Genomic DNA, 69,922 nt, shown 5'->3' on the forward strand with positions numbered 1-69,922 from the left:
CATTCAAGTGGGGTCAATGTCCAGTCTTACTTTTTGAGACAGGGTCTCTATCTGAATCTGCAGCTCACTGACTAGACTAGACTAGCTAGCAAGCCCCAAGGATATTCTTGGAGTATAGGTGACCACCACCACAACTGGCTTTTTTGCAGGTGCTGAGAATAGAACTCAAGTCTGTAGAGAGAATGTCTTGTGTATTGTTTGGATGCATCACCTGTCAGTTAAAAAAACAACCCACACAACCTATGGCCTATAGGAAAAGGCAGAATAGAAGGCGGGCCATCCAGTAGGCAGAAAGGATTCTGGGATAGAGAGGGACCTTGGAAGAGCCACCAGGGAAGCTATGAGGAGGACAGATACCTGGTACCTGAGCAGAGGTAACCAGCCATGTGGCAGAGTGTAGATTAGTATAAATGGGGTATTTTAAATTATTAGGTAGTCAGGGCAAGAGTCTATCTATATGGACTAGATATTTGTAAATATATTTTGAGTCTGAGTTGTTATTCCAGAGAACTTGGGGCCAGAAAAACAGCCCGTTACAAATGGCGCCCAACATGGGGCATGTATCCAAGATTAAGACACTAGATTTAGGCTTTAGCCAGAAGTTCGGACACTAAAGCCTGACCAAAAAGCCAGCCACAGACCCCTTTAAGAGCCACCATGGAGGCAGGCCAAGCATTTGAGCAGAGGCTGATCAGCTGCGGATAGAATGGGGAACTGGAGCCTGGCACAATTTACTAGACCTCTGGTTTCTTTAAAAGAGATGAATGAAGACCAGTGCCTCAGGCATGCCCCAAGGCAAAAAGCAACCTAGAATAACTGTGGCGTGTAATGAGCCCGGGAAAGCATCCGGGAAGGAGGTTTTAATAACCAAAGAGTTGGAAAGAGCAGGAAACCACAGAGAGGCAGCACAGAACTTGGCTGGCTTTTTTCTTTTCTTTTCTTTTCTTTTCTTTTCTTTTCTTTTCATTTCTTTTCTTTTCCTTTGGTTTTGTTTTTTTTAAGGGACCCCTGCTTATAGTGAAGTTGCTACTGGGAAGAATGGGGTCTAGGAAAAGGTACCGCAGGGACTGGGGTTGTGTAGCAGTCTCTCAGCCAAGCACTCACAGCAAGGCGGGGAGGGAGCTGCAGTCTGCTGGGCCAGACATAGCCATGGGCAGCTAGCAGGTATCCCTGAAGAAGGGGTGAATGGCCCGAATGCCCCTTCCTGTCTGCTCATTCATGGTGGGAGGCTTGGCCTTCACAGTGGAGAGCAGCTGGGGCAGGGCTAATGGCAGCTCGAGGTACACACTGGAAAGCCACAAGCTTTTGAGTTTGGAAAACAGTAAAAGAAAAGGAAATCTGGATAGGAAAGTGAAGTCCCGAGGGAGGGAGTTGGAGATGTTGAAAATGGATGGAACAAGATGACACCAATCACCTGGCTTCCATGTGGCCTGGCTTTGCTGATCAGCATGAAAATGGCTGCCTCTCATTAACAATTACAGTTTTGTATTTTCTCTTTAGGAGATCAGAATGAGGCAGAGTTAGAGAAAGGAGAGACTGAAAATTAAATTTTAGATTAGAGGCCATAGAATAGAGGTTGAAAGAGTCTTTGCATCAAAATAGGGGATTCTCAGAGGAATCCAATCTGAAACCTACAATAGCATCAAACAAGGTAGTTCCAGGTAAGAAAATTCCACACAGGCATGAGGAATTTTAGTTAAAAATCCAGATTGTGCTTATGGTTGTTAAGTTAGAACAATACCATTCAATAGATTCTGTGTTCCATTTTGTAGCGTTTTAAAAATTAAGGTTTGTACACATATTGATAGATCACACAGTTCATGCATGTTCAGAATCCCAATGGGCTTTTGCTTTGAGTTTTGAAGAAGATAATTCTGTGATGACACATTTCTTAGAGATTATGGTTATCTTGGAGATGCCATGGCAGACTAAAGCCGATGAGGCTCAAGCGTATATATCCAGAAGAATGCACAATGTTTTGGACATTATGACATAGAGAATGTTACTGATATATGAGCAAGAAATTATAGAGAAATCTAATAGGACTTTAAAGGAAATGCTAATAGAGCAGAGGGGGTATGAAATTTCTCAGGGATATATTGAATAATGAGTTATTAATGTTAATGATTTTTTAAAAAAATGTCAGAGACAGCAAAGCTGCTAAAATACACTGAAATTTAGAAAGAACTGATGAGTTAGATAAGCACATAATAACCTCAGAGTGGAAGAAAGGAAGAACAGTAGGTTAGAGAGATTTTGCATTTCCTTCCACAGGAGAAGAAAAGCTATATATTCCATCTAAATGATTGGAAGTTGGATTTGACAGGAAGACAATGCCTGAAGATCTTGGATTCTGACAAGAAGAAAGAAATCAGCAAAACCAACAAGGTAGGTAAGGCATACGCCGATCCTTCTACACAGGAACAGCTGTAAGACCGTCCGAGGCTTAAATGTCTACGTGTAGATTATAAATCTTGTTGTTTACCGAGCCCTCAGGACTTGCCGCCATCTTCTCATGTGGTGTGAATGGAGATTTATATTGCATGTTTGTAACAGAATCAAAACTAGTTTATAAAGACAGATGTCTTTTATCTGCTTCAACGAAGAGCAAAGAGTCATCCTGTACTGACCTCTTCATCCTGCACATCCAGCAATGCATATGACCTCTGAGAGGTTTTATGAACAAAAGGACCAGACGCCAATGGAATGGAGGCAGCTTTGACAAGATTCATCCTCCAGGGTACTGAGATGCTAAAACATATTTATTCCAATATCCTGCTCAATCCAGCCTTAGCTTCCGGAAAGACTGCAAAGCTGTTTGTTCATTTGGTCCAGCCCTTCAGATTGTCCCAGTCAGGATTTACGCCAGCATGTTCACAGCTGGCCTTCACAAGACTTGACATTTTCCCCCAATTTTCCTGCTAAAGAGAAATATTACATCCAAAATCATCAGGTAGCAGTTTTCAAAGAATGATTTCCCCAATCCCGAAAAGTGGGGTGGAAGGGTCTTAGTTTGGGTTTTATTGCTGCCCAGAGACACAATGACCAAAACAAGTCTTATAAGAACAACATTTATTGGGCTGGCTCAAAGTTTCAGAGGTTCAGTCCATTATCATCATGACAGGAAGCATGGCAGCATCCAGGCAAACACGGTGCTGGAGGAGGAGCCAAGAGTTCTACATCTTGCTCCAAAGGCAAACAAGAGAAGACAGTCCCTGCCGGCGACTAGGAAGAGGCTTTCTTCTGCACTGGGCAGGGCCTGAACATAGGGCTTCAAAGCCCACCCCAAAGTGACATTTCCTCCAACAAGGCAACATCTACTTTGACAAGGCCACACCTCCTAACTGTGTTACTCCCTGGGCCAAGCACTTTCAGACCACCACAGGAGGTTGTTGTTGTTCTGTGGATGATGTATGCTTGTCCTTAAAAGGGGGTTGGTTACAAGTTATTAAGTGGTCTTGATTAGGGAGTAAATCAGGTAGAAGAGGTTAGACACAGGGATCTTTCACTTTCTCTTTCTCATGCAAGGGGAGAAAGGTTAAAAAGAAAAAAATAGTATAGGAATTATATAGGAAAAATAGGGATAAGCAAGTAGTTTATTCAACCTGCTTTTACATTAGAAAGTATTAATAAGCAGACATTTCTACACTGGTATAGGTCTTTGTATATTGACACATATTAAGGTTATATTTTGTTACATTGGTGTAGATCTTTGTGTATTTATACAAAATTTAGGTTATATTTTGCTACAACATACTATGTACATATGTTTTCAACTTTTATTTGAGATATTGCACCTATACAGTTCTTTAAAATGTAGTGAAAAGTTCTAGTCCTTTTGAAAGGTGCTCTGACAACTGTTTAGGATAAATAAGAGATACAAGTTAATAGGCAGCAGACTCGTAGTCATGTTAGATTCTCGTCTAGTTAACCACAGTAAGATGTTTTGAAGATGACTCAGATAGTAGCTAAAAATAAACAATGTTTGACAGCCCAGATATACCATAGAGAGATAGAGGGTCTTTAGAAACCTCAGGTGCACAGAATATGACCCTTTAAAGTTGTTTTATTATTAAGAGATGATTTTTGACAATGAGACATGTCTGTTCCTGGCAATGCCGTCAGTCCACTTCAAAGAAGAGGACAAACATCAAAGAATCTCCTTACGGAGTTTGCTCCAAACGTGATAAGCTGCCACTGGGCAAACTTCCTTTGCTTCCATTGCAGACAGAACGCTGTCCAAAACTGACAGGCATAGTCACAGGGAAGCTGACTGCGGCAGGCCGTCATAATTCCTGCTTCACTAAAGGTCTGCCAAATATCAAAACAAACAAAACCTATGGCCTATAGGAAAGGGTGGAATAGAAGGCGGGCCATCCAGTAGGCAGAAAGGATTCTGGGAGAGAGGGGCCTAGGAAGAGCCACCAGGGAAGCTGTGAGGAGGACAGATACCTGGTACCTGAGCAGAGGTAACCAGCCATGTGGCAGAGTGTAGATTAGTATAAATGGGGTATTTTAAATTATTAAGATGTCAGGGCAAGAGCCTAGGTATATAGCCTGGGTTTTTGTAAATATATTTTGAGTCTGAGTTGTTATTCTGGAAAACTTGGGTCCAGGAGGAAAACATGTCCTCTTGCATGCACAGCAAACACTTTACCAGTTGAGCCATGTCCCCAGCCTCAGAGGTCAGCTTCCCCAGATGTTTCTTCTGGACGTTGTGAGCGCCCAGTTTGATGGTATTGTCTGTCTGCTACTTGTTCCTAATAAAGTCATTCATTTGAAACTAAATGTCTCTCGTAAGTCACTCTCCATATAGAACAGGGTGCATTTCAGATAAAACCACAGCACCTCCAACCCACAGGCCTTCTGACCAGAGAGAGCAGCAAGGACACAGTTCACATCAGGGACACCCCTGCACTCCCAGCAGGCAGAGGTGGCCATAGCTCAGTCAACAGACTCCCTGGAAGAGAAGCAGGGAGGGAGCAGCTCTGGGGAGGCTGACAGAGCCTAAACCTTCCTCATTGCCGTATCATAAAAGCATAAAGCGTGTGCTTCCGGGAGGGATGGAAAGAAGGAAGGCAGCAAGTCTCCTTGGGAGTTATCAACGAGACCAAACAAAAACTTGTAATTAATTGACTGTTTATATATAAAAAAGGACTCAAATGAGAAGAGGCAGAATTACCTCAGATTGGTAAACATATTTTATGGACTTTCAGGGAAATGACTTTAAAGAAAGATGTGATCAGTTTGTGCTGTGTGTGAGTGCATGCACAGATGCAAGCCTTTGTGTGTGCCTGTGTGTGCATGCAAGCTTCTGTGTGCATGTATGTGCATGCAAGCATGTATGTGTCTGTGTGTGTGCTTATATGTGTATATCCATGCAAGCCTCTGTGTGTGTGCATGTAAGCCTTTGTGTGTGTATGCATGCAAGTCTCTTCCTCTGTGTGTATGCATGCATGTAAGACTGTGTGTGTGTGTGTGTGTATGCAAGCCTATGTGTGTGTGCATTCAAACCCATGTATGTTTGTGTATATGTGTGTGCGCATGCAAGCCTGTATGTGTGCTTGTATGTGAATGTGCATGCAAGCCTCTGTGTGTGTGTGTGTGTACATGCAAGTCTGTCTCTCTGTATGTGTCCATTCAAGTCTGTGCATGTGTGCATGCATGCAAGCTTTGTGTGTGCATGCTTGTGTGTGTGCATGCATGTAGGTTCTTGTGTGTGTGTGCAGAGAGGCTGGAGATCAGCCTTAAATGACAAACAACTTGATTTTTGAGACGGTATTGTCACTGTCCAGGAGCTCACCAATTTGTAAAGATTGGCTGACCAGAAAGCCCCAGGGATTTACCTGTCTCTTACCAGAGACTCCCCAGTGCTGAAATTAAAAGTGCACACACTACAAAGTCCAACTTTTTAATATGGCTTCTGAGGATGCATCTTGGGTCTTTGGATTTGAACATCAACTTTACCAACTGAGCTCAATTTCCAGGATGCTTATGTTGTAGCTTGAAATGCAAATGATCCACTGTGAACCTCAGAGTTGCCGATGGACAGAGAGCTGGAGGTGCAGGTCTTCCCTTTCCTGAATGGTGCTCCCCCACCCTCACACCTTGGGGGTGCACTATTTGTAGTTGTTTAATTTGACTCTTTTCTAACTCTGACATGTGTCAGGGTACAGATGGCATAGAAATTGCAATTTAAAAAATCCAGAGTAGTGCCAATGATAAATGCCCATTCCCACAGGAGAAAATGTTCCCTGGGTAGGCAATCAGCTCCCACAGGCCTTTAGGTAAATGAGGCTATTTTGAGTCTCCAGACTCATGAATTGTGGCTGAAACCTGGCAAAGAGAAAATTGTAGGGACTTTGGTTCTTCCTAAGCAAAATCATTGCTCAGATCAACCACTATCTATGAACATCTGTTGCCTCTGGCTTGGAAGACAGGTTTTTAAAGGTGTGATAAGAAGATCAGAAGCAATCTTATCTCCGGGTTTCCGGGCAAGGGTGAGGCTGGGGATCAAAACTGCCTTGGGTTACCACTCCATTTGCTTTCTTAGAAAAAGATAAAACCATGTGGGAAAACCAGTGCTCCATGAGCTCAGAGAGACCTGAGGCCCATCTGCCTTCATGTTCACCAATACCCTTTATGTCCATCAACAAACAGCTCATGTCTACCAACACCCTTTATGTCCATCAACAAACAGCTCATGTCTATCAACACCCTCATGTCCACCAACAAACAGCTCACATCCATCAACCTTCATGTCCATCAACAAACAGCTCACATCCATCAACAAACAGCTCTCGTCCATCAACACCTTCATGTCCAACAACACCCTTCATGTCCATCAATACCCTTTATATCTATCAACAAACAGCTCACATCCATCAGCAAACAGCTCACGTCAATCAACACCTTCATGTCCAATAACAACCTTCATGTCCATCAACAAACAGCTCGCATCCATCAACACCTTCATGTACAACAACACCCTTTATGTCCATCAACACCCTTCATGTCCATCAGCAAACAGCTCTGGTCCATCAACACCTTCATGTCCACCAATACCCTTTATATCCATCAACAAACAGCTCACATCCATCAACAAACAGCTCACGTCCATCAACACCTTCATGTGCAACAACACCCTTCATGTCATCAACACCCTTTATGTCCATCAACAAACATCTCATGTCCATCAACACCCTCATGTCCACCAACAAACAGCTCACGTCCATCAACCTTCACGTCCATCAACCTTCATGTCCATCAACAAATATCTCATGTCCATCAACACCCTTCATGTCCATCAACACCCTTTATGTCCACTAACAAACATCTCATGTCCATCAACACCCTCATGTCTATCAACACCTTCATGTTCATCAACACCTTCATGTCCATCAACGCCCTTTATGTCTATCAACAAACAGCTCACGTCAATCAACCCTCATGTCCATCAACACCCTCATGTCCATCAACATCCTTCATGTCTATCAACACCCTTCATGTCCATCAACACCCCATAGTTAGATCTTTGTTGTGACAAAATACTGGGTGGGAGAGGACTTAAGGGCAGAAGGTTTGTCTTGGCTCATGGAGTCAGAGGCCCTGGTTATCTGGCCCCATGACCTTAGGCAAGGTAAAATGATGGAAATGACATAAGCCACAGTTGACCAGGAATAAGATGGGAAGCAGACAAAAATGTAGACCTCCTCAGAGGTCATAAATATCATGAATTCTTCACTCAGACAGCAGGACGTAGAAGCAGCTTTTGTCATGCTGGTTGAGGCCACAGGACAAGGCCAGTACACATCTTCCAAGAGGCTCTCTGGAGAGGCCATGGTGCAGCCCAGAATCCCAAGGAACATATTTCACTGTAACTAGAGTCCCACTTGAGGACAGGTGAGGGCCTCAGTCATAGCCTCATGGTAGCAGAACCCTTTAAAAAAAAAAGTCACAGACTAAATCAGACGTGTTATAGTTGATACAGGGCAAGAAGGCCCCCCAGCGTCCCTAATTCTCTACCCATTGAGACTCCCAAAGAACACAGAACCCAGTGGGGCAACCTGCAGCCAGGCCCTGAAGGCCAATTGTAGGTTGTCTCAAAGGGTCAGAGTACTTACAGATGTGGTCTGCATTAGAGAGGATTTGAACACAAGACATTTATTTGGAAGTAACATGAGGGCTAAAGGGAAAGATGCTTGGGTGACAGGAGGCAATGTAGAAAGACTCACAGCTGGCTAAGCCAGTGGCCACACCTGGCTGCTGGAGCTAGAAAGTGGAGCTAGCTGGGATGAAGCTGGGTTATTCACACCTGCCCATTGCCCCGTGGTCAAAGCCATCTGGGTAAACCTAGGCTGTGAGAGAGGGGTTCCTCATTCAGAAAGCCTCTCAGAGCTGGGCCATCCTTCTGGCTGAGCAGGGAAGTGGCTTCTGAGTCCCCTGGAAGTCAGCCCTGGTCAGTAGCAAGAGCCTGTAATTACACCAAGCAGGCATGGTGCTTGAAACGATGATTAAGGCGTGAATGAAAAAAATGAAGCTTCTTTGTTTTGTGCTCATTAGGGGCTCTTTCTGATGACTATATCAGGAAAAAAAAGCCCTCTTTTCAGACAGTTGGCTTAATTAGCAGATTATGATATCATCTCAGTTCCCAAGCCTGAGCCTGTCGGTGGATCATCTGCTAGGTGAGGATGCTCTCACCCTGCCCTTCTTCCTTCTCCAGCTCACGGTTTCCAGAAGCAGGGCCTCAGGCTAGTCCTGCTTTAGCTATTTCCCAGGAGCCTCTGGGTGACCTCATTCCTGTCTGTGGGCTCGACACAGAGGGCAGACCCTTGGCAGTTATAATTATTATTACTATTATTATTATTGTTGTTGTTATTGTTATTTATTCATTTTTGCCAGTGGAGGTGGAAATGGGAAAATCAAATCTAGCTTGAATCGACCTTGGCTTACACTCTGGAGGTTCACCATTTCACCAGGAGGCTCTTCCTCTTGATCCACCACAGCACCTCTACCCCATGTCCACCACACAGCTCCCTCCATAAAATCGTTTTTGTCTCATTTGAAGTTCCTTGCCTGAACTTAGCCCATGACCCTCACCGCTTTAGATGGTTGTTCAATGCCACATGCATATATATTCTCAGTGTAAAACGGTAAATAGTGTGATACCCATTGAAAGTCAGGTGCTGGTAAACTGATTTCCTGCCCCCTGGTCCCCTCCCTCCCCTTCTGCCTCCTCATCTTCATCATCTATTGCTTTAGACACACCTCCAATCTGTTCCCACAACACTGCTCTCCTGCATCTGTGTTCTTCCTTCCAACTCTTTGAAAGATAAACGCTGGTGGATATTAACACTCTGAATACAGTCAGTGGTCTGTATCCCTGGGACCCAACAAAACACAGATTGAGGGGCTGGAGAGATGGCTCAGTGGTTAGAGCACTGACTGCCCTTCCAGAGGTCCTGAGTTCAATTCTCAGCCACCACATGGTGACTCACAACCATCTGTAATGGGATCCAATGCCCTCTTCTGGTGTGTCTGGTGACAGCGACAGTGTACTCACATATATGAAATAAGTAAATATTTTTTAAAACCAGATTGGAAGTATTATACAGACAGTATCCTACTGAACACACACAAGCTTGTGTGTATTTGAGCATGCCGTGTGGTGGCTAATCTTGATCATCAGCTTGATGGCCTTTAGGACCAGGTGTCTGTGGGGGAATATCTAGGTTAGGTTAATTGGGGTGAGAAGAGCCACCCCGACTGTGGGAGGTGGTATCAGCCCATGGGCTGGGGAAAGCGGGCTGAACAACCAGCATCCATCATGCTCTGCTTCCTGACTGTGCCAGAGTGTGACCCACTGCCTCACACTCTTGCCCTTTTTATTCTTCCAAATGCACCCTGAAACCATGAGCCAAAATAAACACATACGTACTTTGTTATGTTACTTTGTTACGCATTTTGCCATAAAAAGGTAAAAAGTAACATGTGGTACAAAATATGTATACTGTTTTCCTTGTCATTATTTCCTAAGCAAGACAGTTTAATGACCACTTACCTATCATTTACATCACAGCAGACAAGAAGCAATCTGGAGGTGCTGATATGTGATAGAGAACTCAGAAGGTTCTGTGCAAACACTGTACAAGTTTATAAAGGAGAATTGAACATCCATAGATTCAGATACTCAGGAGTACTAAAGTATCTGAACACTCCATAGCAATGAGGAATGTCTGTGGGGGGGGAGTGCTGATGCTGAGGTTCTACTACCCAGTTGGTTCTTGATCTGTTAGTAAAGACACCATTGGCCAATTGCTGTGCAGGGCAGGACTTCCTGGTCCCTGGAAGAGGAAAAGCTGCAAGTGAGGAGAGTTTTCTATGCTTTGGGGAGAGAAAAGCCAAATATCCATGTGAGGTTTTGTGTGTGTGTGTGTGTGTGTGTGTGTGTGTGTGTTTGAGACAGAGAGGAGGGTTGCACTATGTAACTTTGCTCTGGCTGTCCTGGAACTCTATATGTAGACCAGACTGGCCTTGAGCTCACAGAGATCCATGAATGCTGGGATTAAATAAGTATGCCACCTTGCCTAGCATTTTTTTTTATGCCACTGGGTGTTGAGCTACTAAGCTACAGCCCCAGCCCAGGACTACTGCTTTTAAAGTCTGAGAGGACAGTGAACAGTGTAACAAGCATCTATAAATACGGCTGACAAACCCTGGCTTTTGAAGTATTTCTTCAGGCCGAAAGCAGAAAATATAGGGAAACCAGCTGTGTGTCAGGGAAGGCTGAGTCCTACTCACCTTCCTGGGACCTGTGTTTTACCTAAGATCACCATGCCAAGCCAGGTGTTATCCCTGGCACAATAACAGCAGAAATGTGTGAGTGCAACCAACTCTTCTCCAGTTGGATTGGAGGCTCCAGAGGCAGCTTGGACCTGTAGGCCAGGGCAGAACTTAGTGACTCAGAAATCACAGGCCTCCAGGAGAAGTTACTCATGACATCTTATTAAATGGACATGCTGGGCTTAGAGATTCCCTTCTCGGTATTTATGTTTATAATCTCACACGACGGCTGCCATTGCCTTAGTCTAGGAAAGTGTTTAGTGGGAGGATGCTCAGGACTCATCACTGTTCCAACTGCAAGAATAAGTGACCGTCACTACAGCACAGCATCTCCGTGCCTGTGCCTGCAGCAATCCCTCCGAGGCTTATAAAAAAGGGATGGGAAAGAATGTAGGAGCCAGAGGAAGAAAGGACAGTGTCTAGCTGTCTCCACTGACTGTGGCCATCTCTGGCGTCTCAGAGACCACTGGGCTGTAGTGACAACAAGAAAGTAAACAATAAAGTGACCACTACATGTAGGGTGGGGGTGGAGCAGGTAGGGTCACTAGACACTGTCCAGGGAGTCCAGCCGTGTCTTCCTCCTGCTCCTGGCCTTGGCGTGCTTGGTGGAGGAGTAGATGGTGTAGACAGGCTGAGGCTAAGGGGGGAAGCTAATAATGAAGGCTTTGTAAATTGTCTCCCTGGTAGAGGCAGGGCTTTCCAGTGGTACAGGTTCTCTCTCTCTCTCTCTCTCTCTCTCTCTCTCTCTCTCTCTCTCCCCCCCCCCCTCCTATAAATGAGCCCAATCAGCTCACTGGCTCACCAAGCTGGAATAGGACTGCCTGGTGTATTTGGTCTGTCAGTGTCCTTTCTGGGCCGAACAGGCCCTTCTTGGAAAATTATCCACAGCATTCTAGAATGGTGCTCTGTTCAGCTTAGTGCTCAGGACAGGGCGAGCTCTGACTTCAAAATAAAAATATTTTTACAAAAAGTATTGCCTGTCCAGTGTGCAACATTTATAAAATCAAGCAAACACACAAACAAGCCTGGATTACCCTCAGTCCCCTGAGATTTCACTGAGCTCTCCTCAAAGGCGCAGAACACAAGAACGTCTCACAAGGCACATTTGTATTTACAATGTGGGGAAACAGAGGAACCACAAAGATAAGGAGCAAAGGGCAGAACCCGTATTGCAGCAGACACCTCGTTCCAGAACCTTCTTTTGTGCCCCACTGGGTTTTGGTTTGTGGCTGCAACAATGAGAGGAGCCGGGAGCAGCTGCAGCTAGTTAACGAAACGTCAGCCTGGAGCAGCTAGTTAACGAAATGTGGTTTCCGCTCACTGTGTGGGGAAGGAGGGTGGGATTCGGGTCTACCCGAGGATCACCAAGAAAACGAACACACCGCAAACTGAAAGTTTGGGTACCTCCAGCCTGTGCATTCTCACAGTGTTCATTATATATCTGTCACCTTCACAGAGGAGACCCACAACCGTCTGCAACTTACAGCTTGCTGCTTTCCTTTTGTAGCCCTGAGGACACGTTTGCACGTAGTGAACGGTTCCTGGGGCTGAGGCCACGGCTCAGTTGGAGAAGCCGGAAGCACAGCCATGAAGGCCTGAGTTCAGATCCCACATACTAACGCAAAAGGCATGCATGGTCACACACGTCTGTAACTCTAGCCCTGGGTACAGAGACAGGAAATCCCCTAGTGCTCACTGACAGTCCCGACAATCTGTGAGCTCTGGGTTCCGTGAGAGACCCGGCCACAGAAGATAATGTGGAGAGACATAGTGATATAGTTGACACTGACCTCTGACCTCCATATTGACCTTTAACCTCCATATTGACCTTTAACCTCCATATTGACCTCTGCCCTCCACATATACAAGTGCACATATGCACATGCACAAAAATGCACAGGTACACACACACATCACACACATACATGCACACGTTACATCAATAAATAAACACATAAATACACAAACATTTTTTTAAAGATAATATCCTATTAAGAGTGGTTTACCTTCAAATTTCTCTCCCTTTGTGGATAATTTGGTGGACCTCTTTCTAAATGAAGGTGTTATGATAATTCAGTCAAAAGGTCTGGGCATGTTTAAGACTTTTCAAGTTGGAGCAAATTTCTTTCTAGAAAGATCTTCCATCCTCCAATAAGTGTACCAAAAATATCAGATTCGACATGTTCTTACTTGCCGACCTGTTTATTCTTTTTAGACGCTTACTGTTTAACACATAACAAATGTCTGTCTTCCTCGTGGTTTTAGTGAATCCTCCCAGGTTCCCCCCCCCTTTTGCTGGTCCCTTTGGGCATCATCTCTGACTCCTTGATTGTTCGCCTATTTCTTACTGATTTGCAAAGCCTCTGTTCCGTTTTAATGAAAAGTTTAAATTCCTGGTGCAGCTGTCAGAGATGCTGGTGGCTGCAGCTCTCTGCAGATCTAATTGTTTTAATAAGTTCTGCTAACGACCAGAGGCTCATGAAGGTACAGATCTGATGGATGAAGCCCAGAGGAGCTGCGTGATTAGAAGTTTCCTCCCCAGATCAAAAGGGCCAGCTATATTTGTCTGCTTGACTCCCAACTCCACCCCCTTCCTCCCCTATTTTAATAACCGCTTTCAGATATATCCCTACTGGTCTTGGCAGAGTGGCGGGAAGACATTATGTGGCTGGCTGTTGTGTAACTCTCCAATTAGCGTAGGGTCTTGCTTCCCCTTGATTCCATACTTAACTCTTCTAGTGGAAGCTTCAAGCCTCTTCGGTTCCTTGGTGCCTCTGCTGTCTCCAGGATGCAAAGTGAAGTGGTCTCTTAGCAACCAGGGCTCTGCTTATAGAAACAGAAGCCTCAACTCTGGCCAAAAGGAAAATCACCAGTCGGAATAAAAAGTTTTAGCTTTGAACCATGAAACAGCTAAAAGCACAGCCCCAAGTGAGATGCTGAGCAGGGAACCCCAGGTTCTCCGCGGGGGCTCGGGGGCGGGCGCTGGAGACAGAGCTAAGTGAAGGCTGACTTCCAGGGCTTTCTAAACCCTTGTTTCCCTACTCACAGGTGATGGGGTCTGAGAAGTAATGTGTAAAATCCGAGAGGTTTCATGGCTTGAGGTTGAGACATGACCCAACCAGAGGTGCTCTGCGTCTGTCAATCATGAGGGGGTGGGGCAGAGGCGGGGACTGGCTGGAGCCACTGAGGGTTCTCCCTCCCCCTACTACAGGAACTCAACAAGGCCAACTCTGGGTCCACAAGGCCAGCTCTAACACAAGGGAGGCAGAGAGGCCATTTTTGTTGTTGGTCACACCACCAGTGTTTAATACTGTCCAGTGACATTTCCTGAGTTTTGAGGATATGGGTCCTCGTACAGTCTACTCTGTGGCCATGGGCTCAACGTGTGTTCTAGAACCAGACTGAGCTTTGAAGGGTTGTTAGCTATGTAAGGACAGATTAATAACTGCCTCTCCTAGAATCTTTAAGAAAAGGGATGTATAATAGGAACTTTTGTGATTGGTCTCCTGTTTCCTTTGACCTCAGATGGGACATGGCCACTGTTTTATTTTCTCTGTCAAAGAATGACGTTGGGTCTGGACTCAGCTGTGGAGCCACAGTCATTGGAAAAATCTTTAAGCAAAATGTCTGCCAGATTTTCTGCCTAAGTGATGGGCCCATGCCAGCCCATGTTTCTGGATTCAGTACACACAACTCGCGAGACCGAAGGCCAGCATGAGAGCACAGGAAGCCAAACCCACGAGGTCACCAGAGGGGAGGGAAAGGAATAGAAGTCAAATGTTCAGCTTGTTAATTCTCTAGTCTTTATTGGAAGTCAACAGTTTGGGGGTTCGTGGCTAGCCAGCAGGACAGCCTGCAATATCTGCATGTCACCTTCCTACACAGCCTGGTGGTGCAGACAGCACGTCATCCGTGCGCCAACCTCCACATTCACACAGACTGCTGGTCCCTGCCCAGGAGGAGTCTTAAAATACGGATGCTGATGGCCTCTGTGGGCGGAGCTGGCTGTCTTGGTATAATCAATCCCAGAGTTACAGCATCCTGGCTTATAGGGATAATTGCCTTTTGCTTGTGGTGTTATATAGCTAATTCCTCCAACTTGGAGCACTCTCTTCAGGAGGGAGGAGGGAAGATCACAAGCCTCAGGAAGTGAATAAAACTTAAATCTCAGGAAGGAAGAGACACAGTGGGGAAGCTGTGAAAACCTAAGAGACTCACCTGGCCTCTCCCTAAAGCTACACAAGTAGTGGCACCAGCAAGACAGAGGGTCCACAATGCAGCTTTCAGGACCTTTGCTGGGGTGGGAGAGGGTCCACAATGCAGCTTTCAGGACCTTTGCTGGGGTGGGAGAGCATCCACAATGCAGCTTTCAGGACCTTTGCTGGGGTGGGAGAGGGTCCACAATGCAGCTTTCAGGACCTTTGCTGGGGTGGGAGAGGGTCCACAATGCAGCTTTCAGGACCTTTGTTGGGGTGGGAGAGCATCCACAATGCAGCTTTCAGGACCTTTGCTGGGATGGGAGAGGGTCCACAATGCAGCTTTCAGGACCTTTGCTGGGGTGGGAGAGGGTCCACAATGCAGCTTTTAGGACCTTTGCTGGGGTAGGAGAGGGTCCACAATGCAGCTTTCAGGACCTTTGCTGGGGTGGGAGAGGATCCACAATGCAACTTTCAGGACCTTTGCTGGGGTGGGAGTTTTTGCTGATCTCTCCGCCTGGGGGTCACCCATGCTCTTATAGGAAATCCCAGAAGACTCTGGGCTTGGGCTGGGTCTCCAAGCTAGACTTGGGTAAAATAATTTCCTCAGTCTGTTGTTGTGCACTGTCTGAGGTGAACAGAATACAGATTTATCCACATCTTTCAAGGCGATCACACAGCCTGCAGCAACTGCTCCGTTCTGTGCAGGCAACAAGGTTTGATTGGCAGGGCCGAGAAGGTATCAAAGGCAGGTCGTATGACGGGGTGTGCAAGATGTATGAAGCCCAAAAGACCCTGGCTCTGTTGGTTGGTGGCCCTGTGACCTCCACGTTCTCGTTTACAAACCAAGAGTGATTAAAAAAAAATTCTAGTACTGGGGACAATGGAGACTGTCTCCAGCTGCTCAAAGAGCAGAGCCCGAGACAAGCATGGGTACAGAGAGATGGCGGAACTGGAGGGCAGGGAAGGTGGGCAGAGCAGGGGGAGCTCACTCCAATGGATGTCCTGGAAAGCTGTGTGGAACACCTGTTGGACTGTGTCACCTTAGAGGTGAAGGAATTGGATTGCATGGGTACTCGACATGGGGAAGGACGATGGGAGGTGGAGCTTGGCTCCCAGCACGGCTTGTTCCCTGCCGTGAGTTTAAGTGGGAAAGGATCCCTAACGGTTGCTGTGACCTGGCCACACAGATCCACGATGCATGGGAAAGGGCCCGGTGAGGAGCCATCGGCAGAAGTCAAATCTGACACTTCTGGTTGAGTCTGGGATAGAATTAGGACATCAAACCTAAATGCTGGGAGCTAGCACAGGCATTCCTTGGAAGGCAAATAAAAGAAAAGGAAAGAGAGGGGGAGAGAAAGAAAGGAGGGAAGGAAGGAAGGAAGGAAGAAAGAAAAAGAAAGAAAGGAAGAAAGGAAGAAAAAGAAAGAAAGAAAGAAAGGAACGAAGGAAGAAAAAGAAAGAAAGAAAGAGAAAACGGCTTCATGGCTTTGTATGAGATGAGACTAGCCCACCATCGTCTTTACGGAAATCACCCAGGAGAGGAAGTTCTGACAATCCCCTCGGGGCTTTTCTGGGGTTTATAAATGTGTTAACTGATAATAATAGCTATCATTATTGTAATGATAATTCCCATTAGTGCTATTGAAACAAGTCCCATTTCTGGAGAGCTGCTCAGCCATCCGCCGTTCATTGTGCTACTTATGCCTGAACTGAAAGCAACACCAAGACAGAGGCACTCAGAGGCTCCTTAACGGGGTCAGGGCTGCTAAGCAAGTAAGAAAGAGCTGCTCTGCAAGGCTCCGGGAACATTCCAGAAGAGATGGACGGCCTTGGGCTTGGACACGCTGCCATCTGGATTGAGCATGAGGCTTGCAACCATGAGCAGGCAGCTATGACCACATACACAAGGCCTGCACAATGTCCCTTCAACATTCCCAAGGGAGTGGGAGAGGTATTCACCGCAGCCCCTCCCAATGGAGGAGCTAGGAAATGTCAGGTCCAAGGGAAACCCCTCTTCATCAAATTATGCATTTAGACAAAAGTCAGCATTCTTCAGAAACGTGCGGAGCTGGCTGTCCTCTGCCAAATGAGCCATGTCACTGGCAGCTCGTCCGAGGTGCCTATTAGCACACCAAATGCACTCTGGCTTCTAGGCTCCAGCACCACAAGTGCCTGTTACACATTTCAAAGCCCATGCTGGTCCTGGGCTGCCCTTAAACTCCAGCTCATGGCCTTCCCCTTCCTGACTACTCATTCTCTCATAACCCTGCTATTTTGGTCTCTCTCTCTCTCTCTCTCTCTCTCTCTCTCTCTCTCTCTCTCTCTCTCTCTCTCTCTCTGCTCTGGACTCTCCCAGGTGCCTCTGGTTGTTCTCTCTCTACACTAAATCCTTCCCCTTAACCATGGTCCTCTCTATACAGGACACACTCCAGTTAGTATGCAACTAACATACACCAAAAGTGATTTTGACTGGAAGGATGGCTCAGTGGTGAAGGGTGTGTGCTGTTCTTGCAGAAGACCTGAGCCCAGTTCTCAGCATCCATCAGACAGTTCCCATCCATCTGCAACTCTCTCTCTCCAGGGCTCTTCATCTAAATCTGGTAAACAGTGCTCAGCTGGAATTGCAGCACATGGGAGGCTGAGGCAGGAGGATCATTGTGAGTTTGAGACTAACCTGTAAGTTAGTAAATCTTAGGCTGGTCTGGGTAAAAGTGAAAACATTGTGTGTCTACGGGCTGTTATTGTGACCGCAGGCAGCTTCCTCAGTTTCTTCATCTGCAGAGTAGGTACAGGTACCCACTGAAGAGATAGGTGCCAAAAGCTACGCCAGATGGCTGCTTTGCCTTGAGCACCAAAAGCCCGTCTGTCAGTTGAGTAGTCCGTGCGATCCTCGTAGACTCTGCGCTCATTTTCCAGCTTCCCGAGTCTCCAGAGCAGGCTTTTCTAGAATGTGCAACTGTCTTCCGGTCTCTCTTACGGCTGGAAACTAGAGTGTGACATGTGTGGGTAGAGACAAGGAGCTGGGGGGGGGGCGTCACAATCATGAGGCTGTGCCCTTGTACAGGATCTCCCCTCCACACAACCTCTGGAAGGAGGGACGGGGACCATGGCACGACTGCTCACAGAAACACGTAGGTCTCCTGCAGCTCCTCCCTCCACCGACAGCCCAAGAAGCCTGAGCAAAGGCATCGGGTGCTTCTGGTGTTTTACATATACAAGGTTTATCTTTGATTACCTTACTTCTTGGATGTTTTCACACTTGCACATAATACACTCTGGATACTCGCCTGAGCCCCTCCACTGTCCGTGCTGAGCTGTGGACGGGCTGAATCTGACCCAGACTCAGGGAAGGCCACAGTGGCTCAGACATCCACAGCCCTCCTCCCAATCTTCTAGCTCTGACATTCTTTCTGCTCCCTCTTCCAGAATGTTCCCCCAGTCCGCAAGGAATGATGTCAGTGTCTTATTTAGGGCTGAGCCCTCAGATGTCACTTCCCCACAGCATCTCGTGCGGCCACCATCGAATGCTCTTATTCAGCACTGTTATAAAGACAGAGCAAAAAACAGCCAATGAAGACCAATTAGACAAAACACACCGATCTCACTCTCCACGGAGCCAACTGGGAGGCACGCAGATACCTCACTGGATGGTCGGGAAGACTGAATGAGGGCGGGGCCTGGGGGTTAAGTGGAGGATGAGTCAGGAGTGGATGTTGTCATTACAGTACGGTGACCCAGCCCTCACCCACCACCACCATGAGCCAGCCCAACTCCTCTCTCTTCCCCACCCCGAGCTCAGACACAATCAACTTCTACCCACACAGGGGTGATTAAACGAGCCTCCACCCCCAAGAGTGTGGAAAGGAACTAAAAATATCCTGAAATGTAAGGAAATAAAATATGAAATCTGCCCATGGCAGTGGTCAAAGAGAAACAGACCCAAGAGCAAGCCCTGGGCTGGCAAACAAGTTAACCCTTGAAGGGGTGGAGGCAAGGTAGCCCCTGCCTATGGGAAGCACAGCACCATAAGACTGTGCACTGCACAGTAAGAACCAGTCTCTGAGCTCAGATTGCTCTGCCACTGTGGAGTGCCTCCGGAAGCAAGATGAGCTTGTCGGATGACTAGAACCTCCAAGATCTCTGAATGACTCAGCTTCCTTCTGGCTTCTTTACAGCTCCCTCACAGGTTACGTGCAGCATCCAGTAACTTCCAGGACTTCAAAGATCGACTTTCTGACCTTTTACAGTTAAGAGCCAGACCTGTTGGCAGATAATAATGATACTTTCCTCTGTGAAACTCACACCCTATCCTGCTATGGCTGTGGGCCCTTCTCTTCGTGTTTCTGGACCTGTTCTACTATGACTGTAGGCTCGGCCCACCGTGGCCGTGGCTCCTCCCACCGTGGCCGTGGCTCCTCCCACCGTGGCTGTGGCTCTTTCCACCGTGGCCATGGCTCTTCCCATGAGCAGTTTATGGGAGTGTCCATGGGGCTTGAGAGATGGTTCAGAAATTGGCTGTCTAGCAAGCCTGAGGAATTGAGTTCAGATATCTCATAGTCATAAAAAATCTGGGAACAAGGGTACACACCTGTAGCCCCAGAACCAAGAGGAGCTGCAGAGGGTGGGAGAGGGTATACAAGCCCCTAAGCTCATTTGCTTGTCTGGCTGATACCCTGAAGTCTGAGTTCAGTGAGAGGCCCTGTCTCAGAAGTAAGATGGAGAGCAATCGAAGAAGGTGCTTGATGTTGACCTCTGGCCTTCCCATAGGCATGCACATGCACACACACACACACACAAAAGCACACAGGCACACATACATGCATACTCATGCATAAACACACACTAGCACACTCATGCACACACACACATATGCTTGCACAGGCACAAACACATACACATGCACGCACATATGCCTTCGCACACACATATATATCTACACACATAAACACATGCACATACACACATGTGCACATGCACACACACACACACACACACACACAAAGGCAGGGCATGGAACTGCAAAAAAAATGGAGCTTCAGCAAGCTTTGTTCTCAATCAGGACTTACCTAATATCACTGGAGAGGAAGGGGGAAAGTTCTTTCCCATATTAGTTTTAAAATCTAATAGAGGAGAATTCTGTTGCCTAGACAATGGTGTATTGAATTGTTCGGTGACAGTAAGGATGTATTAAAAATGCCCCCAATCTCCAGAACTATGGGCTGGAATAAATCTTGAGAGTTTTCAGCCGGGGCTCCCTGTGTACCATGCCTTGCAATTGTGTTAGGAATGCAAATGAGGTGGTGAAGGGCTAACGGATCCTGGAGCTTCGTCCCAGGGCAGGCTGGCGGCAAGTGCACATGGCCAAGAGGCAGAGGCAGAACGGCACAGAGGTGTGCTGAGGCTGGAGGAGCTGCTTCCACCTCGGAGGCTCTGTTAACCATAGTGTGTTTCTTGGACAGGCTATTTGCAGGTGTGTGTATGTGCGAGTATGTGTGTGTTTATGTGCATGCCTGTGAGAGGGCCAGAGGTCAAGATCAGGTGTCTTTCATGTGTGTGTGTGTGTGTGTGTGTGTGTGTGTGTGCAAAGTTACTGTTACAGTTACTGTGGAGGTTAGGAGAGGGTGTGAGATTCCCTGGAGCTATAGTTACAGGCTCTTGTGAACTGTTGCTCATAGGTGTTGGGGATTGATCTCAAGTCAACAATTGCTCTTAACCCCTGGGTGATCTCTCCAGCCCTCACCTTGTTTTCTTATTGGCCAGGAGCTTATCAGGGAGACTAGGCGGGCTGGCCAGCAAGCCCCAGCATCGCCTGCATCTACCTCCTGCACTCTAGGGTTACAAGTGTGCACAACCACACACTTTTTACTTGGTTCTGGGGTTTAGACGCTGGTCCTCATACACGTTGTTTGCACCATCTTCACAGCCCCGGAGGGACCTTCGACAGCGGTCAGGTTTGCAGCCCTGTCTCCAAGTGTGTCATCACTAGCCCTGTCTCTTGGTTCCCAGGAGAGTAAGAAGTCCCTTCAGGGCTATGTCTGTATAAAAGGTGGGCTAGCAGCTCAGCCTGAGGTCAAGGACTCTGTCTTTCTTGTAAGTTAAGCTGGGCCATTTATTTCTGAAAACCCTGTCTGCACTAGTTAGAACAATGGCTTCTACCACGAGCAAGCGGATTCAGTGTTCCCCGTGCTAAACACTCTGTGGTAGACTCAGTTCCTGCAACAGCACCGACACAAAGCTACTGGCTTTTTCTTTGTCCTCTTTTCACAAGTGAAGAAACTCAAGTGTACACAACAGGCTCCCAAAAATCACACCTGGGTACACAGCAACAAATCAGAAAGCCTAGAAGAAATGGATAAATTCCTAGAAGTATGCTCCTAGCCAAGACCAGATCAAAGAAATGAAAAACCTGAACAGGCTGACAAAAAAACAAGGGGAGGGAAAAGAGAAAGCCCCAGAATCCGGTGTGTCTGTTGTTGGATCTGATCAAATAAAATTTCCAAAGTCTAAAAATTCCCCTGCAAAGGAATCTGAAGATATTTGGTATCAGGGGCATGACTCTGATATCAAAGCCAGGGAAGGATGTCATAAAAACATAAAATAAAATTGTAGAATGATAACCCTGATTGACCCAGATACAAAAATCATCAACCGAATCCTAGTAAAGCAAATCCAGCAGCACCTTACAGTAAAAAAACCCTTCTCCCTGATCAAGTGTTTCTTATCCAGGATCAAGAGTCCAAAAGGTAAAATCAGTGTTAACTAAAGGTCCACAGTGCAATCTTAGTGGAGAAAACCCGGCATAAATTAATGGCTCAGAGATAAAGAGCTCTGTCCACTCCGGCAGAGGACCCAGGTTTGGTTCCCAGCACCCAAATGGAATCTCAGAATAGTCTGTAACTCTACTCCCAGAAGATCTGACGCCCTCTTCTGGTTTTCCCAAGCACTACATGTATGCAACCAAAACATCCGTACACATAAAGTAAAAACAATTTAAAGAAAATCTTTGAAACATTCTTTACCCCCATAAAGGCACCAGCTAACAAACCCACGGCTGATATCCCATAGGCGCTGAAAAAAATCAATGCTTTCCTTTTAAATCAAGGAAAAACTAGCCCATTCAACGAATTTTTATTTGTGATGGGTGAGCACACGCACCCTACAGTGTGAATTCTTTCTCCCCTTCTCTTGTCTGTCTCTCTTGGGGGTACTGTGCTGGGTGAGCACACAGCCCTACCATGTGAAGACGCAGAAAGCCAGGAAGCTTCCATAGATACCAGGGTAGATACCAGGTCCCTGGTGTCCATCCCCAGAACGGTGAGAAATAGCATTTGCTGCCTGAGTCTCTACGTGTTGTCAGTGTTACAGCGCCTCACGTTAGGACCGATCGGGTGCAACCCCTGGAGAGTCCATATTACTTGTCTTGGACCTTTGCAGCAGGAACAGTGGCTTGAATACGCTGTGTGATTGGCTGGCCTTCCTCCTCTGCTGCATACGCTGTGTGATTGGCTGGCCTTCCTCCTCTGCTGCATATGCTGTGTGATTGGCTGGCCTTCCTCCTCTGCTGCATACGCTGTGTGATTGGCTGGCCTTCCTCCTCTGCTGCATATGCTGTGTGATTGGCTGGCCTTCCTCCTCTGCTGCATATGCTGTGTGATTGGCTGGCCTTCCTCCTCTGCTGCATCTGCTGTGTGATTGGCTGGCCTTCATCCTCTGCTGCATCTGCTGTGTGATTGGCTGGCCTTCCTCCTCTGCTGCATCTGCTGTGTGATTGGCTGGCCTTCCTCCTCTGCTGCATCTGCTGTGTGACTGGCTGGCCTTCCTGCCATGGGAAGAACTTTGCTCCTTGGGTCATACTCAAACCCTATTTCCAGCCAATGTTCCGCTAAACACAGGTCAGACCCAGTGACCTACAGACCCGAGAGACAAAAACAAACGCCTGCCATTGTGTAACAACATTGAAAAGGACACCGAGAAGCCACCGAGGGAACATTGGTGGGTTTTCTTGGGAGCAGTGAGGTTCACCATAGGGCTGGCTGGCTGTCCTCTCAGGCATGGTTGGTGTCCCCTGCAGCTGACTGTATTCTCCAGAGATACCCCTGCAGCCCCTGCCTGGATTCATCGACCTGGATGCCTGTTTGGGGAGCTGGTTTGGGAAGAAGGCTCAGAAGTTGGTTCACTCTTCTGATTCACAGTGTTCCTTGACCCCTTTCATTTTATACTTGTCCACCCTGAATACATCCCCAAGTCCGTCTCTGCCAGATTTCAATCTAATATTAAGCCATGTAAAGAAAGCTTTCCCTTCTAAGGGATTAACTAAAACCACCATATTATTTCAGAATTTCATTTAGGAATAATGATGGGACGAGCTAGGCCCTTTTCCTTACTGGCTCCTTGGAGTGCTCCAAGCCAAGGACTTCAGAAGAAAACAAAATTCAACACTAAAATGGCAGCACATCCGGAAGGGACAAGAATTCACTGCTAAGTTGGAATGTTCTAGAAGGAAATCTGACCCGACTCAAAGTTACCGAAAATTGAAAGCATTTAAAAGAACGGGTGGGGATCTCTGACTCCTTTGCAGGGTCCCTGACACTATGTAGAGAGCATAGGGGAATGGGGCACTCTGAAGAAAGAGTCTTCGCCTAGGAAGAGACCTAGAAGCCTGCTAGGTTATTTACATTTGACCTCTGAACTCCTCAGAGACTCAGCGGCTTAGCCTGGTCCCTGCTTTACTCTGGAGCCCACGTGGACTTGAGCATCCTATACCCAAGCACATAAAACCTTCTGTGAGGAGAGAGAGTGTCTGTGGGACCGTGTTTTCTTACAAGCACTTTAAACTGTCCAAATGCATTGAAACAGACTGTGATCATTAGATTCTACAGGGCTTGGGTTGCGGGGAGGAATACCAATATAGATTCAAGTAAAAACAACAACAAAAGGACAAAAGCATTCAGGCCCAGTCCATCTGAATCATACACATGACTCATCTCTATAAGTCATAAAGTGTCGGATGTGACACCCAATGCTGAGTGTCCCCAGATTCTAATTGGTAGTGGTAGCTAATATTCATGGTTGGCTTCTCTGGCTCCGGCTGTGCCATATCCTGACGTTTCTCTCCCTCTGTTTAAGAGCTTTAGGAGCTTTCATAATCTACTGTTAATATATGCTATCCCAGCAGTGTGGGGGTCATGTGTGTGCTCTTGCCTGTGCATGTGCTGTTACAGGTGAGTGGTCTTGGTTCAGGTGGAGATGGCTGTCCACAAACCGTCACTTACCAGGCTTGCGTTCTTCTCAAGATCACATGTTATACTCATATCAACATGATATATATCATATGATATATATATGTATGTATATGTATATATATATATATAAAACAACAAATATATCATTGCTGACACTATTTAGATATGCTCCCTGTGGGGGTTTGAATAGGACTGGTCCCCATAGACTCATGTGTTTGAATACTTGGCCCAGGGGGAGTTACATTATTAGAAGGTGTGGCTTTGTTGGAGGAAGCATGTCTCTGTGGGGACGGGCTTTGAGATCTCCTATGCTCAAGCTCCACCCAATGTGGAAGACAGTCCCTTCTGCTGCCTGTGCATGAAGATGTAGAACTCTCCCCGTCTTGTCCAGCACTATGTCTGATGCATGCTGCCATGCTTCCCACCATGATAATGGACTGAATCTCTGAAACTGTAAGCCAGCCCACAAATAAATATTTTCCTTTATAAGAGTTGCTGTGATCCTGGTGACTCTTCAGAGCAATGGGATGCTAAGACACTACCGACAATTTAAACAGTTCTTTTAAAAAATGTATTATGAATGTTTTGCCTGCGTGGATGTCTGTGTACCACTTGCCAACAGTAGAGGAGAATTTTCACCCAGCAACATGGCTGCTCTGGCAACAAAACAGTTGACGTGTTTGCTGCTCCCCTTACGGGGAAACAGCTCAGAAACTAGATAAAACACGAATGTCTCTGCTGTAGCCAATAACTTATTCCATGCTATTTTTTCTTACGGCATGGATGGAGCCTTACAGTTTGTTTATGAAATCCAAATGTCTTTGTAAGAATTGACAAACGCCTTTCATCTGCTCAAACATAGAGCAGAGATTCGGTATTAGGTGCACGCTATACATTCCATACATATGTTAACGCAGAAATATATTTGTGATGTTACCTTTAAAAGTCTGTGTGTTTTCACAGCAAAGGGACCAGACACCAATGAAGACAAATCGAGCAGCCCCCACAACCCAGCCTCACAGACTGCCTCGCTGCTGTTTCCTCGGAAACTGCATCCAGGGCGGCTTCAAAGCAGCCTGCTTCAGCCAGGACGGCACTTTCCTATCCCACAGAGACTGGACTGTAAATAAAACACCCCGTTCTCCCAGGACTTGGCCCATATCCAACTTTCCTAGGGTTCCCAAAAGATGCCTTTGACCCCAATCAGCAGGAAGCAGTCTTAAGAACACAGCACACTCATTCACAAGAGTGGGTGTTTTTTGGTCGTTTGGTGAGTTATGAATATTTATTGTTATTTGGGGAGGGGGTTAGAAGTTGAAAACGCAGCCAGTGCTTTCAACCATTGAACCCGAAAGGAATCCTGTTAATACCCAGATGTTTAAGGACTTGGTGAAGTGATACCCAGCAGTGTGCTGGGATTAGAGAAATGACGTATGTGTATCAATTGACTTACTAATGCCAGAAAGCTCTTCTGTGCTATCTGTACCCAATTTGCAGCTGAATCACCTATTGGAGCCAGCAGGGGCTCCCAGATGCCAGACAGCAACTACATCTGACAGTGTGGCTCAAAGTCTAGACCTCTTCCCTCTTTGCCCCTCTACAAAGCCAGATGCATTCTGCTATCCCAGAAGTCCAAGACAGGTCTCTCTGAACTGGGGGACATTAGAAACAACATAAAGCAAGGGAATTGTTTGATTGTCTGTGTGGTGCTGGGTTTGGAACTTTGTATACAATGAGCAAGCCACTCTCTTGCTCTTAGTGAGCTGTACTTCCTGCTTCCAGTCTCATAGGTTTGTAAATTCAGACTGGCCTCCAGTTCAGTTGGAACTGTGATGATCTTGTCCTGTCTGGTATCTCTTCCTTAACAGGAAGTAGAATTAACTAACTTTAAAAGAGACAAAAAGGACTACACAAATATGAACGATTTAATTGGGTTAGTTTATTACATATTATTGTAACCGGTGTTGCTGCACTTTGTTTCTTTTAATTATTGTTTCCATCAAACTTTGTAAACACAGGAGAAGGAGCACAGTAGAGTTAGAGGGATGTGAACCATCCCTAAGTGCAAAGAAAACCACCTGCAGCATGTCTGGTGTGCCACCAACTGGGAGGCAGAGACAGGAAGCTCTCTGTGAGTTCCAGGTCATCCTAGTTTACAGAGCTAGCTCCAGAACAGCTAGGGCTACATAGAAATACCATGTCTCAAAAAAGCCAAACAGGATGACACAAATAAGCAAATGAAAACAAAAGGTTGTCATTGAAGTAGAAAGAAGACATGGGCTCTTCCCGGGACAGGGTGAGGGTGAGGAGCAGTACGGTCCAGATGTTACTGAACCTCTCTGCAGGTGGGTACTCAGGTGAGGGTTCCTTCTACTGCATCTACTTGGAGACCTCTTCCTGGTGCCTCTGACCCTCAGGTCTGCATTTGATTTTTTTCCCTACCCTCACCTGCCATGTTCCCAACTGAAGTCGCTCCTGTTTTGCTATGACAAAAGGGATGACAGGTTTATTTTGTTACTGATGTAATCCATCTGGGCAGGAAAGTGTGGTGGTGGGTGCAGGAAGCCAAGGAGGTCAGAAAAACTGGCTAGTGGGTGTTGGGAACCGAGCTTACATGCTCTGCAAGGGCAGCATGTGCTCTTCACCATGACGTCACCACGACATCACTTCAGTCACTCAACTCGGGGCACTGTTAATCCAACCAAGCCGAGGGCTGCAACTGGAAACAAACTCCTTCAGCTGTTGCAGAAGAGTCAAATGTGGGCTGTTCTACTGAGGAGGAAAGACTAGATGAAGAGGTTCTGATTTCCACAGCTAAACCCATTTTGTTCTTTGTATTATGAGCTCCTATAACTCAGTGGGAAAATTAATAATTAAAGAAAACAAAGTGTACTAATTGAAATGTCCCTTGCTACAACAAGTCCTTAACAAATTAACTCAATTAAACTGGGTTTGTGCAGTCTTGTTTGTCCCAAGTCTATGAATTCCCTTCCCAGCACTGTGGGAGGTCCTGGGGAAGGGAAGGGGAGGGGACAGAGAGAAGGGGAGGGGGCAGAGAGAAGGGGAAGGGACAGAGAGAAGGGGAGGGGACAGAGAGAAGGGGAAGGAACAGAGGGAAGGGGAGGGGACAGAGAGAAGGGGTGGGGACAGAGAGAAGGGGTGGGGATAGAGAGAAGGGGTGGGGACAGAGAGAAGGGGAGGGGGCAGAGAGAAGGGGAAGGGACAGAGGGAAGGGGAGGGGACAGAGAGAAGGGGAAGGAACAGAGGGAAGGGGAGGGGACAGAGAGAAGGGGTGGGGACAGAGAGAAGGGGTGGGGACAGAGAGAAGGGGTGGGGACAGAGAGAAGGGGTGGGGACAGAGAGAAGGGGTGGGGACAGAGAGAAGGGGAGGGGTCATGCAGAGACTTGAGCTTCAGTTCTTCCCCTCACTCACTAGCTGTGTGGACTCCGCGGTCAGAACTCTGAACCCAGGTCTCCCAGCTGTGGCATCATGTCCTGTCACTGTGACAAATACTGGCACAAATAATTTAAGGAGGGGAATTATTTTGGCTCATGCTTTCAGGAATGTCAGCCCTTCGTCTGTGGCTCCATTGATTACAGACTCACAATGAGGCTGACCATCACAATAGTGGACCATGTGACAGAGGCTACCCACCTTGTGATGGGTAGACAGGAAGGGATCATTTGTAACTTTCCAAGACAACCCCCAGAAACATACGTTCCCCCAACTAAGCTCTCCCCTAAAGTTTCCACCAACATATAAAGTTTCCTCAGCATATCGGCTGAGGACCGAGCATAGAGATGTTTTGCATTCGGAGCCTAGCAAGTTCTAACGGCCTCCTCACTTTTGAGGACAGTTCAGCCTGTTCACTCTGCTTTGACAGAACATTCAAGGTGTGGTGCTTCACTGAAGAAGAATTTACTAGGTAAGGAATCCCAACCTTGTAGATGATGTCTTTACGCAGGGAGGCAGGGACTAGATGGAATGAGGCCTGCCATTGGACAAGAAGAAAGGATGGGGGAGGGAACAAAGTTTTAGAAGGGGAGGAAGGAACAGAGTGAAAGGAATGGCTGAGAGCAACCATGGAAGCAGATGTTAAAATTCTTCTCAGCACATAGATACAGGTTGTTATGTGTATTAAGGGATGGGGGTGTGCAGGATTTTGTGCTGTCTAGATGGGAAAATTATATCGTCAATTGGATCACAGGTATTGTGTGGTGTGTTCTTCATATAGTGACTGAGACAAGCCTTGACTGTCTCTCAGGAGCCTGAACAGACTGAGAGAAGCTCCCACAGGGAGCCACAAGCCGTGAGCAGAGCAGCCCCTTGCTGCTTCCAACAAACCAGCACAAACTGGAGCTACAAACACTTCCAAGTTGTGTGAGCCCTTATTTTTGAGATGTAGAGAAGTAAATGCGGTGTCTCATAAAAAGTCTGCTCTGTTGACAGTACTTTTGAAACTTAAAGGTGAAAATCACACCTTCCTTCAAAAGGTATTGTGATGCCAACTCCTCGGTCTGGGAATTGAGGCTCTGTGGTCAGCCAGCTTAGCCTGTTTGCCAAGTTCGGACCCAGTGAGAAACCCTCAGGGGAAAAAAAAAGACAGTAGTGTCTCCAAAGCAACACCCAGATATCCAAGGTTGTCCCTAACCTCCACATGAACTCATAGGACAAGCTCACACAAGTACTCCTCAGGAACAATCATGTGCACACATGTGCATTCACATGAGTACTCACAGGTGCACACACACACACACTATGTATTTTAATGCTAAGTGCAGGCCCCCAAGGTTTCTTCAGAGATGAGTCTGCACGTAGACCAAGTGACCTTGCCCCAAATTATTTTTCACTGGTGAATGAAGATACCTACAGCCTATAGCTGGGCAGAATTGAGGTGGGCGGAGCTTGGTGTTCTGGGCTTGGGGTCAGACACCATGAGGAGAGGAATAAGGTGGAGAGAGGAGAAGGGACGCTGTGGGTCAGGAGTCAGGAAAGCATGACCACGAGGGCCGGCCAATTGGAGTTACGAGATATGTAAGTAATAACTGGAAGTTATCGGTAGGAAATGGGTTTAATAGCATAGAGGGTAGACAGCTGCTCAGCCTTGGTGTTAATAAAGGCTTATTATAAGGGTCGTGTGTGACTTTTATCTGGGAACTGAATGATCAAAGGCAGGATAGAAGCCCCAGATTGAGATGAAATATTTTCAACAATAGAGGTGTATGGGGGGGCATGGGTTCTAAGGAGATACCCAAGCCGTACCTGCCATTTACCGGATTAAAGCCAAGCTATGCCACCTCTCCGGGGCTGTTTTACCCTGTAAGACTGCTATAATTCAAATTAAGCATCTAAGGTTTAGAGAAGTTTGGAAATATGGGTGAGGGAAGTGTCTCACGCAGTCCGTGATATCGGGTTTGCTACGGTAATTGCTGGCCCCAGAAGTCGTAATGATGTAGCTCTGAGAGACTGACATTTCCTCACCCAGCTTTGACGATGGAAGCAGGAGCAGGGGACCTGACGGAGGTATCAGTGTTCGTTGTGACTGGAGGGCACCAAGCCAGGAGCTGATGTCGGGGAAACGCTAGCTCCATCAATACTCTAACATTTGCTTTGCCCTCGAGCCTTACATCCTTGTTGACACAGAGCCCATTAGGGACCGATGATCATCCTTGGAAGTAATGGGCTGGAAGGAGGCGGCAGCTGGGTTTCCTCTTGAGATGACAGTGTTCTGATAATCTCAGGCCTAAGGTCTACACTGGCGTTGGGCTGTGATCAGACACTGCTGCTCTTGAGCCCCACCCCCCCAAACCCCGTGGAAACAATGTCAGGTCCAAATCTTAATAATAAAGTTTCCCTCAATGGTCCGAAAGCTTCTACTGAGCCCAGGGACCACTTACTGACATCAGTTAACTGGAATTCATGCTCTGTGTTCGGGAAATACAGTAATCTTTTTTTTTTTTTTCCAGAGACAAGGCAGAACCACAAAGAAGCACAAGACCAAGCAGATCGATCCAGCACATTGACTTTGACTGAGAGCTTGCTCCGGAATTTCTAACTCCGGAAGTTCTGACTCCGGAAGCTCTGACTCCGGAAGTTCTGGCTCCGGTAGTTCTGACTCCCAGCAAACAGGAGCCTGCTTTATGCTCGCCTTTAAAGTGGCCACTGTCTGCTCAGCCTGCTTAATTTATCTGTAGGTTAAACAATACAGGATTATGTGCACTGAAACTTGCCCATCTAATGGGACACATGAAGAATCCTGAAAATATTAGGCCATAAATTAATACCAGGAAAAGCAAAATATAATACTGTATATTCACTAGTGGCCCTTGCTTGTAAGTGGGTATGCACACACAGACCCTCAAAGTCAGGAATGAGGCACACAAAAAGGTTAGTGGTCCCCAGTGCAGCAATGATAACCTGTTTACTGAGTGGGCGGGGTATTTTTAATAACTTTCTTTATCTGTATTAGCTTTCTCCACCTAAAGGTATATTACTTGTACCATCTTTAAATGTGAGAAGGATGGGCTCCAGAACAGGCACAGTCGTACCTATAATGTCTTAAAGGGGGCAAAACCAAGAGCTCAGACAGCAACCCTAAACCCTCAGAGGCACATGCAGAGGTGTGTCTCCTAGGTGATTCCAAGTCCAGCTGAGTTGGCTCTGAAGACATCGTTTGCCCAGCCTCTCATCCCCACTTTTGTGGATCCTCTCAGCTTCCACTGTGTTTCCTCTTCCCTTCCCTGCTTTGGACGGACACCCCTGATCTCACACCCTCCCCCTAGGAACCAGAAATGCTAAGTCATGAAAGCGGTGAATAATGGTTATAGTCATACTGCTTGCGATATAATATCGTAGGTAGAGGCTTCAGGCCCAGGTTGAGCAATTAGCTGGTTTATTCTGCACCTTGCACCCCTGGATGAAGTGAGGACTGTTGTCCTTTTCCATCTGGAGCCATCAGTGGTGAGATAACTGGATGGGTTGAAGCAGCAAACGGAAAAGCATCCTCAGTCCCAAGACATGGCTGACGTGTGAGGTAGGACCACTCAGGTGCCTACAGATTACAGCCATCCAGCCACCGGCCCAGAATGTCAGACAGCTGGCAGTTCCTGGACCAGACGGGCCTGCAGAGGGAAGGCCAGAGAGTGATCAGAGTTTGGGGTCCCCAGGGCCATGCTGCCTAGACCTGCCTGGCCCCGGGACATCTGAGTCTCTCCCGTGTGGACCTCAGGCTTTTGAAGTTCTTAGCACTCGCCCTGGTGTGGATGCAGGTGCTTCCTCCATGATACACATACACTGTCCCTGCCTCACACAGGAGCCCCACCCAACCGGGGCACCCCTACCCTGTGATGTGTTAGTCAGTCCTTCAGAGTTCTTTGACTAGCACAGGATCCCAAGGAGTATCCATGGCCTTGGGCTCCTTCCAGCCATCTGTGTACATTCTTCATTCTATAGCCTCTAAAATTCCTTCTCCCTCTTCGCCCTTCCTGGGGTGGTCCCTGGTCCCTCATAGTTATGAAGCTCCAAAAAATACACACACCCACATTCTCAGAAAACCCGAGACTCTTCACAGCTCGGAGAAGTGTAGAGACAATCTCTTTTTAGCATGTCTGTCAATAAAACGACTTATGGCCAATGAGCTAAGGAAGAAGACAGGAGGTGGGATATCCGTCAGGAAGAGAAAGGATTCTGGGAAACAGAAGTATGGAAGATTCACCCGGAACATTGAGGAGATGGATATGAGGCAGCAGGTAGCTGAAGCCAGGATAGAATAAAGAGAGGTTCACACTAGGAAGCCTGAGAACACAGTCAGAAGAAGACGAGGAAAGGACCAGCCCCAGTGCTGAACCCAGGTTAGAATAAAAGGGACAAGGTAAGAGCAAGTCAGCGGACAAGGCGAAGCTTATAACCTAGGCATTTATTAATAATTCATCTCAGAATCATTCATTCTGGGAATTAAATGGCTGGGAGAGAAAGCATAAAGTTCCAGGGCAGATGGTGTAAAAGGGGGTTCCCCTTCCACTGTAGGGACCTTCTCTTTTCTCTTGTCCACTCAGCACAGCAGAGTGACTCAGTCTGAGCTGTAGAGGATTTGTGGCTGAGAACCTGCCTCATCAGGAGTCTGGACAATAAGGTCCCTTGGCCAGCATGGCCCAGGATACTGTCTCATAGTGCCATGCAACAAAAATGACTTAGCTCATTAGTGTTTATCCATGGGACTCAGCCAAGCTGACCAATTAATCAGAAAGCCCAGACCACATATGAAAGGAACCTCAGACTTTTAGGAGATAGTTATCATTAACAAGGAGATTTCCAGTGCTGCGCAAAGTCTGTCCTGTTAGCAATGAGGCCGCTTTAATGAGTTCCTAATGTTGATAGCAATGAGTAGGCACAGCACAAACTAAACCCTGCTGCCTGCCTCAATCTTCACATTCACATCAATGCCAAAGGGATCCAAACAAAACCATAAGATTCTAATTTTTTAATTTAGTAAAAGTATCTAGAGCTCCAACATGAGAAAACATGGATGAAGTTCTCTGAAGCCTATAGGATAAAACACCTTTAATTCGTGTGCACTTGTGTATGCATGAGTGTGCAGATGTCCATGTGTGTGGTGTGCATATGGAAGTCAGAGGATACAATCAGGTGTTGTTTCTCAGGCACAGTCCACCTTATTTTTTGAGTTAGGGGTCTCTTCCTGGTCTGAAGTGGCTGACCAGTGAGTCCCAAGACTCTACCCAGCTCTGCCTCCCCAGCGCTGGGATTAGAAATGCCACCACACTTAACTGAGTTGTAAACATGGGTTGTGGGAAATCAAAGTCTTGTCCTCACAATTTCAAGGCAAATACTTCACCAACTGAGTCATCTCCTCCAATCTTAAAGACATTTCTAAGAAGGGGGCTTTACACAGACCCAGAAGCCACAAGAGAAAAGACAGATGTGTTTGATTCTGAGAAACTGGTAGGTCTCCTTTAGGATGAAGACACCACAAAGTCAACACACTAATGACAACCCAAGATAACAACTCATCCAGATGTGGTTGATGAAGATTTCACAGCCCTAGTCTGTAAAGGATGCATTACTTATGTAAGAAGGGGCTGAAGAAATGTCTCAGTAGTTAAAGCAATATACTGGACCAGAGTTCCGTTCCCAGCAACCACAAGGCAGCTCAAAACTGCCTGAACTCCAGCTTCTAATCTTATACTACTCTCTAATCTTCTACCTCTTCTAATCTCTGCAGGAACTGCGTGTGTGTGTGTGTGTACACACACACACACACACTTAAAATATTTCTTATCCTTAAAATTGTTGGTAGGAATAAAAGAAAACATAAGATGGTGGATAATCTTGATGGTCCATTTGACTGGGTCTAGAACCATCTTAAAACACAAGTACAGTGGCTTTCCTGAGAGGTTTAACCATGGTAAATCCTGTCTTGGACACAGGTGACACAGGGTGACACCACCCCACTGACTGGTGTACAAAACAAACAAAAAAAAAAGAGGAGGGGAGGAGCCAGTTAGCGGAGTACCTACATTTCTCCCCCCTCAGTTTCCTAATCTGCAGACATGTGAGCAAACATCACCATACCATCTCACTCCTCCCACCATGATGAACAGAGTCCCCAAAATAAACCTTTTCTCCCTAAGCTACTTCCTGACAGGGATTTGACTGTAAGCAGTAACAAAAGGATGAATAAGCACCTTACGGAAAAGGACATAAAAGGATGATCACTTCTTCATGTGGCTAAAAACACAAAGTTTAAACAACAGACTTAAACTCTGCTGTTGGTTTTCTAGGCTGCTGAGCAGAGAAGATGAAAGCATTCTGGTGGGGTGAGACAGTTTCCAAATGACAGTTCACCACGTGTCTCCAGCTTGTATTTATTCATTTCTTTTTGTTCTGCTTTATTTTTAAGTAGGGTCTCATATAGTCCAGGCTGACCTCAGACCCACTATATTGCTGAGGTTGAACTAAAGTTGATGATGCCTCTGCCTCTTGAAAGCTGTGGTTGTAGGTATTCATCACCAAGCCTGGTTTTTCTCTTTAACTTTTTAATACACCAAATACTTCTAAAATGTAGAATATCTTTCAAGCAGACACTTGAAAGAACATGCAAGTTCTAAAATGTTCAATGTTTGGGACAGAATTATTTAAAAAACCAACAATAGCCAGATATATACATAAATTAAAGTTTTAAATGGTATATTATATAATATGACAGTTTTCAATTATCATCTTCTGAATTAAAACATTTCCATTTTCAGAGGGAGGATTCTTAAGATCCAGGAAGTGAACAATTCACAAGTCTCAGAAAGTCCCTGAAACTTACAAGTCTCTCAAAGTCTTCTCCTTTTCCAATGTTACAGAAGCCATGTACAGCTTCATGAGGGAAAAAATTCCAACCTAGCCCTCTGCCTACAAGGCACACATCACTCAAGGTTTATGGTTTTAATGAATCCACACTGAAATTAGGGTGGGATTCTTGATGTTACAATGTCTTTGAGCTGTCTCTGTGCCTGAAATAACACTAGGAAAGTCATTGGTTTGCCAAGCTGGTCTTTGGTAGAATTGTTACTTTGATCTGTTTGGATAAGTAAATGATTGTTCACATTGTCCCAGGATATTGTCACACATGTACTATACAGAGGGATATAGGCTGCAGTTTAAATTCAACATCAGATTGCAGACACAAGAAATATTTTTAAAGCAATAATAAAAAGGTATGACCTCAAAGGACTGAAGAGATATATCAGCAGTTTAGACCACTGGTTGCTCTTTCAGAGCACCTGAGTTTGGTTCCTAGAACTCACGTGGTGATTCATAGCCATCCATAACTTCAGTTCCAGGGCATTTGATTACTTCTTTTGATCTCCATGCATGCAAGGCACACATATGGGACACATACATACATGTAAGCTAAACATTTATACATGGATCTAAAAGATAAAAATGCTGATCTCTGAGACAGGCCAAGTCAGAAAAGGCATGCTTACAGTGCAACCATGAGAACCTGAGTTTGAAACCAAATGAAAAGGCAAACACAGTGGCAAATCTCCGATATGGGGAGCAGACACAAAAGGAGAGGGTCCCTGGAGCTCACCGGTCAGTCAATCCAACTGGATCAGCAGACTTCAGGTTCCATGGGAAACCCTGTCTCACAAAAACGAGGTGAAGGGCAAGTGAGGAAGATGTCTTACATCAATACCTAGCCTTCACATGCACAAATACACACATGCACAGACATCAGACAGACAGACAGACAGACAGACAGAATATATATGTTATTAATGTGAGCTATGATGGTGAATCACAGACCTTTAGCATCACCTAGAAAACACACCTCTGAGGGCCTTCGTGAAAATGCTTCCAGAGAGGTTCTACTGAGCAGGGACGGCCCACCCTGAATCATGTGGGCAACACCAGCCCACAAGTTGTCCAAATGGAAAACATAGCTGATAACCATCTTTCACTGCTTGTCACTCCTTGACTGTGCCTCTCGTGGGGCCAGGCACTTCACACACTCCTGCCATGACAGACTGTGCCCCCACAAACTGTGAGCCAAGAAACATGGGTTCCCTTCTGTCTTCAGTTGCTTCTGACAGGGATTTGGTCACAGCCTTGTTCAGCCTCCAGCACGAGCTACAGGACACCCACTCACCATGCTCCCATGCCTTTTTTTCCTTTCACGATTTTCTTGGCACACTCGATTGTATCCTTTAAGTTTGGATTCAGTAAAGCTACAAAGGAAATGGAGTAGGTTGATGACGTGGCATCCAATGACAGCAAGCGTATCTCTCTCTACATCCTACAACCTCCCTTCCCACTGCTTGCCCTCACAGCCTGTCACTCACAGAGGCTGAAAACCCTAGACCCTCCTCATCAACCAGTAGCAGGAAATGCCCTCTTTGCTGAGGCCCGAGGATGCTGGGACTGACACCTCAGCTGTCAGGGATGCCTTGCCTAGCCTCTTGTGTAGCCCTGACCCGGGACCCACTTTTCACTTATGTCTGCCTCCAGTTTCACCCACCATCCACTCATCAGCCATGCAGTCTTGGCTGTGGACTCGCTCTTCCTGGGCCCCAATTTGCCTGTTTGTGGAATGGGTATCTACACCTCAGAGTCTGCCGTGAGCATTAACTGAACTAACACCTGCCAAGGGCTTAGGAAAACTCCTGACAAAGCTCCCTGAAGCTCACAGGACACAGGCGAGGACCCTGGCCAGCTGCTTCCTCACAGCTAGAGATTCTTAGGTCCCTTAGGAGAGGCAGACATGCCCTCTGTGGGCTTTTCCTGTCTCCTCCTTACATCCACTTCCGATCTGTCATGGTGACAGTATGACTCCCCTCAGGGAGCTAGTGGACATTCATGGGTGGCATAGGGCCAGACAGAGCAATCTTTTCCTCCTCTCCAGCTGCCTGAGCTCTGTTGCCTGCCCCTCCTTTCCACATCCCAGAGATCCCAGCACTTTCTGGGCCCACTGGCTTTTATCATTTTCTGTTCCCAGGCTCACACACCCCTTCTCTCATGCCCAGCAGGCTAGCGAGCATTCTGCCTCCCAGGGGCTGCAGACACAGCCAGTTCCCTTTCCCTGTCTCCTGCAAACATATGGGTTCTACCCAGGGGGACTGGAGAGAAAGGGACCCACCAGTGCAGGACACTCTGCAGAGGTTCTTGCCATGGTCGCACCATTCACTGTCACGAATCTGAAAGAGGCCGAAGCCTGTGGAGCCATCTTGTGAGTTCTCATAGACAGCTGAGGGGTTGAACTTGCTCTCAAAATAAGCCAGGCACACCCCTAAGAGGTGGAACAGCATGTGGGGTGAGAAGATGGTGGTGGTAGGGGACGAGATGGCAGGGGTGAGGAGAGAGGGGGGTCTGAAAGGTTCCTACTCACAGTTCTCAAGGCTGTAGCCCTCAAAATAATTCAAGCCCCCTTCGTAGAGCTTCTTGGCCACCGTGCAGCGCCCCAAGATGGCAGCACCGATCGGAGTCAGCAAGTAGCCGATGAGGAGAAGCACCAGGCACAGCTGCATCTTCCCCAGGCCCTGCTGACTCGGGGCTGTGGGTCCCAGCTGAACAGAGAGTCTCAGGCAGCGCCTTCCAAGGTCACGGGGCCATTGGGCCTTCCAGGGGAAAGAGAGGCACTGGAGAGGGGGGCGGCCAGGAAGAGTGAGAAAAGAAGGAAGAGATGGAAAGAAAGGGGATGAGAACCAGGAAGGTGAAAGAGGAAGAGGAGGAAGGGGAGGAGATACTGCATGTACATTGCCGAGCACGGCCATTCGGGCTGTGCTGAAGGATCTCCACTGCTGCCATTTAGCCTGCAAGTTGAGGCCTCAACAGCCTTAGTCCCAGGTTTCCTGTTAGAACCTCCTCTGACCTCCCTGGCTGTCAACTCTGGGGACAGCCCCAGAGGACAAGCCGCTGGCCTCACAGAACCTCCACTTGCTGGTCTGTAAAGATGATGGTCTCTCGGATAGCTGACCTCATCCTCCACTTCTGCGGACACCACTTAAGACCTTCTGTGGGCACAGGCCCATGCTGCCTTCTTCAAGATGTCACCTAGAGATGCTGCTGGCTCCTTGTTTCTTGCACAAGGCCACACACCTAAGCTCCGTTTCCCAAGCCCTCTAGGGCCTGACTTTACCCTTGATGAGCTTCCATCAAGAGGAAGCCAACTCCGCCCCTGAAAACCATCACAGACACCCTGCCTGGGCTGGTCTGCAGGGGCCATGCCCCTTTCACTACACACCTTCTAGCCTCACCTTGGTGCCTTCCCTAGTCACAGGGCCCACACACACCATCCCTCACCAAACCACTGGACATCTTCTGCCCCACCCCCACCCCCGCACAAGTCCTGAAGACTGACTGACCCCTCCTGAGGTCTCCCTTCTCCTGCCAAGACTTTGCTGCCCAAAGTCCCTTCCTTGACCCCTAGGGAAATGAGAATCCTGGTTTTGGTCGTTGACCCATGCCTCAAAGCAAATATCTGACTGGAAAGTAGGGTTCAGCCTCCTCCCAGTGTACCCCACACTCTGTCACTATAGACCAGTGGACAGTGGCCTCAGGCTGGTGCATTGCCACTCACACATATGTATTCTCTCCACTCTCCGGGTGACAGTCTCCTCCCAGGACCTGCAGCCATGGCTTGAGCTATGTTGGGAGTTGTTTTGTGTATTAGAGATCTGGCACACACACCTAGAGGGTGGCTTGGGTGTGAACTGTTGCCCTTAGACTCTTGGGCTTGAACCATTGGCCCAAGTGCTGATGCTGTTTCCGGAAGGCTTAGAGACTTTGAGAGCTGACACCAGCCCCCACTTCCTGTTCTCTGCTTCCTGGTTGCAGATATGATATGACAAGTCACCTTGAGGTTTTATAAATGTGAGCAGTCACCTCACGGCCTTCAAACCAGAGCCACAAATAAAGCTTTCCGTCTTTGGTCCCTCTGTACCAAGCAAAATGTCCTCTGAAGAATAAAATGGCTCTCTACTATGAACTAACAGCTTAGATGAGACCTTTAAGTGGGCAAAGGTGGCAAACATGTTTAATCCCGCTGTGTGGTTAGCTGTGTACCTGACCACTGTCTCGGGAGGCCGTACCTTGGTTCTCAGATAGCCTGGGTCTTAAGAGCTGCTTTGCTCTCAGCTGCTGGGATGCAGTGACCCCAGCAGTGACCCCACAAGCTATTCAGCTTTGCTGTGCTTCAGTGCCATTGCCTGTCACACAGAGGAAGACACCTCTTGCCTAATTGTGCTGAGAAAACGAGTTTGGTGCAGCAAACACTACATGCTCGGGACAGCCTCGTTCTGAGTCCTGGCTGCACACCCCAGGTCTTCGTTAATAACTGAGTTTCTGTGCATGAGGAGAAAGCCTGTATTGACACTTGCCAGCCATGCAAACAGCATTCCAGGAAACATCAGTCTTTCTCAGGCTAGGCACATTCTCAGCTCTTCCCTCCCTCGAGCGGCTAACTCAGCAGAAGCACGAATGCTGTTCTAAAGCCTACCCACCCCTCACCTGCCTGCCACTATGCTAGCCCAGGTCGCCACCATCTCTGACTAATCATGGTTTTCCAACATCTTCCACATACCATCTGCCCAGTTCCTCCTGATCTGGTCCCTGAGCCCCACTTCAGTCTGACCCCAGGCCTCCCCAGACCCTTCCTCCCGCTTTTCTCTTTTTCTACAGGCTCCTGACATGCGGTCCCTGGGCCACGCCCCTCCCACCATGGGTCCTTTGGGCTGACTGTTCCTTCCACCTACATGACTACTCCAATGACCACTGGCCCATTGAGGAAGGTGGCTTGGTTGTCTTTGTAAGACACTCCTAGCAGCAATCTCTTGGTTGGTGTGTTCTCTTGCTTACGGCCTAGTCTCATGCAGAAAGCTTGCCTGACACTGTCTCCTCCCCAGAGGCCAGTGCCCAGTACCTTGATGGTTCTCGCTGATCTTGTTGAAAGAGTGAGCAAGCTTACCCTTTCAAAACGTGTCTCCAGATGACCAAAAGGGGACTTTGCTGACAAATGTGCTCTACAGCCAGATGTCCTCTGCCTGTTTCTGCTCCTGCCCACAAAGGCCCACCTACCAGCCTGGCAGGGAGTCCACGGTGCTTGAAGGCTGGCTACTCTGCCGGCACTGGGTCCTCCGGGCTTTCTCAGATGCCAACTTCTTAGTAACTCATTTGTCTTCACCCAAGAGTTTCTACACCATCGATCCTGCTCCATGAGAAACTCTTCTAGAACCTTCTCTATGACATCTGTGAACCAGAATGTTCTAAAAAGAGAAGGAATCCACCATCACCACTGAAACCATATTAGCAATCAGCCATTGCCACGGTATGTGTGAGAAGTCTGACGTGGGCCTCAGGAGAGTCAGAGCTGGGTGCCTGCAGGGCCAGGCTCCTTCTGGAGACAGTAAAGAGGGTCCTTTCCTTGTTCACACAGCCCGAAGGCCACCCTCACTGCTGAGGGCTGCCTGCACTTCTCACTCTGTTCCCTTCCCGGTCACCAAAGACATCAAGGGTGAGTCCAAATTCCTCCCACCAGGACTCCATTCTACCCTCACCCCTCAGATCACCTCTGAAGGCTGTCTCTTCCACTATTCTGACGGTTTTTGTCACTAGATCAGTCCAGCCAGACTTCGAGGTACTCAACCTTAATCATATCTGAAAATCTATTTGCTAGTAACACATTTTGATATCCCAAGGGTGATGGCAGAGACACATTTTCCAGGGCATTACTCAGCCTGCCACAGTATTACCATTGGTGGAACAGGACAGAAAAGCCCTTTGTTAGCCTGTCTACTCAAAAGGCCCAGGATCAAGGCTGCTCTCTTTTTGGATCTAAGTCCCCTAATCTAGGACATGAAAATGTCAGCTTGGGTTATTGTTAGGTTTCAAACGATAAGAGACCTTAAGACAGGAGAGGATAAATTGGCTGGTAGGAACATGGAAGCAGTTCTGGCTGGCTCAGTTAAAACTGGTAATTATGTGATTGATTTATATGAGTAGAAATACACAAAAGAAAAGAAAACTAAACCAGTACAAACACTTCTGCTTAGACTCATAAGTACATCAGCAACCTTCAGCGTTGGTCTTTCTTAAACATTACCAACTACAGTGTGTTGTGTGTGTGTGTGTATAATATACATGTGTGTGGCATGTATGAGTGTATGTGTGTGTGTGCACATGTGAGTGTATTGTATACCATATACAACAGTGTGTATCACTTGGAGTTTCCGTTGCTTTAAAGTGGGACAATGTCAGAACAGTGTCATCCCCTACACCTCCCTTCTTGACTGTCAAGATCTAAAAAACTTACCAAGTTTCTCAAAGTACTCAACCTGTGCTTATCATGACCTTAAGCTGGAGTGACAGACCATGCCCAGTGTGCTTAGCCACCTGCCTCAGCCTTACACTCACCTAAGCTGTCAGGTCAGCACTGCGGGGACACCAGGTGACAGAGTATTTGTTGCTACTCATACCAGAGAGCAGCATGCAATTTGATGAACTTCTAAATAGCTTTCGAGGATCAACTTGGGCTAGCACACCCCTAAAGACTCTCTCTAGCCAAGAGACATATCTCCTCAGAAGAGAACAGAGACGTATTTGGGTTGGCTGGCTTCTAGAACCTCTGCCTCCCTATATACCCCATTGCTGTTTGCACAGATGTGTTTGTCTGTGGAAACCAGTACATACACAGAGGGTTACTGGAGCATCCTGGGAAGCAGGCCCCATTCCAGTTAAGGGCAAGGACCAGTAGACACAGCAAAGGAGCCAAACACAGCAGCTGTCATTGCAATGGCCCTTTTGGAAAGAAACCATTCCTTCTCATTTCTGTCCTGTCTGATGACTGCTGTGGGCTGTCATAGCAGAACCAAGGTGGGGCTAAAAGGCCTTTGAAGTCTCAACTGTTTATTGCTAAAAATAATACCCCCACCCCCGCAGCATGGATTTGCCTGAACCAACTTGGTTTTGCCTTTGCCACTGTCTGTGTGGCCTCAAAACGGCTACTTTTCCTCTGGGTGCTTCAGTTTTCCATCCTGAGGCCAAAGACACAGAGTACACACCGCTCAGAGCCTGCACCAGAAGTGGATGTGGACAGCCAGTCTTAGACGATGGGCAGAAAGTCACCAGCAAGATAGGGAAGCAGTTAAACTGCTTCTGTCCCCTTCCCATGAGTACCACAGTGTTCAACTGCCATTGGAGGGACAGATGGCTTTGTGGCTCCACCCCTCCAAGCAGAAGCCAGCAGCACACCTAAATGCCCAAGGTTTAGTCTACCCAGTGAAGGGTAGGTTCCAGAGGAACAGAGGAGCCCAGCAGGGGTCATCCCTGGGCCTTGGAAGCCAAGCCATCCTTTAAGATGAGTGCCCCCCTTCAGCTGAAACAGCTACTGGCGAAGAAATCCCACAAAAAGAGAAAGAGCAAAGAAAGGGTCAAGGAAATGGGGTGGGCCTGCGGCTCAGTTGGGAATTCATCAGGCATGCTTGAGGCAGGAGGATCAGCAGTTTGAGGTCATCTCTGACTAAACAAAGAGAAACAAAGATGACAAAAATCATCTATACACCATGACCTGGTATCTAACTTAGGATCAGGCATTAAATCTAGAAAGTATCGCTTGCTTGCTATGTGAGACGCTAAGACCCCACTTGTGTAAGGGACCTTCTGATTCACTTTGGGTCACTTAGAACCAGAGAATCCTTCCCTCTGGGTTTGTTAGATACAACAGAGGAAACCATCATTGCGAAAGAATGGGCTTTTCTCCACCTGCCCTTGTTCCTGAAAAATGACATAGAGACCTTGTATTTATTTTAAGCTTCTTGCAGTATAGCTGGGAAAATCCTGATCTACTGTAACCCAACAATGCTAGTCTTAGTCAACTTCCCAGCCACGCGGTCAGTTACCTGCCATCTTGGTCACGCCCTGGCTTTCTCCTCCTTCCACATCCTGATGGCAAATCCCCAGAGCCCTACCCAAGTCCCGCCCCTTCCTGTCCTGCCCAGTCATAAGGTGATCAGCCCAAGAGATGAGGAAGAACAATGCTCCACAAAATACTGAGTGAGGAGATGCCTCACAATGATGACAACAATATGGACAGCAGGCAGAGCTCAGGCACAGAAATCAGCACTCAGTGTGCAGAGCAGACCCCAGCGCACCGGCACCGAGTGGGGGCGTGGCCAGGGGTGGAGACCTGATGGGGTGGGGGCATAGCCAGGGAGAGATGTGGCACCCACAGCAGTGGGACAGAGATCAATACTGTGCAACCCGAACAGCGCACAGCAGCACCTGGGGTCACTCTTGACAGAAATGTTTAACCAAAAGCATCACGAAGACAGGCAGCTGAATGTCAATGTTCTGGAAACAGAAGAGTCAGGAAGAATGGAGGGGACCGGAACCCACACTTAACTGAGTAGACTAAAGCCGAAGACAGGCTGTAATCTTTTTTTCTGTTGGCAAAGTGCCTCCCATGCAAGCATGAGGGCCTGGATTCGATCCTCAGTACCTTCTTAACCAACCCTGCAGCTCACGTCTCTAACCCTGTCACTGGGTGCAGGACAGAAATGGCCCACACAGGTGCATCCCCAGAGCTGGTTGGCTGGCCAGCCTAGCCAATCAGTGAGCTCCAGATTCACTGAGCCCAGCTCAAAAGACAACCTGGAGAGAAACTGAGGAAGGTACCCGGTGTCAACTGCTAGCCTCCACATGTATGCACATAAAAGCACACACATGCACACAGAACAAAAGAAGATAAAGGAGCTATAGAGGACATGTGTGGTACTTCAGATGAGGGCCTGGGTGGCAGTTGTTGGGAAGGTGCTGCTCTTGCTCTTGGGAGCCCAATCCAAGCATTTAGGAGCGAAATGCCAGTGTCTACAGCTGATTTTTAGAGGGTCTCTCTAAAATGGGGGTAGGGGGAACAAAGCAGAAATTTTAAGCCTGAAGGTCCTCCTAGAAATTGAGAGTGTGGAATCTAGCTGCTGAGGACCCAGCCCCAAGTCCATGAGGGGCAGTTGTCCTTACAGAATAGATGCCCCGAAGTGTGGCCCAGCACAGGGCACTCACCAGACATCTCCAGCACCTTCTCTGACAGATGGCCTGTGTCTGCTGAGCTGATGTCCTTAGGGACCTCAGCCTATAATTGTATCTGCATCTGGGCTGTTATCTGCATCAACCCCTATACAGTGTCAGCACATGCCCAGAAAGTGCGCCAGTCGGCCCATCCCACTCGAAGATCATGCTGAAAGCATCTGCGTGCCCTGTTTGCAAAGTCATTTCCTCTGTGCAGATGTCGGTCGGAACCCTGTCACACAGCGTGGCGCCCTTCAGGGCAAGCTCACACTGCTGTGCCCAAGGGGCCCCGGTGGAGCTGGGGGCTGATGGGCAAACGCCCTCAGACCAGCACATTCACACATGTGCAAGACTGACAGACCCCAACCAGAACTCAGAGGTCCAAAAGAAAGAAGGTCGGGACTGCAACTAAAACCACCTTAAACAAACCCCAGTGTTGTTTCAGTGGAGGACAGAGATCGTTTCAAAGCAGGTGGAACTCGCCCTTAGCTGGTGCCTAGACCGGCTGTGACCAGCTGCAACAGAAGGAACAGAGAGGACAGTCTGACAAGGATATCCTCATGACAGGGTCTCTTCTGAGCCATCTTTGCTTCTTCTATAAACCCAGCTATGTAAGCAAGAAGTTTGCCTTCCAGTGAGGGGTCCCAGAGGCACCAACAGTCAGCAGACACCGCCCCCAGACTATGTCACACGAACCCCCTTTAGTCAGATACTGTTTCTCGATGCTGAGAGTCCCTAGGGGCTCTGAGGGATCCGGGTTGGCTGCCATGCCTTTCTTTTCGTATCAAAACATGCTTGGCTGTGGTGTTGCATGCCAGGCTCAGACTACCAAGCTAGTGTCCGGATGGTCGAGAGCACTCACTAAGAGTTGGTCTGGAGCTGGAGAGATGGCTCAGCGGTTAGAGCACTGGATGCTCTTCCAGAGGTCCTGAGTTCAATTCCCAGCAACCACATGGTGGCTCACAACCATCTGTAATGGGATCTGATGCCCTCTTCTGGTGTGTCTGAAGACAGTGACAATGTACTTGCATACATAAAGTAAATAAATAAATCTTAAAAAAAAAAAAAAGTTGGTCTAAAGAGGAGTGTGTTCAGAGCCTGAAGAAAGGCCACTACAGGCAGACGGAGGTAAAGATATTATCTTTTATGGACATTATTTTTGCTGCCCACGTGGAGACAAAGCTTCCCTCAGCTACCCATGACGCAGTGCCAAGAAGAAGAAAGACCTCAGGCTGTGCCAAGAGAAATACTGCACAGGGAATAGACAGGAGGCCTGTCACGACTTGGCAAGGTGGGAGGCAGAAATGCCACTCTGGTCCCTGAAGTTCTTCAGTCTCAGGAGCTGAATCACAAAAGGAATGAGCAAAAAACATAGGGCCGCCTCCCCCAGAGAGCCCTCCAAGGTGCACTGAAGGCATTCAGCATCGGGTTGTAGGAAGACAGGACATGGCTTGATTGTGGTGCCACTAAAAAGGAGTCGTGAATCCATATGAGATACACTTGAGGTGCACTCCCACCTCTGCAACCCTTGTACCCTATCCTGGAAGAACTAAGCAGCTGGCAGGCAGTTGGAGGGGCAAGAGAAGGATTTTCAGTTATTTCAAAGCCCTAAACCAGGTGATGAAGAATAAATGAATGAATGAAGAATGAACAAATGAAGGATGAACAAATGAACTGACTCTAAGGAATGCTTGTCTTTACCCGATGGCTTTCTCCTAATACAATCACCTTCCAAAGACTAAAATGCAAATTCAGTCACTTGACCAACAGCATGAAGTCACTGCTTCCCACAGCAGGAGAGAAACACAGGGTCACAAGGCCGTGAGTCAACTAACTAACTAACTAACTAACTAACTAACTACTTATCACACTGAAGACCTGGGGGACAGTCAGTAACTAACTACATATTATATTGAAGACCTGGGGGGAAGTCAGTGAAGACTTACCTTGCAAACCTAGGGGTCAGAGTTTGAGAAAGCCAGAAAACACCTGTAGTTCCAACACTGTGCAGTGGGAGGCAGGCAGCTCTCTAAAAACTTGTGGCCCAACTAGACTAGCTCATATGGCAAAGTTCCAGGCCAATGAGAGATGCTGTCTCAAGCAAGAGGTGGAAGGAGCCCGAGGACCAACAACCTATCATCCTCTGACCTCTATATGTGTACCATACGTACAAAGACCCACACCCACACACCCACACACTCACACACACACACACACACACACACAATACATAATAATCTTAGGAATCAGACTTACAGTTTCATGTTTGGACTTTTGGATCTGAAAAGCTAATGGGAGCCTGAAGATCATGCATCAAAGCCTAGAGGTATGCTGGGGGCCATGCTGCATGGTACTGGTGACAAGCCTTTCCCGGGGGACCTGAGAACTTGTAACTCCCACTACCCCACTTTGTGGGAGACCTAATGGTTGCAGGATCCAGTCACCCACCCACGTGACTCAGAACATAAGGGTGGACCCTTCTGTCAGAACCACAAGGGTATCCAATCTATACCCACAGCTGCTTTTGTGCTTGTTCAGGAAAATGCTTGCTCATGAGGACCTGCTTTGGGATCCCAGTACCCATGTAGAAGCAGAAACCCAATGCCAGGAGATGGAGACAGGGAGATCCCTGGAGCTCACTGGGCAAACTCATGAGCTCCAGCTTTGAAGAAAGACCTCATGTCTCACAAAAAAAAAAAAAAAAAAAAAAAGTGGACAGTGATCAAGGAAGATACAAGATGTCAGCCTCCCTCTCTCTTACACACACACACACACACACACACACACACACACACACGGACTCACAGAGAGAGAGACAGACATAGACACACACAGACTCACAGAGAGACACGACACAACACACACACACACATACACACACACACACACACACACACACGGGAGTGGTTGGAGTAGTTTGTATTCACACAGAAGTCTAAGAAGCTCTGGACCAGCCTTTGAGTCCTATAGATCAGGAAAATGAGCAAAATGCCAGGCAGGTTTTGGGCCCAGTTAAAATCCACAATGCAGACTGACAGGGAAATCAGGGATGGCCTCATCTCCCAGCACATGCAAAGGGCAGGGGCGTAGGTCTTTGTGTGTTTTCAACTTCAGTGCATTTCTGATTGTGGATGCTCAGGAAGTCGGGGATTCTACCACCAGCCCTTGTTTGCTCTCCAGTCACCTATCAGCCAAATTGACATCATCTCTTGTCAACAGTGCCCACTTCGAGCCCGGGCTGGGGATTAGCAGCAAAATACCAGCTTGTGAGAAGCCTCAGAGCCACTGTGAGGAGCAGCTTCCAAAGGGCCTTTTCTTGCCTAAGCCAAGTAGTTGTAGGCAAACTGGGGCTGCTTAGACGGGAACTGGCTCTCTAGATAGGCACCAGTCAGCCCTTTGTGGCCAAAGCAAGGTACCATGGAACACAGGAAGGTACTCAGTTCACACTTTGTGAAGTTCTGGAGACCAGTGACAATCTGCAAGAACACCAACCGAGTGTGCTGGTATATACGTATCCATAAACTCAGTAGCTCAACAGCAGGTAGAGGCAGGAAGATTGGGTATTCAAAGCCACCCTCAGCTTACACAGTAAGTTCGACCCTGAGACATTATGTCTACAGTTTCAGCTCTAATCCTTTCCTTGATGAGCCTGAGGTAGATTTCTGTTGGCTTCCCACACCTTTTGCTCTTCCCCTGATGATACACTTTCCATTACAGCCTCTCACTCAAGGTTGGAGCACATGACCCCAAGATGGGCCAATCCGTGCCTTGCATTCCCCTAGCTACAGGGATCGCTTCAGGGTCAGACGCACGGCCTACGTGGGACCAATGGTACTCAAGGGAAATTCTATGAAGGTTTCATCATCTTTTGCTCCAGCCTGAAATGCCACAGCTGTGGGATTTGCCATCTTGGGATGAGTCTGTATTTAGGAGGAACCAGGACCATTAGGGACGACAGAAGTTCTTGGCTGTGCCTCTCAACAAAGTGACTGTCGGAGACCAAGAAGTGCTGCACAGCAAAAGCTCTACAAGCAAGCCTCCCCCACAGCCCATTGAGTCCTAGGTATTCTCCCTCCAAACATCACGAGTCCTCCACGGGCCTTGCCTCACCACGTGTCTTGCCTTAGCATGTGATTGTCTTAAAACTCCACGTGTGTCTGTATCAGCTGACATCACTCTGCCAACCAGTCAGAGTTCGAGGAGGCGGCGGGAAACCGCCAGCACAGCACCACAAGTTTTTTGGTGCATTTCTCTCTATGGAGTCAAGACAAATGGAGGAGCTCAATGTAAGGTGTATGATACATGTGTGTTGTTAGCAAAGAATCCTTCATCTCATGTCATTTCGTGTACTTGAAAGAACATCCTTTTGCCTGTGTCTGCTTCAGGAAAACACTCCTTCATGTGTTTGCCCCACCAAAACCCCATCCGACACAAATGACTTTCCAATGAACCCTTAAGTTACCACTTCTCCTGGCTGTTTCTTCAAGGATGTTTGACCACAGCTCTTCAAGTGTGTCTTCCATGTGTCCTTGATATATGACATGAATTCTCTGGGTCCCACCGAGCCAGGCTTAGAGAACTGTATTCGGTGCTTTTTCTACTTCTGTGATTAAAATACCCTGATAAAGACAATGTAAGGAAAGGGGGTTGTTTGGTTCAAAGTTGGAGGCACCTACACCTGGAAAGCTTGACCCGAGACTGCTAAGCTCAGCATCCTTTCCTCCTTTTTGCAATTCAGGACCCAGATTAGAAAACAGTACTGTTCACTTTTACCATTCATCTCCCCACCTCAATTAACCAAATCGAGACAACCCCTCACAGCGAGCCCAGAAGCTAGTCTCCCAGGTGATCTAGAGCCTGTCAAGTTGGCGCTGGTCATCACAAGGATACTGTATTAGTGTGAGGTCGGTCTTCGCTGTCGATGTCAACAGATTAAAAGGCTCTCATGGTATTGATGAAGAACAGCTTTTGGTGTTCATGGAGAATTAACTGAGGTGAGGTGGGGGCCCCCAGGTCAGAAGGAAAAAGAAAGAAGTTGAATGGTGGCCTGGCGCTCGCTCTCTCTCTCTCTCTCTCTCTCTCTCTCTCTCTCTCCCTCCCTCCCCCCCCTCTCTCTCTCTCACCCTCTCCTCTCTTTCTCTCTCTCTCTCCCTCCCTCCCTCCCCCCCCCTCTCTCTCTGTTACTTTGTGTGAGTGGCACCACACAACACAACCCAGCTGTAAGGGTTTCACAATGGGAAAAGTCTCTCATACTTTAAGACCAATCAGGACTCAGAGGGAATAGAGTATGACCGGGGCTCACTGGGCTCAGTGAGGTGGATGGAGCCCCCACTTCCTGCAGAAGCTAACTGCGCCCAACAAGTTAGTGGCAAAGAATGAATAATACCAAGTACCAGGGTGATTTATAAAGAAATGGCTTCTGTGGCTTTGATGAATTTATCATGAAATGTCGTGCTGAAGCCAGGCCCAGCCAGAGCTCAGTAAAACCGTGATCGCAACTGGAGACATGCTGGAAGGTTCTGGGTTTAGGAACATCAAACATCTGAGTGTGCGCATGCATGTGCATGTGAATACATATGTGTTTGCTCATGTGTTTGTATGCATGTGTGTGCAAGCATATGTGTTTGGGCATGTGTGTGCAAGCCCACATGTTTATGTGTTTGTGCAGATGTGCGTGTGTAAGCATGTGTGTGTACATGTGTGCATGTGTGTATGTGTATGCATGCATGTGTACCTACTAGTATAGAAAGTAAAAAACTCTTTACAAAGCAGAAGACTCGTTGGAAATAGCCCTTCCTAGGGACTGTGTGTTAATTAAACCTCCCTTTTAAATCCTACTTACTTTTCTTCCCTGCAGGCCCTGGGCATATTAGAGAAGCCCACAAGACCCATCTTTGTGGGTTTATGGGATACTAGCCAGGCTGCTGGACAGACCTGCAGTCCCAGACACCTGGCACAGAGGACAGAGTCCAAGGCCAGTCTGCGCAATGTAGTGTGACTGTCTCAAAAATAAAATGAAATAAGATAAAATATGGCTGCGGCTATAGCTCAGTGATTTATCGGTAGTCTAGCATTCACAAGGTCCTGGGTTCAATCCCCAGCACTGCTAAATCCGCATACATGCATACAGTATGGGGGTAGAAGAGGGGGAGAGAGAGGAGACAGAAGCTTCCAGCCTAGACCCATAGTGTGGGTAACAAAGAAACCAGGGAAGAAACCTCGGTTCCAACCAGGAACCTTGATCCCAAAGACATCTCAGCCCCATGTGCCAGCCTCTAACTCCCTAGGGACTCTCTCCTTAAACATAGAAACCGTCAGTGATACTAAATTAAAGGACTAGAAAGCCAGAAGTCAGTGAGGCCAGTCAGGATCTGAACAGCCTGAACCCTACTGCGCAGGGTTGTGGTGAAGTCACATGACAGGGAGGCTGTAGCTCTTGAAACAGCCTCAGACGCTGGTGCGGAGAGCTGAGGCTCGCCCAGTTCCAGCATCCCTTCCGACTCATAGTTCTCATGAACTGTCCAGTCCTCACCACCACCACCCCTGTCTCATAGGGACTGCAGACCCACTGGCTGCGGTCACGTGGCACAGGTCACGTGATCACCAAGCCCCTTCTTTCCGTTGCAGAACACCCTTGGTGATCAGAAGTCAGTGAGGCCAGAGTAGATTCCTAGAGGGTTAAGGAGATGGATGAGTGGAAAACAGAGTTGCCCCGAAAGCATAAGGATTCAGATTCAGATTCCAAGAGCCCACAAAAAGCCAGGCATGGCAGCACACCCCTGCAATCCCAGCATTCCTACAGCAAGACTGGAGGCAGAGACAGAAGAGCCAGCGCCCTGTTGCTGTCAGCCCAGCTTGCCTGGTAGTCACCGCAGCATCCACAAGACAGAAGACAAAACCAAAATCTGAGCCTGTGCTCCGACCCCACATGCATACAAGGCGCATGTGCACGCAATACCGACTCATCACCTTTTAAAAGAGCAGATATCCCCTTTGTCTGGCAGGCCTGAAGCCTTGACACTTCTTCCTGAACTGGGGGGAGGTGGTGGCTAGCTGACCCCTGAACCAGGAACTCCTCTCTCCACCCACTGCTCCTCTCCCTGCCCAGTAATGAATGCGCAGTACGTGTCTTCCACAGCCTCAACCAGCCTCAACCGGTCAGATACCTGTCTGAGCAAACTCAGCAGGAGGGAGAATGGTGAGCTTCAGCCGAGTCAGAGAACTGCAGCCAGGCAAACATGGCGGGGGCTCAGGCAGCCACAGGTTTCTGAGAAAAGCAGCCCACTTTCTGACGCTGCTCACTTGGCTTTTAAATAAGATTTGCTTTGTGCTCACAGTCCTCTTGGCTCTCACACCGTGCCTCAAAATCCACTCCATTCCCAGGACCGTGAGCTCCGTGTTGGGGTGGATATGGCTGCCAGAGTGTCACTGTCCTTTCCTGTCTAAGTTATGTGACTTTAAACTAGCCCCTTCCCTAGCCTGCTGAAAAATGAGTCTCGCTTTGCCTCCAGGGAAAGCCGATCCTCCCAGGAAAATGTATTCCATCTAGTTGAGATTTATGCTAATGGGCCTCGAGTTTCTCTGATTCAGTTTAGATCTTTTAAAACGCCTTGATTAAATTTGGATTTTTCCAAAAATGTCAGAGACTTTGAATCAGGAAGTGCGAATTCGCCGCAAGTTTGCCAAGTGTGGGACGCTTTTTCTTGAGTCCTTCACGATCTTTCGTGACTGAGACTCGTGGTTTTCACAAATGGGTACGTATTTAGCCTGATGGCTGAGGTAAAACACTTGCCAGAGTTACACCCCATCCTTGCCTCACAGGCTCCGGGTACCTTGGAGGTAAAGGCAGGCTTGGGTCTCTTCAGTCCCCTGGCCACATCTGCACACATCACAGGCTGTGAGTTCCAAGTGAACTCAGCTGTGCCCTTAGGAAGACACAGGAACATTGCAGCAAAATGTCCTGGAGGTGAGGTGCTGAAGCAGAGCCTGTCAGTATCTTCCCCACATCCCAGGGCTGATCACCAGCGTCTGGAAGACAGACCGGGATTCTCCAACACCCACGCTTGGCGGTGACTGGTGGAGCTAACACGACTTCCCCCTCTGGGAAGCCAATTTTCTGGCAGATGATGGGGAGGAGGCTGTGAATGGCCCAGGTTTCCCTGTCCTTTGCAATCTGACAGCAGTGACAAGCAATGCCCCAGTGACCATGGAAACAAGTAACAGAAAGGACCAGTGTTGGAGATGTAACAGAACCCATTGGCAGCTGGGGAACATGCTGGGACACGTTTGGGACATTTCCTCCTATATCTGAGCTCTTCCTCAGCTCCAACAGCTGAGGAGCCCTGCAGGGAATCTGAACAGGGCCAGGAGCCAAAGCCTGACCTGGCTTTTGAATAACTTACTTTATTTTGCCAGTGTCTCAAGCCTAGGCTGGCCTTTAACCTTCCACATAGCCAGGGACGACTCTAATTTTCTATCCTCCTGAGTCTGTCCTGAGTCTACCTCCAGGTTGGTAGCCCTACTAGCGTTGCCCGATGCAAACCCAGAACACCTGGCTTTGGTCCCTAGCATGGAGTAAACCCAGATGTGATGGTTCAGGTCTGTCAACCAGCATCAGAGAGGTGAGGTTGAAGATGGGGCTCAAGCTCATCCTTAGCTGTGTAGAAAGTCTGAAGGCATCCTGGGCAACATGAACCCTGTCTTTAAAGGGTGGGGCAGGAGGGGATGAGGAAGGGAGAAGAGAAGGAAGAAAGAAGGGGTGAGGGAAAGAAATAAGGCCGAAGGCTGAGGACAGCCCAGTTTCCAGGAGCCAGATGTGGCGGTGCCCCCCTGTATATCTTAGTAGGTAGGAATCTGAGGCAGCCAGTCTGATTTACACAGTAAAAACCTGTCTTAAAAAAAAAAAAAAAAAAAGTCTCTTCCCACCCCTCCCCCACTTTAAAGCAACCACCTTATGACTTCTTTCTTCCTTCTTAAAGTTTTATTACATTTACTTATTGTGGGTGAACCAAGGCCCACAGCCGAAGATCAGGGACAGCTTAAAGGGGCTGGTTCTCCCATCATGCATGTCTGGGGATTGAACTTGCGCTGTCAGGCCTAGTGGCCATGCCTTTACCCAGTGGCCTTATTGTGTGACTACTGTCATGGAGGTTGGATTTTCATTTTTTTTCTTTAGGACTTCAAAGAATTAGGAAAAAAAAAGTGGTCTCCCTTGGCAATCTGCCCCTGCACCAGCCTATTGCCAGTTGCTGCTAAACCACAATTTGCACGTCCATTCACCTACCGAGGGGCATCTGCGAGTCTCCAGTTTCAGGCTGTTCTTGTGCCCACTGCTGTGCTCTGCCCTCGGTTAAACCGCAATTAGAACCCCAGGGCAGAAGACCTGAGTAATGGAGCACAGACACATTCACCTTCCTATGTAAGTGCAAGATCACTTTGTAAAGCATCTTTGCATCTCTCTGCTCCCAGAGGCAATAAACGCGCAGGTGTCCAGCCGCTCGCGTGGGGAGCTCGGAGAGGAGCTAGAGGTACCCACTGTCCACCTCTGGACCTGGGGGGACCAGGCCTGGCCTGGTGCGTAAATGGATGTGAACCACCCTGGGGGTTGGGAGAGTCTAAGGGGTACCACCCAAGTTCTGGGTAGGTGCGTAAAGGTGGTACAGTTGCCTCTACACACAACGTGATTGACTTTTACTGACTTGACACAAACCAGTCATCTGGGGAGAGGGAGCCTCAGTAAAGAAATTGTTTCCCCTGGATTGTCTGTGAGGCATTTTCTTGATTAATGACTAGTGTGGGAGAGCCCTGACCTCTGTGGGCAGTGCCATCCCTAGGCAGGTAGTCCTGGGCTATATAAGAAAGCCCAGGGGTAGGGGAATCTAATAGGCTTTCCTCTGTGGTTTCTGCTCCAAGCTCCTGCCTTGAGTTTCTACCTTGGTTTTACTCAATGATGAATTGTAACCTATCCATCTTAGTTTGGTTATCCTACTAAGATAAACTAAGATTAAACCCTCCTCTCCCCAAGTTGCTTTGGGTCATGGAGTTTATTGCAGAAACAGAAAGCAAGCAATGATGCTTTCCCTAACCCCCCCACCCCACCACCACCACCCCCCTCCCACAAGAGAGGCCAGCCTTGGCAAGATGGGCAGGTGGAGCCTCGGAGCCCACAGAGCAAGTAGCAGAGCAGTGCAAAGCATGATGGGAAAATTCACCTCTTGAGAGGGCGAGCTCAGCCTGGGCTCTCCTGCAGGCCTCCAGGCTCACTCAGCACCTGTGGCTCCTCAGCTCTTCTCACCCCACCCCCAACCCTCTCTTCCTGCCCATGGCTCTGCTTCTCCAGCTTCCCGTTCCTATATAATCCGACCACTTCAAACACGTGTTTGCTTTTTCCTCTCTTGACTTGGCTCTCATGGTCCTCGGTTTTGGGGTCTCTCTCTCTCTCTCTCTCTCTCTCTCTCTCTCTCTCTCTCTCTCTCTCTTCTCTCTCTCTCTCTCTCTCTCTCTCAGTCCACGTGCCACCCCTGCTTTGGCCCCCCACATTTACTCTCTGCCACCTTCCCTCTCCCCCTCCCCCCTCTGCCCAGTTCAGTCTACTTCTTTCTCTCCCTGACCGGACTCTTCCCCGGGCCTCTGGCTGTGCTCTCCCTTGCATCTACAATAACACCTTCCCCTCAGCCATACCTTGGAGAGATCATGTCCTTGTTTCATGCAGCCCTGCTCCTGTATCAAGGACTTTACCCACTGGGCTGTCTTCCAGGTCTTTAGGATAAATCTAGACAGACTGGAGAAGCCCCTCGGTGGTTGATAGTGTAAACTGGCCTTTCAGGGGGCCCGGGTTCAGTTCCCAGCATTCACACTGGGTATCTCACAACCACCTGTAACCCTGGTTGTTTGACTCTTCAGCTTCTGCACCCACACAGGTATATGCACTATTTCAAAAGCCTTTAGAATCTATCTAAACCATAACCAGCCCTCAATAAAGTATGAACCCGAATATGTAACGTATACACATATGTACATAAATAATATATGCATATATCTATTATATATATATCAATAACATACGTGTAAGTATAAAGTATGATATGTAACTGATACATACATGTACATAAACATGCTATACACTATGCATGTAAGTATATGGACAGTCACGAGTGTGCATATGTTAACAAATGTACAGGGTAGAGTATAGCATGCAGAAAGGAGAAACGGTGAGTATCAGGAGACGATACTGCAGGTCACAGAAGACAATACTGACTAATGCTTCTCTAGTTTTAGCTCTGAGATGGAGGCTCTCTGGTGGTGGGCACACGGAACGTGACACTCCGCACCTCCAGCACGCTGCTCTCATTTTAGAGAAGGTCACTGAGGGGTGGGCCTGGCTAATCTTGCTGTGCAACATCTTTGAGTTGTAAGTTCTTAAAACCTTAGCTTTAAAGAAGCGCAAAGAGAAATACGGTATGACCCCAAGAGCGCCAGACAGCTCGCCTGATATCTGAAGACCCACCAGAGACTCCCCTGCATTCTACAGGAGGAAATCCACAGTTCCAATGTCTTGCCCCAGAGCCACTAAGGGACAAAGCAGCGATTGACAGGTCCTGGTGGTGGCTGCAGAGCCTGGCTTTTCTATGTTCAGACTGGCTTCCTGGGGAATTATGAGCAACATGCCACTGCCACCTGGTGGGGACTCTGCCACACAGCCCAGGGCTTCCACTGGGAACAACCCTGCAGCCATGTCCTCAGAACCCAGAGCCAACCACAGGACAGACAAACTAATGAAATACCTTAGGTTCCCCCAACCCTTTCTGGAAACCTTGTTCCCAGAGAGCTCAGGATTCTAAACTGAGGGTGTCCCCTCCGAAGAAAAGACACTTGAGGTCGATGCTTGTAAAGAGTTGTATGTGTCACTAGTATGTCAGTGTGTAGCTGATCACCAGACCATCAGCTCTTGTGTGGAGAGATAGGAGCATGTTGAAGAGGAGGACAGAATAGAGGGACTTGAAATACAGAGTCTGTAAAAATTACTCTCCTCACTGCTGTGACAAACGCCTGGCAAAAGCTTAAGAAGCGGGTTTGTTTGGGCTCACAGTTTGAGCGTAGAATCCACCATGCGTGGAGGCAGGGCTGTGAGACGCCAGGTCATGCTGCTCCCATAGACAGGATGCAGACAGAGATGGTTGTTGGCATCCCACCAGCCTCTGCTTCTTGTCCAGGCCGAGCCCATGTGAGGTGCCACCCACATACAGCATGGAGCTTCCTCAGCTAAGTAACCTTCACAGGATTTGTGTCCTAGGTGATTCCAAACTCAGTCTAGTGGATAATGAGGAGTAACTAGCTCAGGGCACTGACATGACTGACAGCCCCTTTGTCATGTTGTCACCTCCTACTCTTCTACGACAACTCCTCAACTTGGGATAATGTGGAAGAGAGACTCTAAGGAGGACCATGACCCTCACACCTAGGACTGTGCCACACTGGGGGTATACACCTGCCCAGCTCACACCTAGGACTGTGCCATCCTGTTCACACCTGCTCACCTTACACCCAGCCACACTGGGGTTTCACACCTGCCCAGTTCACACCCAGGAATGTGCCACACAGTTCACACACACACCTGCTCATCTCACACCCAGCCACACTGGGGGGTGCACACCTGCCCCAGCTCACACCTAGGACTGTGCCACACTGGGTATTCCTAGTCACCTGGTTTCCATCTCCCTACCCTTTGCCCTCTTTTTATCCCTGTGGTGTATACTGCAAAGAAAGTTTGCATTCAGCCCCTGTGCAAACAGCATCTCTGGGGCACAGCCTGCAGATTGTCACTTGGATAGTGCCTTGGTGGGTTGCACAACTGGACAAAGCACATACTGCCTCACCCCAGCCACGCTAACGGAGCTGGACCGGGCAAGACTGTAGATTTTAAATTGTGTACAACTAAGCAGCTTTCTACCTCCAAGAGATGAAGTTGAATTAGGTAATCCTAAGCCAGATGTGAAGTCTGCAGGTGCACAGGGTGTACCCTGGCCTGATCCCCTCGTACAGTGGATGCATAGATCTCCCAGCTCAATGCTTCCGTGCCCAGTTTTCCCCCTCCCTGGAAAATACACAAGAGTGTCCCTCCCAGGGGAGTGTCCCTCCCAGGCCCCCCAGCCCTCACATACTGTCAACAGTCACCAAGGGACCAAAAGCCTATCCTGAAGACATCTCAGCCACGATTCACTCTCCACAGCCTCCGCCACCTGAGGAAGGGCTGATGACAGTTAACATTGGTTAGCAACTTGACAGCATCCAGAGTCACCCTGGGGACAGGCTTCTGGACTCCACCCTGCTGGATGGTCTAGACTAGGTTAGCTTCTGCGCCTGCCTGTGAGGCTAGTTGAGGTGGGATGAGTCACACCAACAGTTACCATTCCCTAGGCTGAGCCTGGGCTGCTAAAATGGAGACTTCTCCCAAGCAGCAGTGTGTACTGCTCTCTCCTCACTCACTGAGTGTGAGTGTGACTGACCAGCTGCCTCAGAGCCCTGCTGCCTTGCCTCCCTCCACGGACCAGGCTGTGCTCTTGAATCGTGGAGTAATTAGTTTTGCTGCCTTGAGGCAAACCGAAAGATAAACCTGGAAAGGGGGAATGCAGGTGAGAAGTTGCCTCCAGCAGATGGGCCTCTGGGCATGCATATGCATGTTTTTTAATTGCTAATTGTCAGACCGGGGTCCAGCTCACTGAGGTTCCCCAAGGAAAAGTCACACAATAGCTACTGATAAATTGTCTCTCTCAACAGGACACAAACTCACCAGGATAGAGTGGGCAGGAGTGTTGCGTTTTTGTCTGAGGTGGGATGGGCAACTTAAAATGCTCAAAGAGGCCTTGTGTCTCTGCAAAACAGGCAGTCAGGGAAGGCTGGGGGTTCTTTATGAGGTGTCTGAGAGGGCCTGAGACCTCCACAGTGGTATCCATGATGTATCTGCCACTAGGGTAGCAATGTCTATCCATCCACTGGGGTCTCTCCCCTGACAAGCTGTCATCTCCCCAAGCTGCTTCATGACTTCATAGCCTCCCTGGGGTCACACTGAGTTCTTCATAGAGCCAGGAAGGCCACTAGGACCAGTGGGTGTAATCAATGCATTTGATAGATACAAATAGCATATAGATGATTGTCCTGGTCTGTGTGTGTGTGTGTGTGTGTGTGTGTATGTGTGTTTCTCTGTGAATGTGTGTATGTATGTGTGTTTGTTGTGTTATGTATATGTGTGTATGTGTGTATGTTTCCATGTGTATATGTATGTGTGTTTGTATGTGTTATGTGTATATGTGTGTATGTGTGTGTCTTTGGGTTTGTATGTTTGTTTTATTTTTTGTCAATCTGACACAAGCTAGAGTTATTTAGGAAGAGGACCCTCATTGAGGAAATCCCTCCATCAGATTCCCTGTAGACAAACCTGATGGAGCAACCATGGCCTTTGCTCCAGGTTTGACCTGAAGTTCCTGTCCTGTCTTCTCTAGCTGATAAACAGGATTGTGGGATTGTAGGGGAACACAGACACACACACACTCACACATACATACACATATACATACAGACACACACACAATCTTTCCTTCCACAAGTTGCCTTTGGTATGGTGTTTTATCTCAGAATCCTTGGCTTAGACAACTGTACACATATGTACTGCACACACTAGCCAGGTCCAATGCCACAGCTCCAGGTCCAATGCCACAGCTTTCCACGTGGCTGGGATAACAGCTGAGAAGACACATGTCACTCAGATCAGACATCAGAGTCAGGGAAGACACAAGACACTTGGCAAACGCATGAGGAAAAATAGCACTCACTTTCTTCCTGGGTGCATTTGTGCGGTTGTTTCCCACTTCCTTGCAGGGTGCACTTGTTGGTCGTTTCTTCATCTGGGGCTGTTGTTCATTTTGTTGTGTGTGATGGTGAGTTTCGCACAAACTGTATTAAGTGTGATTTGAGCTTGTCTTGGTGGACAAAGAACATAGAAAATGCTATACACACTTGGAAAATGTCTTGGTCAGTGCTTCTGTGAATGTTTTAAATACCAAGACCTTAAGCAGCTGGGGAGGAAAGGATTTATTTTACCATGCGGCTTGAGGTCAATCGTTAGAGAAGTCAAGGCAGGAACTCAAGCACGGCAGGAACCTGGAGGCAGGAACCTCCAGCGCAGGGATGGCCCCGCCCACAGTGAGCTAAGCCCTCCCCCATCAACCTTCAATCAAGTTTACCAAATGCTGGCCCACAGATCAGTCTGGTGGGGGATTTTCTCAGTCGAAGTCCCCTGTTCCCAAATGACTCTAGATAAAGTCAAGTTGGCATAAAACCAGCCAGCACAGAACAAAAAGAGGCCAGGGGTGTCAGCATTACCCAAAGAAAGAGTTGGCCTTTTGACTCTGGTTTCTGAAAGATTCCCTTGGAGACTTTGAAAGGTTCTGCCTGAGTGCTTGTCTTTGTTTACCCATCTTCCCATTGCCAGATTCTCCAGCTACCCAACTGACTAACTTGGGGAGCCTTGGGTCACATGGTATCACTTGGCTCAGTGGCTGAAGACAAATGCTGGTAAGCATCGGTACCATGGTGGGGCTGGTGACTGGCATTGCTCCCTGCAGGTGATCAGGAATGTTGTCAGAAGTGGGCACTGTCCATCAAGAACCACCACTCCCCACTCCCACCTGGCTTCTCCCGGACTTTGCTCTATGCATCTCTTCCTGATTGTAACCCATATCCCTTTTCCCTGCATCCCTTCGCCGTGACAAACCAGAGTCATGACATAACAGCTTTGTGGGTCCTTCCATCAACTGTTTAAACATGGAAGTGATCACACACTTGACTATATCCACCTAGAACTCCCACCCGAAGATGCCCCCACCCTACCTCCATGGGTCCAGGTACCAGTCAGTACTGCCTGCTAGAATGATGCTGACTAGTCTGCTGCCTTGCTTGTGCTGGTAACCACGGCTGCTCGTGAGTTCATGAGAGCTATTGGTATGTCAGGTCCAGAACCCAGTATTCCACGGTCCTCCTCCCCACCCTCCAAACCTTACCCCTCACAGTGTTTGCTAAGCCCTGGGGGTGGGGTGCTGCTATTCTCTCTGGCCAGTTCTGAGTCCCTGCAGAGAGAAGCTTCTCCAACCATGGTTGAGGATGCTACTTTATTTGAAAACAGTTGTGTAGCTTTTTAATTCCACCTGAATGGAGCTGTCAGCTTCCACCCCCACCCCCAAGCCTCTTTTTAAAACCTTTATTATGTGCGTGGGTGTTTTGACAACATATATGCTTGAGTACCACATTCATGCCTGGTACCCACAGAAGCCAGAAGGTATCAGATTCCCTGGAGCTGGAGTTATAGACAACAATAAACTACCATATGGATGTGAAGATTGAACCCAGGCCCTCTGGAAAATGAGCAATGCTGAACCATCTCTTCAGCCCCTTCCAGTCTTCTCTTTGATGATAGAAAATGTGAACAGGAATGCAAGAGTCGGAAGACTCTGAAAGGCAGACTTGAGGAACACACAGTAGGTCCTCAGCTTCCTCTCTCTACCCCTGGGAGCTCCTGGACTGGGTACTACAAACATTTCCAACCCAGAACTATTAACAGGCTCAGACATACAATTCTGAAGCCTGATCTCAGTAGCCTGAGGACCAGGGCTAAAAGTGGCTTAACAATAAAAACTTTAGCAATGCCATCCTTACTCCAGCCAAACACAACCTGCCCTTGCCAGTGGGAGTGGGGGCATTACCAGCTCTCCTTTCACAGAAGTCAGGCACAATTGAGTCATCGTGTTAGGTGACATTAGTAAGACAAGACAGGGAGCTAATGGTTCCCTCCCTGGCAGAAGCAGGCAACACTCCAACTTCCCTACAAGGTAGCATCCAGCGGGGAACTGAACCTCAGTTCCGCACAACAGCAAGACTTGATGAGAGAGGAACATAGTGAGACCAGGAGGCTTCACTTCCTCTTCTGATATCAGCCAGGTCCTGAGGGGCAGTGAAATCCAGCAAGGCGACACAAGACGAGTGTGGTCACCACTGAGCTGCCCTTCCATCTCTGGGGACAGTGGGGTCTCACTCAGAGTGGAATGTCCGTCACGTGCGCCCAGCAGCAATGAGACTGAATGAAGCTGTGAGGAGGAAAGCCAGAAACAAGTCAGCACCGTGGGCCTCCTCAGAGAGAGCGTCACCCCTACCCTGCAGCAAGAAAATATTACCAGTGGGGTTAGGGTGCAGTTCACTACCTCTGCTGGGTGGTGGGCGAGAGGAGAGGTTAAACCCTTATTAAAAGTAGGTTGAGGGCTGGAGAGATGGCTCAGTGGTTAGAGCACTGGCTGCTCTTCCAGAGGTCCTGAGTTCAATTCCCAGCAACCACATGGTGGCTCACAACCATCTGTAATGGGATCTGATGCCCTCTTCTGGTGTGTCTGAAGACAGCTACAGTGTACTCATATAAATATAATAAATCTTTAAAAAAATAAAAATAAAAGTAGATTGAGAAAAATTTGTTCCTACACCTCTATGTGTTCCCCCTTCTCAGTGTGGACACATTTTTTCCCAGCATCATATTTTTATTATTTGGGGATGTTACATTATGTTCACACTCCTCAGTCCTCCCAGGTCTGCTCCCTGCACCCCTCTTATGAACTACCCTACCAAAGAGAAGAAGAAAGACCACAAGTCCAACTTGTGTGCCCATATGCTCACTGGAGCATCCCAGGACCCAGCCCCTTAGGAGAACTGAGTCCTTCCCCACCCGCATCCCCGACAGAAGCCGTCAGCTGTGGAGAGCTACACGTCACATCCCTGCCACATTTTTAAAAGTTCTCTTTCATGGTTTCCTGACTAGACTGTTACTTTGGGGAGGGAGGGAATAGGGGTTGTCACAGAAGCCTTCTGTGCCCCTCTTTCTCAACAGGGAGTCTGCAGTCATTGATCACTACAAAAGTAGACCTTCCTCGTCCTTTACAGTCAGTGGGGACACTAATCGTGGACTTCCACGTGGTCTCCGTTGTCAGCATGTGCCACAGACCTCTGCAGAGTCTCCAGTGGCAAAACAGGCCACAGACAACACGAATGTTTAGCTGTCCTGTTGAGGACTGTGGCTGACCCTGTGTGTTTGGGCTGCCGGGGTCCAGGCTCTGCCTCTAACGTGTGGTAGAGCCAGTGGTACCATGATAGACACGACTATGATCGAATCAGGAAAGAGAAGAGGCGGCCCCTGGTGATGCCTACAAGAGCACACACAGCATAATTGCTCACCACTAGTGCTCAGTGAGAACCCAGCCTCCAGGCCTGAGGGGCAGGTGTGAGCCTCTGTTCTCCCCTGCTTATTCCTTAAATGAAACCCCCTCCTGCACCTAGAACTGGCTGGTTATTGGAAACAGTGCTGCAAACAAACTCCAGCTGCCTCAGACTCCAGGAGTTCAACCCTCCCAGGGACCCTGCACCCCAAGTCTCAGAACAAAGCTCTGCCTCCACCATTACTATACAAACCAGCATCATCCAGTTTCTACAAGGAACCTGTTATGGGCATCCAGGGGCAGCCACCCCTCCCAGGCATCATCTTTTCTCCCACTGTGGAATACAAAGAGGCTGTTGATGTCTCCCTGGCAGTGAGGAACACTCTGACCTTGGGAGGAAGCTCCTGGGAAGGTGGGCCTACCTCTCTCTCCTCCCAGATGGGCCTTTGGCAGCAAGACACAACCCCTAACCCCATGACACACCTGAATCATACCTGCTACTTCCAGCCAGCTCCCTCAGGCTCCAAGGACAGTTGCAAACATTGTGTTCCTCTGCAGGTGACATGCCAGGACACTGCTCAGCAAAGCCAAATATGGGTGCCCATTGTCCAGGGCCTCAGCCTATAGCCGGAGAGGTTAGGGTCTGCCTCTGCTCCAACACATCACATGGCATGTCTCACTGTGGGGTCCCAGGTGTCATGGGGACCCTCACCATCTCACAGGAAGCCCAGCTCTCCTCCAGAGCCACAAGATGTGAGACTTAAGTCCAGCCACAACTAAAGCAATAATTCCCTGTTAAGCAGACACTAGCTACCAAGAACACCTCTGGCTTCAGCGGGGAGCACCCTTCTCAGGAAGATGGGTTTGCAGTTGTGTCCTGGATCCTGTGCTTCCGGAAAGCCCACTAGAAGAGGGCTAGCCCTGTCATACTCTGAGCATTGTGTGGCTTTGGAATCTCAATATTTGGAAGTCTGCAGAGGTGAGCTGACAAACCTTTCCATCGTCAGAGGTGTGGCTGTCCTGACAAGAATGAAGCTATTCTAAAGAGACACTGCGCCTCTGTTTGGCTATCAGACGATGGAGACAGGAAATGGACTTTCTCCTGGAGCCATACACTGAGAGGAGGAAAGGCCTAAATCTCTAGGGCCAGCCAGAGGGGAATCTTGTCTCCCTGAAAGATCGCACAGGGCTCTGACAACTTCTCAGACCACCTACACCTTCTGGCGTAGACAGACCAGAGCCAAGGCTAATAGATCAGTGATGAATGGACCTCACTTCAGGAGCGCTGCTTAGCTCTGCACACCTCTGTCCACTTGTTTAAATCTAAGCCTTACGTCAGGACCCTGAAGATGATCTTGTGGGAGTCACTAGGCCCCATTATTCGATCCTCTTCCTAATGTAGTCACATAGAATAAATCTTTCTCAGCTTCTAAGTACTATGGTGTTTAACTGGCCTATCACATTTCTAATGTCCCCGGTAAGTCCCCACTTCACCTCACTCTATCCTTTGAATCTATGGGCAGAGGTTAGGCTACTCTCCACTAGATACCTATGGTCCCAACCTGCCCCACACATAGACAGCTAGCAACTCCAGAAGGCTGCTGAGCTCAGCTCTGCCCCTACCCCAGATCTCTCAGCTTCATCCTACCCCCAAGGAGGATGTAAAACCGGAAACTTCATGCAGACCCTTAAGATGGCCATACAACAGTACCAGGGAGAACCAGACTGTGAGGGCCGTCTACCTGACTTACCATGTGTCCTTCCCCAGCTCCCCTCGCCTCTCCCAGTGGACACATGAATGAGTCCAGCAGAGTCTGGGGTCTGTCCCCTGCCTGCAGATCAGTCCTCTGTCATTTCACTTAAGGTCAGGTTGCAAGAAAACCTCAGCTCCCTTCCCCTCCCTCCTTTCAGGGAGATCATGCTTTCTTGTGATACCCAAGCTGTTTGACCCATGGCCCCACTGCAGGTGAATGGGAACTAGACTCAGACACAGCCTGGCCAGTGGAGGGCAGGGCGCCCCCTTCTGGTCCAAAAGGGAATTGCGGGGTGAGCCGCTGCAGATGTAACTCTTACCTTCATCCCCGACAAGCAGAGCATCATCGAGTGGGGATTTTAAAGCTCTGCCGTCCGCTGTTGCTTCCTGCATCACAGTCACAGAGGGAACCAGGCCCTGATCATTCTGCATCCATTGTGACTTCCGGAAGGACCTGCGCCTGCTTCTGAAAACAAATGGATCCTTTCTCACTGACGCGTGCACGCGCGCATACACACACACACACAGACACACACACACAGAGTTCCGACATGGCCGTAATCAGAGCTCTGTTCTCAGGCCGAGACTCGCAGCAAGTGTTGACTTTGACCCAGACTTACCCTGCCATTGTGGAGGCTGGGACCCCGTTGAGACAGTGCTTACACAAACAGTGCTACTGTGGGGATAACAGCACTGGGCGTCGTGTTTGACAGACAAGAATCCTGGGTACCGCTGGGCAGCTCTACGGAAGTGATGACTCCGTGGACTGTTCTGTGCACAGGGCGGGGGCACAGCGAGGCTCCGGAATCATGGGGGTTGCACAAAATGGACCTTGAGTGCTGCGCATGTAAGCCCAGTACTTGGGAGGCTGAAGCGGGGGGGGGGGGGGGGGGATGGAAACTCATGCTCCAGTCCAGGCTGCCTAGTAAGACGGTGTTTTTAAGACGCAAAAAGAAGAAAGAGGGTGAGGGGGCTGAGGAGGGAGATGGAAGAGGGAAAGGGAGAAGGAGGTGAAGATCCTGTAACACAGCAAGCCTCCCAGGTAGAAATCGGAGCCAGGGCCAGTGGCAGACAGGTCACCCCACCACCCTGCTTCTTCCTGGTAATGGCAGCTCGTGTGGCTCACCTGAGCTGACCCCTCATATGGTTCATTCTCCTGAGCTCGGGCAGTTTCTACCCCTTCTAACAAACAGAACACAGAAAGGTAACGAGGGAAGTGAGTTTGTGCAAACAAGGCCCTCCCTGTGCTTGTTACATGAGACTGTGCAGCCTTTTTGCTAGTGTCTCCCACCTTCCCTGGCACCGAGGAAGCACACAGCCATGTTGGGGAGCCCCCAGCTATCAGCCCGCAGCTGGCAATAAGACGAGACCCTGAGTCCTGGGCTGTCTACAGCCGTGGGACCCTGGAGAAGACCCCTCTCAGGTGAGCTTCAGGTGAGGCTGGGCCTGGTGGACACCTTGACTATCTGCCCAGGAGCAGAGAGAAAGCCTATTGGAGTTGTGATGGGCTCCAGCTCCACAAGAACCAGTTCACAAGGTTGTCTTGTGTTAAACTTGAGGCCATCCGTTATGCACTAGTGGACAGACAATACAGACAGTACAGGGTTGTACTGGGGAGTTTTGATGGAACTTCAGGTCATTAGAGTGGCTGGCTGTCAGACGCCAAAATATTGGACAGCAGTGGCAGAGGCAGGGCATGGGAGGAATCTCAAGCATGCTGAGCAAGCCTTTCCTGATCAGTCTTTGGCTGGGAAGAAGTACCATGCTAAGCACCCAATCACTGTTAAGCACTCTCCCCATCGATTTCATTCAGTCACAAGAATTCAGAGACTGCTCTTGTACTCTCCCCTTCCTCCTCCTCCTAGTCCTGTTTCTCCTCTCCCTCCTCCTCTCCCTCCTTCTCTCCCTCCTCCTCTCCCTCTTCTCCCTTCTTGCATCCTTCCTCTTCTCCCTCCTCCTCTTTTTTCCCCCTCCTCTTCCTCCTCTTTCTTTTCTTCCTTCTCCTGACAAGGTCTCATGTAGTATAGGATACCCTTAAATTCACTAGATATCCTAGGCTGACTTTGAACTCCTAGTTTTCCTGTCTGTAACTCCTAAGTGCTGAGATTGACAATATGTGCCAGTACACTGAAATTTATCCCTGTTGCATAGACAGGAAACCTGGGCAGAGAGAAGTTAAGCCCCTCACCCAATGTCAGATGCCCAACAGGGAGTGGAGCTGCTATACAAAGCAATGAAGTCTTCTCACCTGCCCCGCCTCTTAAAGCGGTTTTTCGGGGATGCTCCACAAACAGTGGAGCCGGGTATCAGAGGAGCCACATGCTTCAGTTCATGGTAGCTCTTGTAGGTAGGAGATGAGAGTTACTCAGGCCATTGTGAGTGTAGGAAAGCCCTCTCTTCAAGGCAGTTAAAGGGAGAGAGTAGCTGGGCTGTGGGGATCCTCAGGGGTTGTGGGGAACCTCAGGGGTTGTGGGGAGCCTCAGGGGTTGTGGGGAGCCTCAGGGACAATGAGAGTCTATATGGTTCAAGGAGTTAAAAGAAAGACGGAGCTGGGGTGAGCTGAGAGAGAGGAGGACCAAGGAACAGAGTGAAGACAATGGCCAAAGGATGCCTAGGAGGTGGGGAGGCTCAGTCAGTGAAGTGCTTGGTGTGCAGTATACACACCTATAATGCCAACCCTGGAGAAGCTAAACCAGAGGTCCTCTGAAGCTTGCTGGCCAGCTAGCCCTGCCAAATCATTGAGTTCTAGGTTCAGTGAGACCTGGTGTCAACCTCTGACCTCTCTGAGTACATGCAGGGATACATTAAAGTGAGCCTTCAGCAGAGGCAGGTCAATCTCTATGAGTCTGGGGCCAGCCTGGTCTATAGAATGAACTCCAAAACAGCCAGAGCTACAGCAGAGAAACCCTTCAAAAATAAAAAATACAGCAATTGGTCGCCTAGCATATGGGGGGCAAGTGGGCACAGCCACAGTGAGTCTCAGATCTCTGCACTCCCAGGGCAGAACACCCTCCAAACCCTGAGGCTCAGGCTTGCCCAGGCCCCCCCCCCCATCCCCCAGTCTCTCTGCAGCTTCTATAGTCTCTATCAGAATTAAACAAAGCTGGGCATTGAGCAGAATGAACCAAGCTCAGGGGAAATGCTGCAGTTAGGTTTGTTTTTATAACTGATGATTTACAACCCTTGGGTTCTGTGACACCAGCACTCCAATCCCTCCTGAATTAGTGAGAACAATGGCTTCCTGCTGGAGTGTCTGACTGTCCTTAGACTTCTCTGCAAGATGCCCCTGAGCTAAGACCGCTGGCAGGACCGGCTCTCCCAGTGGCCTCTGCAGGAGGAAATGCCCAGGGCTTCAACAGAGCCCAACTGGAGCTCAGCCAGCTGCCCAAGCTCCAGCCTCAACTCTCTCCATGCCCTGACTGTGTCCTGCAGCCTGGCCTGTCCAGCCACAGTGCCCACCTCTTCCTGTACCACCTATGGGACATCCTGGTTGTCCTCTTCTCTCCCATACAACTGTCCACATCACCTCAGTCCCACTGGAGACTAGCCCCCTCCTCTCATGCTCCTCAGCCCGCCAGCTCTGTCAGAGGCTGCTCAGAGCAGTCTGCCTTAGTTTCCTTTCTTCCCTGAGGGAGCTACCTGTCCCCTGACCGGCCCATAAAGATGTACTTGGGGACCCTCCCCCAAAGCACAGACATGAGAACACAGGAAGGGGTTATTGGTGAATGATATGGGTGGAACCCCCCCCCCCCACATCTACACACCCATCATCCCTATCAAGAGAGTCCAGTAACTTTTACTGCCAAGAACTTGTGCCCAGGCTCCGGGACAGCAGAAGCCGTGCAGAGTACAGGGAGCTGGGGAGTTTCCTCCTGGGATCAGCCTTCAAGATGATTGGAGTTCATGGAGAGAAACCCTAGCTTCCTCAGTTCAACCTGAATATGAGGCAACACAGACACACAGACACATACAGACACACACAGAGACACACAAACATACACAGGCACACACAGAGATACGCAGACATACACAGGCACACACACAGACACACACAGACAGACACAGACTCACAGACACAGACACACAGTCACACAGACAGACACACACAGAAACACACAGAGCCACCGTATCAACAGCGGCATCCGAGAACAGCCATTAGGAGTTGGGTTTGGGGGCATTACAATCACTCAGTTGTGATCCAAGCAGTCGGGGTCTGATGGCTAAGACTGGGGGACTTTTTGCTTTCCATCTTTGGCCTTTTTGAAGCTTGGCTTTATTGAGGACCTTTTAATCTCCACTCCAAGGAAGCAGCTGCCAAGCTATGTCATGGTCAGTCTCCCAGAGGCCTCAGGGAACCAGGGGAGTGGGTACAGGCAACACACAGTGCTCATCTGCCCCCGAGGGCACCCAGGCAGTGAGACGAACCCAGCGCGCGTGTGCCCTGGTCTGGCGGTGGGGTCTCCGGTCAATGTCTTCCCCCTCTCCCCGAGGTCTGGCCTTCCACCGCGGGCTCGGCCCCCTCTCGGTCCCCCCTAGCAGGGTTAAAGTTGCTCGTCGACCTCCCCCACTCCATCTCTCACTTGGCCAGAGTTCACGGTGGGTCCCTCCTCCTCCTCTTCCCCCTCTCCCTCCCCCTCCTCTGCCTGGGTCTGGCCCCCCCGCTGGCCCCAGTTGGTGTGGTCTCTCCCACTGGTTCTTGGGTCTTCTCTGCTTCCTCCAGCTGCTTCCAGCTGTTGTTACTCAAAACCCTCCAGAGTGTTTCCGGGGGTGGGGTGGGGGGTCCGATAGAGGCAATGGAGACAGAGAAACACCCCAGGTCTCCAGAGGTGACATCAGAGGTCTCTGAAGACAGTTCCAAGCTTGCACACCAGGACAAAGCCATGAGTCCCAGCAGCCAAGGGTCAATTCCCACACATGGCTGTAAAGACATAGGAAGAGCTTGGGGAGTGGGTGCACATGCAGCTGCCATGCCCAAGGGATTCCACCTGTCCCCAGGGAGCCCATCCCCCAGGCATAGCAAGAACCTCATGCAGGGTTCTGAGCCCATTCCACAGGGACCAGGCTGCAGAGAACTTGGCAACTGCCTGTGGGAGAGTCAGAACACTCCCCACTTCCCGCACCACTGCAAGAGTTCTTGACAGGTGTGAGTGTGTGTGACTATTTGTCTATTGACCCCAGTTAGCCGGAGATAACAAAGAAACAATTTGAAGTCTGGCTTGCAATGCCTGGTGAGTTTGTGGGGTTACTTGCAAGAGCAAGAGTCTGAGACAGCTGCATCTCCGCAAAGTCCACCCTGGCAGGAAAGACTGCTCACAGCAGCTGGGTGGGCTTCCCACCATGGTCATCAGCCTTCCACCACTGGAAGCCTGGAGCACCTCCCAGTGATGGGTTACTTGCTGTGACAGATGCTGTGGCAGAGGCTAGACTCTCCGGTGACGGTCTAAGGGCTCTTTTCCAGTTTCTACAAGGCAGTGTCTTTTGGCTTGCTTGATTTTTTTTATTTAGATTTTTATTTGTTTTATGTGCATGAGTGTTTTGCACGCATGATGTAGATGTACCACATATGTGCCTGGTGCTCACCGAGGTCAGAAGGGCATCGGATCTGGAACTGAAATTGCAGATGGTTATTGTTAGGTTCAAAGGAAGCTCCATTTCCCAAATTCTGCAGTTGGACAAAAGTCAGCATTCTTCAGAAATGTGCGAAGCTGGCTGCCCTCTGCCAAATGAGCCATGTCATGGCAGCAGGGAAATGCTCATCCGCGGTGCCTATTAGCACTCCAAAGTGCATGCTGGCCTCTAGGCTCCAGCACCACAAGTGCCTGTTACACATTTCAAAGCCCATGCTGGTCCTGGGCTGCCCTTAAACTCCAGCTCATGGCCTTCCCCTTCCTGACTACTCATTCTCTCATAACCCTGCTATTGTGAACTCTCTATCCCCTCTCTCTATATATGTCATCCCCCCCCCCCAGCCGGCACTGTGAGTGTGTCTGTGTGTGTGTGTGTCTGTCTGTCTGTCTGTGACTCTATGTATGTCTGTCTCTGTGTGTGTGTGTGTTTTGTCTTTGTGTGTG

General features: G+C 48.5%; 1 protein-coding gene across 1 annotated transcript; it reads right to left on the minus strand.

Annotated features, from left to right (window-relative positions):
* Positions 1-31,335: 31,335 nt before the first annotated feature.
* LYZL4 (lysozyme like 4) lies at positions 31,336-37,318 on the minus strand (the record flags this gene model as incomplete). The annotated part of the gene is made up of 4 exons (XM_080934758.1): positions 31,336-31,405; positions 35,944-36,022; positions 36,931-37,080; positions 37,180-37,318. The coding sequence occupies 4 exons, from the start codon at positions 37,316-37,318 to the stop codon at positions 31,336-31,338; spliced, it is 438 nt and encodes a 145-aa protein (XP_080790884.1).
* Between the last annotated feature and the right edge of the window lie 32,604 nt (positions 37,319-69,922).

This window comes from Micromys minutus (genome assembly GCF_963924665.1).
Source record: "Micromys minutus genome assembly, chromosome: 21".
Classification (NCBI taxonomy): domain Eukaryota; kingdom Metazoa; phylum Chordata; class Mammalia; order Rodentia; family Muridae; genus Micromys; species Micromys minutus.